Raw genomic sequence first — 71867 nt, forward strand, 5'->3', positions numbered from 1 at the left:
GGGGGTGAACGCTGTGTGTGTGAGCGTGTGTGTGTGTGTGTGTGTGCGAGCGCGTGTGCGTGTGTGTGCGCGCGCGGCGGGGGGAGCGCAGGGGCGGGCCAGCGGCAGTAGCGCTCGCTGGCCGCGGTCCAGCCCGGCGCACTAATACAGGCTCGCCGGCTCCCGCCTGACTGACGCCGGCCGGGGCTGCTGCTGCCGCTGCCGCCGCTGCTGCCCTGGCCCCGCCGCCGCCGCTGCCGCCGCCGCCGCCGCCGCGCAGCTGCAGCCCCGGTGCCGCGCGCGGCGGAGCGCAGAGCCCAGGCAGCGCCGTGGCAGGTAAGAGCCGCGCCGCGCTCCCGGCCGCGTCCCGGAGTCAGGGCGCGGGGGCGGCCCCAAACTTCCCGCGCGGGGCCGCGCCGCATCCTCGGCCGCGGCGAGGCGGGGCGCCCCGGGCTGCGCCGGGCTGCGCCGGGCTGCGCCGGGCGCGGGGCCGCCGCCGCCCGCCAGCGCCGGCGCGGCGCGGCCCGTCCCGTCCCATCCCGTCCGGTGCGGTCCGGCCCGGCCCGGCCCGGTCCGCGGGCGCGCACCTGGGGCCGGCGGCGCGGGGGGCCGGGAGCGCCCATCCGCGCCGCGCAGCGCAGCGCAGCGCTGTGGCGCCGGCCCGCGGCTGCTGCGTGCGCGGCGGCGGGCGCCGGCCCCGGCCCCGGCCCCGGCGGCGGCGCCGGCCCCGCTCCGCTCCGCCGCCGCAGCGTGCAGGCGGGAGGGAGCTGGGGCGGGGGGACCAGATACTGGAGACAAACTGACGCCAGGGCTGCGAGCGACAGGAGGAGCGCGGGGAGGGGGGGGGGGGGGGGGGGGAGAGAAGGAAGAAAAAAAAAAAAAAAAAGAAAAGAAAAGAAGACGTTTTTACGGATGGCTAAACGCTGACAAGTCTTCCCACTGTTATGATTTCTTTCCTTCTCGTGTAAGTAGAAAAAAAAAAAAAAAAAACACATGACACGTTTGGAAATACTTTTCCTTTCAGAGGTTATTTTCTGTTCAAGAAATCCCGCTCCTGGACACGCTCCCAAATAAAACAGAGCAGAGTCACTCAGATTTTGTTTTGTATTCCAGTTACAAACCTCGACCTTTCCTTTTCTTTCCTTTTCTTTCCTTTTCGCTACAAATTTGAAACATTAGTTACTAGCGAGTTATCAACATTTCCAAAAACAATAGTCCTAGATATGGCAAATTATGAATTAGTATAATTTTATCTCCATGTGCAGGCACTTCTAAGTGGAGAGAATTCAAAGTTTGGTTAATTTTTAACAATTGAGATATTGTATGGTAACTTTCTAGTTTTTTCTGCTTTGATTTTTTAGGTAAATTTATTTGATACTAGCTAGGTCTGCTTTCAAAGAGGCATTACTGGGAGTAAAAATAAATGACACACATGCACACACTGTTAATTATTTACGTTTAATAGACCAATGAAAAGAATTTCAGCCCAGAATGGTCAACTTCTCAGTGAATGAGTTCTCCCTTAGTCCCACAGAAGTGCAAAATGATGTGCAAGTTTTTGGAAGTTTTTCAAGTTTGTGGCTGTTCAGCAAGGACGCTGCAGATAATACAAGTTTCTGTACCTTGTGTCTCAGATGTAAAAATGTTCATTTTTATAGATGCGTGTTTTTATGTGGTAAGAGTAATCTTCTCATCTTTAGGAGTGTAAGCTCAAAGAAGCGCTGTAAAATTCTTCCCCTCAGCAATGGTAGGATAAATGTCATCACTCAAACAAACCTCATCCGTTCTAGTGCAGCCAGACAACTCCCTTCTTTCAGATTTGATAAGTACCAGTGTCTGGCTGATTCATGTTTGTTTCCTGCTAGATTTTTAAGAGTCGGGGATGTATTCTTTTTATTTTTAAGTATCGAGTTCATTCGCCTTAGTAGCTAAAATAAGCATACACACAAATATTTTTAGGGGAATTGTACCAAGGAGTAGACATCATATTATATTTACTGAATTCTACAGTATTTTCTCATTCTCATCTGGCTCTGTGAAGGAGTTGTATTTTCTTCTTAACTTTGTTATTGTCATTTAAAATGATAATAATTTGGCAAGCCTGGCTGAAATACAGATGAAGTGCATTTTATCATGAATCATTGTGATAAGCAGGGTTTGTAAAATGGTAGGAGCTGGGGATGGATGCTTTTATTTATGTACAGCAACTGATATGAATATGCGCAAAGATTTACTCGAGCTGTCATCTTCATAACTTTGTGAAGAAGTTAATTATTAATATTTTATTAACACACTTATGCAAAGCTAAGAGGCACGTACGTATGTGCCAGATACGTGTAGAAGGCATGTTTAGAGAAGTCGGAGAGCAGATTTGGAAGCTGCTCCAACAGGACTCGCTAGTAGTACCCTGCGTTGTCTTCATAGGGTAAAGACAAGGCCTAATCCACTACAATGACAGTGGAGAAGTGTCAGTATAACATATCACATAATATCAGGACTGTTAGTTCTCCTTTCTCTCCTTTTATTCTTTTACAGTCTTTCTGCATCTCACGTTTGAAGCCTTAGCTATCCGCTGTTATCAGTGAGAGAGATAGCGTGTCATGTAATCCTCCCTCCTGAATGCTAAAGTGCTGTAATTTTGATGGCCAGGCTAATCTGTCTTGACAAAGTTTCATTTTTCCATTGTTAAATTCAGAGGACAATGACTACTAATTACAAGTGACCTCTAACCAAAACACTAGCTCGAGTTTATCGCCGCTGCTGATACTCACTAACAGCAATTCCAGCATCATTGTGCTAGGCACTCTGCTTCAAAGAAACTTAAAGAATAAGGAGAACCAAAAGGCAAAAAAATATATATGTACTCTGGGCAATTTGGACATTGCAAACAGAGTAACAAAAGTGCATATAGATTCTTTTTGCTGCACTGTATGCCCATTACAAGTAATAATTAGAGGAATGGAGAAGAAAGGAAAATAACATCATAAATATTTTAACTAAAAACAGCACAGCAAAAACATACATACAAAAGGTTGTTATGGTAGACTGCCTGGTTTCCTGCTGCAGGCTGGTATAAAGAATCATTAATGTTATTGTACATTAATAGCAAAAGATAATAACAATGACAATTTGAGAGAATCTTTGCTCTTCTTTTACTGTCTTTGAGAACATTTGTTGTAAGGAAACATCAGACTGAATACTGTATAATAAAAATATTTTTTTCAAAATATCCCAAATTGCTTCCCATCCTATATTTTTTTTATGATGTTTGAATAATAATAGTGTAGGAATTTTGCAGATGAGAAGGTGAACTGAGGAGTCTAGGGCTCTGTGTGTTTACTGTAGTAGCTGAAAACCTCGTTGTGCTTTTGCAAATGAGTGGATCTAATACACTGCAGAATCAGAGCCCAGACTGGGATCCTGATGAGTACATATATGCATTGAAATCAAAACAGGTGAAACAGTATCTGCCAGAGTTTTGTGGCAGATATCTGTGATCTTTAGATGAAGTTGTTCCACAGGACCACCTACAGGTTTCTGTAAGAACTTTTACAATATCTTAGACAAAAGTAGGGTTGAGCGGTTTGCTTTGAGGTACAGCTCCCCCGGATAAGGGCACAGCAAGGACACTGGGGAGGTGGACACTGAGTGGAGTCAATTTACCAGTTTACAATGTCCCAGCTACATGAAAACACAAAACAAAAAAAGAAGAAAAAAAAAAAAAAAAAGGAAGAAAATCCGGTAATTGATCTCCCATTTTCTGAAGGACAGGTTTAAGATCTAGTGTGTTGCTCACTGGCAGGAGAAATGCCTTATATCCTTATCCCCAGAACTTGTTTCCTTCCCACTCTCTCTTTCATTGTCAGTAACACTGCCATCCTTCCCTCTGCCAAACTTAGCATCATCTTTGACCGCTTTATTTCCTCACAGGTCTTGATACTCCCAAACATCTCTTGACACTTTTCCTTCACGTTACTTCTTACGTTCCTCCTTCCTTTTGTTTGCAGCTGCCAAAGCATTAGTGCACACCATGGCAATGTTCCAGCTTGATACTGCAACCTCCTGTTTCCCAACAAGCTCTTTTCTCCCACCTACGTTCTGTTCCCAGTCACCATGACCCCTGCCAAAATCCTGTATCTTTTGCTTTTCTTTCTGAGATGTCTCCATGTAGTCTCCCATTCTGGAATCTCTGTACTACTCCTGGTTTTTGTTTTGAGTTTTGAAAATTTTCGTCCTTTCCAGAATTCTCCAGAACTGTTGGCCTCAAACTTATAGTCCACTGGAAGATAGAAATGAGGAGGGGAAAGAAAATTAACAGACCCATGGGTCATTACAGTTTGTTCTGCTTCAGGCTTCCTTTCACCCTCATTACCTGGCTACAATAGGAGCAAGATTGGGCATTTCTTGGTAATTGTTATTTTGTGTTTGTTCTGTCTTATATTGTACTTGATCATGCAGCTATGCAGTAAACAAAACAAGGCAGAGAGCTATTTATGGTGGTACCCTTTCCATAAAGTGGTGTTTGCTAATAGCAAAGTTCTGTGTAATTAAGAACACTTCGTAATGCAAATAATTGTGCTACTGAAGTCAATACATTTCAACAAAGCCTAACCATTTTTTGCATTTTTTTGACGTGCCTTTCTTTAATGAAAATTCTTTTTTTTTTAATGCATTCCTGCATAGCATTCCTCATCCACAGAGTTCAGAGTGCTTTACAAAGGAAACATTGTCAGGATACCTGTATGACAGATGGAGAAATTGAGGCACCTGAGGGAAGCTCATTTACCCAGAGGCCTGTGGCAGGAACAGAAACGTCAGTCTCCTGATCCCACATGCTGCCCTGTAAGAGACCTGACCAAAGACACAAGCAGTTCCCTTGAGTTTTCAAAACCTGCCTTATGGCTTCTTGCTGGCCTGGCCTACCCAAACCTACTTGTCTCCATCAAATTACTGTGGCCCAGCTGCCAATGTGCAGTTTCTTACCCTGCAGCGCATATGAGGTAGTTAATTTATCTCTCTTTCATCAGGAGATCTTGAATTACTTCACACAGAGCATGGGGCCTCTATAGGGACATCTAGAGTAGAGAAGCAGAATTTCATACCTGTGCGAGGCAGGAGCCTGTGGCTCCCATGCCTGCCCTGCTGCTTCTCCTACAAGACTTATGCTGGGACCTACATTTCTTGGTGGGAGCCTGTGTGGCATCCAAAGGCTGGATGAGGCAGAGCTAAGGGGAAGGAGGGGAGAGGAATGACAGAAACTTACTTGAAGAGATGGGAAGAAGGATTCTCTCTTCTTATTTCTTTTAAAGACTTGGGGCCCTGTTTTTGACTCTTGCTTTGCGTCTTAGGTTTTCTGAAGCTGTGTGTTACCACAGCATGCCTCTTACATGCTAAAGTGAATCAAGCCCTCATTTTATGCCCACAGACTCAAATTTAGGCATATGAATCCTGTTTAATCTCATAAGCAGAAGTGTTCTGGTTTGCAGAGAAGCTGAGCACCTACAGTTTCAGCTTAAGTCCCTGGGAATGGCTAGCCATCTCCTCCTTTCCCCCCACAGGAGGGAACTAGAGAGACAAGTTCATGCTCATTTTGTTCTTAGTCCTGTTCTTGTGAAATTACTTCCATAGAGAGTCTGAGCATATCCAGATATTCTTCATGGAAAATACCCTAGTGCTGTTGTTTGGGGGTATTGACCAAGGCAATCCATGCGGCCGAATCCCATCTTCGCATAGGCAAACCCCAGTAATCTTGGTGCTCATCTGTCCTCCACACTTTTTTGCAGTTCTCCAAGAGGGTAGGCCCTGTGGTTCCTCCACCCTTCCCCCCCCTGCAGGGTTTCACAAGCCACTGAGGGCTCAATTAGCACAGATTACTGCGGATGTTCCTGCAGAAGAGCCTATATGTCAATCTTATTGCATTAGCAATTTCCAACAGTGATGCACAATGAAAGCCTTTTAGGAAAAACAGATTTGAATGCAATATGTTTTGAACACAATGAAATGCTAATGTGATTCTATGGAAAACTGCTAACATGATATATATGGAAAGCCTTTATGCATGAAATTTACCCCCTATATGTACTTGCCTAGGTTTTCTCACCTGGGAGGAAGGGAAGGAGGACAGCAGTATAGCTGCTTCCTCTATGGGTTCACTGTCAGACTCGATTTCTGGTAGTTCTTTCTTTGGACTGTTTTATTGACAAGCTCCATCTATATTTTGTATGCGAAGCAGTGTGTTGCACTCAGTGATGCCAAATCATGTCTTCTCAAAAGGTGCCTGCTATGTTAACACTACAATGAGTAACCTTTCAGGCAGAGCTCCGGATGGCTTGCTCTCTCTGGAACTGGGTCCTCTGTGCTAGGCCATAGCTAGGAGTGGGTCTTCTAGGAGTGCTCCTGTGGAGATGAGGAGTTCATAGGCAACAGACTCCTCAGCTGACTCCCAGTCTTGTAGTTTATCTCTGGCTTTGTGACATTAGACAAAACCAGTCAGCAGATCTCAAAAGCATGAGATACAGTCCTAACTTTGGAAGAACCAGTCACCAAAGCCTCATTGCCAGGATGAGGCCTTGCAGATCTGCCCAAAAGGAGCCAGCTTCCCTTCATTTCTGTGTTTTACAGCAGGATATTGGACATCTGGCTCACAGAGCTGGACATCAGATTTGCTGTTAGGTAGATAGGATGTCTAACCATACAACCGTAAGAGAACATTTGCTTTATCTCTTTCCTTTGCTAGCACTGTGCAAGTATAATTACAGCTCAGAAAGTGCATTCTTTTCTAAGAACTTAATACACCAAACTTTCAGGACTGCCTCCCCATCAGATTTGTATTCCATATCCTAGGTGAAGTAATTGTTCTTCAGATGTACTCTTATTCACAACATTCTGCAGATCTACGTCCAGGCAAATCCTTTACCTAAAATGGGTATTTGGGAATTGCTCCAAGAATGCCAGTGATTGATAACAAGGAATACAGGATCTGATTAGCGTGGATACAAACTTCAGGCCAGCAATGAAGCTGAAATTCTTTTCTAGTCCTCTTCTTCCTTTGTGAAGTGTTTGTTCTGGAGGCACTTGGCTACATGCTTTGTATTAGATACGAGTCAGCGTTTATTTTAAAAGCAGGAATTCTATTTTTTGCGTACTTCCAACTGTTCCATTTTTAGAAACACTGATGGGCTTTGCTAAACTTTCTCTGGGAATGGTGGGTATGTGAGGAATGCAGGACTCTGACTGTCTATAAAATGGGGATAACTAAAGCCATAAGAAGGCATTTTGGCTCCCCAGGGCAGGTTGATGCACCCCCCCCCATCATATCCCACTGCCTCTTTCTGCTACTACAAATATCTCCTCAGAGGTCCTCTGTAGCATGCTTGCTCCTTAGTCTCTGTCTTTCCTGGGTGAAGGCACTTGAAAGTCAGCTGCTTCATCAGAGCTGCTGGTTTTAGCAAACCAGCCATGGTGAGGGCCTACATAGGTAACTTATCGCAATGCATAGCTCTCTGCTAGTAATAAATTTTGCCTGTTGCCCCGTGCTGTAGTTTAAGCCCATTATTTCTTGTGTTGTCCATGAATGTGGACATCAAAAACAGATTGTTTCTTGTTTGTGGCAGCCTTTCACACGTTTGAATATTGTTACCATGACCATTCCCCTCCCTTCTCTCAATTTTAAGGCACATTAACACAATGCTGCTGATTTGGGGACTGCAATGATTAAGTCTTCATGCTGCTGTGCTGTTGTGTAGATACGATAGCTCAGATCAGTCCCACCACAGGAATTTGTACATCCCTTCCTAATTAGGCAACGTGCACATACCAGATGTGAGCTGGGTGCCTAATTATGTTTTGTGTCTGAATTTACACTTCTTGCACAAAGCTGTGTGGTTATAGCCTATAGAAATTTATGTGGATGTGTTAAGGTGCACAGCTTAATCAGTCCTTCTTTAGACCAAATGAGAATGCTATTCCTGTCAAGAGAAGCTGGATGATGCTGAGTAGATGAGGTAATATTTGAGTGATTCCACAAGCTCAGAGAAGTTATGAGGAAGTCATACATATTTAGACACTGGCATCAAACTTTGTCCTCATTTTATCCTGGAGGCAGTGAATTCAGCAAAGACTCCACAGTCTAGAAGAGTGACCAAAGAAGTTTGAAGTGCTGATGGATTTGTTCTTTGATATTGATGGCTTCACACAAAGTTCACCCTAGAAAGGCTTTCGGAACAAACTTGAAATAACAAGAAAATGAGTTTCAGGAGTTTGCATTATTCATCTAAGCTTATAGGAATAAACAATGAGATATTGCCAGGGCTGTGTGAAACATGGATAAATTTGAGTCTCAGATGCTTTACCTCATATCATTGCAGCTGTTTTCAATTGGAGCAGTTCAGTGTCAAACCAGGAAGAAATTTAGTTTCTTAATTAAGAAAAGAAAACCTTCTTTACATTTCATTTAATTAAAATCCTGGGTGTGAGGTTCTGTGGTTATGGCAGAACTTGGTAACGCTGTGATGAATAATTCATTCACTGTATTTTGTTGGGTGTCAAAGGCAGAGGTTTCAGATAGGTTCACAACAACACCCTTGTCTTGCTAGTCCCAATCACAACAGGAAGTCCAGGGGATCCCAAACTATGTCCTGGCTATCATGAGTGGAACAGGAGCCTTTTCAAGGTGATTCACATATGTCAAGGTTAACATATCACCACTGGTCCTGAGCCATAAGCGGGTCACTAGAGCAGCAGTAGCTGTGCGTATTCAGCTCGGGTATGCATTTCCATGCCACTCTTCAGGAATAAACACAGCTGTGAAAGCCCTTCGGCCCAGCTCTGACCCATCGTACTTGCAAAAGCCTAAGCTAATACCAGGATTTGTACTTCAGACTCAGGGTGTGGGAGCAGGCTCGGGACAAGGTTGGTGAAGTTTCTCACTCATTTGAGGCCTGAATATGTGTAAGCATTTGCCTTTTTTTTTCTCTTTTTTTTTTAAAAAAAGCGCTTTCTCATGTGAGGGTGTGGAAGATCCACACAGCAAACAGCAGTGACATGACAACCCAGCAACCCAGGACCTCTTTGCTGATCTATACTCCTGGGTTTATATTGCCTGCTGGCTGTTGGACACAGTTGAAACACATCAAGACTTGATTGCTGCAATACTAGCTATGGGAAAACCCACATGTTTTTCTTTTTCATAGTAACCAGAAGTAACTAAATCAGTGCTAGGTAAAAATAAATAGATGCACATTCACAACTGGCTGTTTTACATTGTTTGACTGGAATCACTTTCTCCAAATTCTGTATGATTTTGTCACCGAGCTGTAGACTTCTAGCTGTAACTGTCTCACTATTCCATTTTCCAGCCGTGTGCAATCTCCAAGAACTGCACAGCTTATGTCTAGACGACCCTCTGAGAAATCTCCCTCTGTGGCCTTAGTAAGCTGCTGCAATGACACCAGGACTGATGATGTCAGCCGTTTGCTAGACTGATAGCCATGCCTCTCTCAGCTCAGTCAGCCGAGGTAGGCTCTGAGGGTGGGGCCAGAGTCTTGGAGTTTTACTCTGGGACAAGATGCGTGCACATGCCTGCACACACGTGCACACATGTGCATATGCACAGGTACACTACAGGGAGGCTGGGCCCTGAGCATTTCATATAGCTGTTTTTTTAAGTCTGTTTTCACTAACATTTTCCCCTTTTGACTTTAACATAAAGCTTAATGTGACTTTAACATCAGCTTAACCAGGACTGATACGATTCCACTACTAAGACCCTCAAAACTGAATTAGAAGGGAACTTCAGTAGCTCATTGGCCTGCAAAGACATTCTGCTGAGGGAGGATGAGAGTTTTTCCCATCCCAGTGGATCCTTTCTCATTATCCCGAATCTAAGTTTCCAGAAGTCTTTCCACAGTGGAAGTATCAGTATGCTGCTGCATTATGTGGTATGTTTACTTTCCATGAACTCTGTGGAACTTGTCTTACTGACTTCAGTGGTAAGTACCTGTAAGGACTAAGTGAGTACCTGGCTCACCATGATGATCTTTCATCTGCTTTTCTCTGTTATTGCTGTTTCTTTGATAGCACAGCAAAAGTTACCGCAGTAGAGTTTCTGGAGGAACACAGGTCTCCTGTTGGCCTGAGAACTTAAAGGCTAATCCTACACTGGGCACTGATAAACAGAGTTTAGGAGTAGGAATAAGTATTCCAGTCCCCTCTACTTTGTGCCCACATCGTTGGGTTGTAGCCTAGCAGTCATTCGGACTTGAGGTGGGTGTCATCTCACGCAATATTAGCTGTATGCAGAGCCTGTTTCTGCTGGCTTTTTTTAGATATTCATTTCTGGGCAGAACAGTCCATGTCCTGTACATGCATTTTTTTTTCTACATGCATATTTTTCTCAAGTACATATTTAGGGAGTTCAGGGTGACTAGGTCAGATACAGATATTAACAATGTGGACATGTTTGTTTGGCCAAGTAAATCACTCCTAAAGGCATCTTCTATACTAATAAATTGAATGCAACTGAGATTTCTTGGCCTGGAGGCCAACTGGCATGGAGTGGCCTGCTTCTGTTCTGTTAACTCTTTCAATCTTCAGAACAAGGTGGCTATTCCATGTAGTCCCAGGGAAGGAAAGTGCGTTAAGGACGTAACCTGAATGACGCATGACTCATACTCATGACAGTACATCATTCTGTCACTGAGAGAGATAGAGGTGGCCAGACCAGAGCTTTCGTAATGGTATGGCCCTAGGCTTGATACATTTGCTGGGGTATGGAAAAAAATGCAATGATTCCCTTCCCACCCTCCACTCTAAAGCGATTAGCATCGAGAAACATGATGGATCATCAGCACTGCAGATATGTCAAGTGCGGTTTCAGAGTTGGAACTTTCCAGTGCAGTAGGCAAGATGCCTGATACAAAAGGCATAAGATTTAAGCAACTGCTGTCCTAAAATATCATTTAAATTAAATTGTAAATTAACATCTCTATCTCTGCAGCCCTGGAGCAGAGTGGCTGCCTAGGTATTTCATAATGGAGTAGCTAAGCCTAGCAACACATGGCTTAGTCTGCTGGATAGTGTGCAGTATTATGTAATTTAATAATATTAAAGTAGAATGTCCTGATAATATTATTTGAAAGATGTTTGCTATATTTAATACCACTTATGTTTTGTGTGTCACTTGGATTTTGGGAAAAAAAGATTTTAGAAGAAACTAGAGGGCGCGCGATAGGAAATTGCGCAATATACTTATCGGAGACTACATCACATGGTCTGCAAAGCACTGCTTTTGCTTTTATACACATACCCTTGGCAACTCTCCCACTAGCAACAATACTGCTCAGACTCATACTGATGTCACTGTTGAGTTATTTAATTTGACTGAACGAGATTAATGTGTTTATTTAAAACCTTGGTCAAAATGGAAAAGAAAATCTCAGGACAATACTTTTTACGTAAACATGTATGTTTTCATATCTGATAATTGTAATGTTGCATTAACTTATCGGAGCAGTTGTTTACACACGCTAACGCCCGGGAGACCCCCTCAGATAAGAAGTGTGAGCCATGTTCCCTGTTAGCCTGGAGCAGAGATTTTTTACACCACTACTGGTTCCGTGGGCTTTCATCCCCGGCTCTCTTTGCTTCCTGTTCGCGCTTTCAGCGCTGACCTGCCGTGATCCCAGCATTGTTCTGCTTTCTCGTGCGAGGATGGGGTTTAGTGCAGCCACGTAATGACAGCGAGGCAGAGGCATTTGGGAACCAGCAGATTCTTCTGATGTTTTGATACTGGCTGAGAAATATGGGGCTCCACTGTAAGGACTACCTGGAAGGAGCTGGCTCTGGCCTTTGTAGGCTGACCTTGCTCTCATAAAGGCTGGAGACTGTCTGCCTAAATCTTCTCTGCATTATGTTTTACAAGCATCTTGATGGTTTTTCCCTGTGACAAATTGTTCTGAACTAATTTATTTTGTTCTCACATGTACCCTCTAAATGTTTGGGATAAACTTCTGTTTTGACAGAAAAGAAGCGTTAGTAGCTATCCAGTTAAATACGCCAGATTACTGTAATTTTACAAATACAAGGAATAAAAGTCCCAAATTTAAAATATCTTTTTCCTTGACAGAGTGAATTTGGTCTTTTCTGTGGAACTGATTACAGATTGTTAAGCAAAGCAAGTGAGGTGATTTCTGCCCTACTCTGTCATCAGCTTCTCCTGACAGATGTAGACCATTGCCATATACACAGATTAGCGAGGTAGAAATTGCATAACCCAGAGCTTAATGTTCTGTAGTGGGTGCGTTAAGCAAAGGGTGCCTGTTCTTCCTTCCAGTTTTGTAGTCACCATGTTCATATTTTCATGCTGCCTCCCATCTCCTGCTGCTTGGAATGTGAATGTCTTGGGTGAACACCAGCTGGTGCTAGGACTTGTGACAGGCCAAAGAGTTGCTTTTGTGCTTGCTCATCTTACATGGGACTAAGTGGTTCCTTTTCACTTGCACTTTGGAAGGATTTGGGGTATTTGGGCCCCTGCTCTCACCATTGGTGGTATCATGGAAGAAGGGAGAAAGTTCCATATGTTTATATATGTCTGCATTTCTCAAGGTACAGGGCATCTCATAGGGTATTCTTGTGGGGCTTGGGACTGGGCATGCAAACAGAACAGAAAGATTATGAGGAAATCAGGTCTAGTGAATCACTGGTCCCCAGCAGACATAGCATGTTGCCTAGGAGGCTCTCTGATGCTCTGGCCGTGTGGGCTCATCCTGCAGCATGCTCCAGACTTGTGAGGGTATCAGATTAAGCCAAGGAGTCAGGCTTTGGCATTGTCCTTGCCCTGCTGTCTCAATACGTTGTACCTCTGTGTGCATTCAGTATCCCCAAGTGTCCCCTGGACCCTTAAAAGATCTGTGCATTTAAGGACATGTCAGAATAATATGGTTTCTGAAGCCCTGCTGTTCCCAATACAGGGCGCTGTCCCCCAGTGTCTTCTCAGTGACTGCATGTAAGCAGTGTTGGGGACTGTGCCCAGGCCTTTGCTGGTGGGAGGCGAGCAGGGCCCACCTCCTCCCACAAGAGCAGAGTAGAGCAGTTGTGGAGCTGCTTCTTTGCAGGTACCCATTTGAGAAGCTGTCTCCATCTCATAGTTTAAAAGTGCCATCTGTATTCAGTCCTTTGGACTTGATATGCACAGGGGGTCTGTGAAGTTTATTTAAAGCAGTAAATAGCTTGACATACGAGGACATTTTTCCTCAGAGTTCCAGTCAGTGGAAATATGTCATTTTCAGCTAAAATTAGACTGGCTCCAGCTACATTAAAAAAAAGGGGGGGGGTGGAACCCTTAAGAGCTAAACTCCTTCTGTTGGACTTCCTCAGATGTAGCAACTCCTAGCAGAAATAACTCAAGATCCATCCAGCACAAACTGTATCCAAAAGTCTGTGATTTTCATCCAAAAAGCTTTGAACTGTTGGAGACAGCCAAGCAGACTGGCCAGGCAAACAAGTCTTTCTCTTGCATGTGAGAGAATGTAAATAATCTTAGAGAATAATGATAGATCTTTCAGAGGTACTAAATGAAAATTGAGAATAGTTGAATTTTAAATGAGTTTTGCAGTTAATGTTACACAATTGTTGGCAGTAGAATGAGATTTGAGGGGCAGAGAGGGAGCTGAATTCAGAAAAATACTCATTAGTCCCATCAGATTTGATATTACAGGTTTAATTTTATAAAAGATACTTTAGCTGAACCTACACCCATCAACTTAAAGAAAAAAAGCAATATATTTTCTTTTGTGGTGAATATAACCCAGACTTTGATTAGTGCATTAAACTCTAAACACAAATGAAAGTGAGTAGATACTTGATGCTTTCTGAGGTCCAACTCTAAAAAGAGTGTGAAGGGCAGTGGAGAGGAGAGACTTGGACCCAAAATAAAAAGCAGAAAACAAACAAAAAAAACCATTGGAAATTAAATACACATTCTGAATAATTCCTCTTTCAAATGAGTTTTATTAAAAGAACAATGAAGGGGGTGTATGAAGCCTAACTATATATTGTATTGTCATTCCAGGCTTCATCAGCAGTTTCTTGATTCCTGTGAAGTTCTGAGATCTACCCTGCTGGAGTGCTTGTAACAGCACCTGAGTTTACAAAAACTTATGCGTGGAAGAACCTCTCTTTGAAGGAAGCTGCCATACAAGTATTGTGAAAACTCCATCCAGGCCTTGGCAGGCAGGAGAGTAAATTGTGCTTCTGTTGACACTGGTGTGTAATCTCTGCTTCTTATGCACTCCAGCACCCCTATCAGCTCCTTGTTCTCCTTCACCAGCCCTGCAGTGAAGAGGCTGCTGGGCTGGAAACAAGGAGATGAAGAGGAAAAGTGGGCAGAAAAAGCTGTCGATTCCTTGGTGAAGAAATTAAAGAAGAAAAAAGGTGCCATGGAAGAACTGGAAAGGGCTCTGAGCTGCCCTGGTCAGCCCAGTAAATGTGTCACGATCCCACGTTCCTTGGATGGGCGACTGCAGGTGTCTCACCGCAAGGGGCTCCCCCATGTCATATACTGCAGAGTGTGGCGCTGGCCTGATTTACAGTCTCACCATGAATTGAAACCACTGGAATGCTGCGAGTTCCCATTTGGCTCAAAACAGAAAGAAGTGTGCATTAACCCCTACCATTACCGGCGGGTGGAAACCCCAGGTAATTATGTCACCTGCAAATGATTCACAGCTCTCCATTAGCTCTTGCACTGGCAGGTCTATACTTGGTGTGTCGTTAAGAGGCCTACTCTGAAATCGGGAAAGACCGGCTCTGTTTGACGGGAAGACCCTGAGTCTTTTCTGCCCAGTAGCGTCCCGGATCGAGGGCTGAGAGCAGTTCTGTGCCCGGGGTCCTCACTGCCAGCCCAGAGCGGTGGAGCCCCCCTGGGGCCGGATCTTGTCCAGGGTGCTGAAAAGAGTTTCTCTCTGCAGGTGGGGGTGCTTGTTGCTCTGCGAACCCTCCCTCTGTAGACTGATGTTGCTGGTATGGCTATTTACTTGAAATCTAGGCACCAGCAAGTCTTACAACTTTGGCTGGATTTATGCCTCATTCTCTGAAAACCAGAAATTGGCTCATTAATCCACGGGAAAAATGTCTCACCAGCTCTCTCTTTAGAAATTAGAGTTGTAGTCAGTGAATTCTTCCTAAAATGCCTGATGGCCTGCCTTCAGTGAGATTTACGTATCCAGATAGATAGTTTATGTGAAAGCACTCCCCCAAGTTATCATAGAACTTTGAATTTTCCACTGATGATCCTCCTTAGATTAGACGTGGTCAGCGTTGAGAACTCATGCCCTGACTGAAAGGTCATTTAATTGGACTGTGTCAATGAAACAGCTGAATAGTTTTGTTATACGATGATAGTGTTCAGTATCGACTTCCATAGGGATCTTAGAAAGCAGGGCTGGCAAAGATCTTGAGTGGTCATCCTATTCCCCTCTGTCCCTGACCCCAAAACAAAACAAATTACCTGGTACATTCCTGAAGGTGTTTTCCTAATAAGATCTAAAAGTTCTTGGTGATAGAGTCTCCACAGTCTTCCCAGGCAAACAAATCTATTGCTTTGCTGTCATTACGGTCAGAAAGATTTCTAGTTCTAACCTAGCTTTCCTTTGCTGCCGAATCACAGTAATTTAATTTACTAATGGATACAGTTGGTAAGTGTATACTTATTATTCTGTGATTACTCTTTGTCTGGCATGAACTTTACTGTGAGGTGACATTAGGATCAGATAAATGAGCTGTGGGATGTTTCTTTTCACACAGATGAAATAAGGGAAAGATATTTGTTAACATCTGTTAAACAACAGGGACCGTTTCCCTCCCCTGCAGTTCTACTTCAGTGGAGCTGTCATTTTGGAATTGTATCTGAACTGCTGTAAACATTGTCACAACTAAAATTTTACAGCTGCAGTGAGCAGTGCATGTTGTCAACAGTTTTCACTGCAAAGAGCTGGTCTCCTGGTTTGCTAAAATAAACTCTTCAAGAATCTAAGAAAAGATGCTCATAAAATATCCCATTTTGTATATCTTTCTCTTTGAAAGCTGTAGTTTTTAATGTCTTCTCATTTCTTCTGGTGTAACTCTAGTGTAGTTAATGGAGTCTCCTCAGCATGGTAGCTGACAGCACTGCAAAGTACTGTTTTAAATCCAGGTCTTCTGATCTGCTCGGTGCCTGCTAACAAATCCTAGTTCTGGGATAATCCAGCAGCTGCTAAATGACTTCCAAAACTTGTTGTTAGTCTGTGAAGCAGGCTGGCTGCCTCCATACTAGTAAATGAAACAGAGGCAAGATGCAGGCCTGCTGAACTGTTAGCATGCTCCCTGCCATGGCTTTGACTCATGCAAACTAGCATTCCCCCCAACAACAGCTGGTGACAAGTGAGTCACCTCCCTACAGGAGATGAGGTGCAGCAAGAAGTACAACCTAATTAGATCTGCTGGAGCAGCAATGGGAAAGAGCCTAGACCACTGCAAGTGGTAGCAATTCAGCTCTGGGCCAGAGAGAGTTAAATAGCGGTGCTAGGTAGAGACAGATGTGAAGGAACAAAATGAGAGAGAGGAGAAAGTAATAGCAGTGAGGTCACTGCAGAAATGGGTGGAAGCGACCGATCTAGGTGCCAGTCTTTTTAAGCAACCATCCTGTTTTAACTACAGGAAACCCTCTATATCTAGGCTCTTGGTGATCTTAGGCTTATGTGAGATTCCCTGAATCTTAGCCTCTGAAGCTAAGGAATCCACCCATTAAGGTTATTTAGTACTGCATTTTTTTATAGTCCAGAGGCCTGCATTATTTTCATACAAATGTCTTACCATTTTTGGCTCACTTTCCTTTCCATCACTGTAGTCCGTCTTGCTGAGTCAATCACTTTGTGATCAGATCCGTTAACCGTTATTCAGAATGAATGAGTTGTGTCGAAGACAGAGGATGTAGCTTTCATTGTTGCTGTCCTTTCCAGACCTGCTGAGCAACAGGTGCCATTTAAAAAAAGCACATCAAATATTTCCTCCATTTTGTGTAACATCCTACTGCAGATAAGAGGTTAGTCTACCTAGTCTAAAGGAGATGGGCTTTGCTTCCCCCCTCCTCCTCATTCTGGAGAGCAAGTCAGAAGTCTGAATGGGTCATTGTCAGTAGAAGCTGCAGTTTCAGAAAATAATAAAAGCTGCCTAAGCATTTACCCTATTATTTTTAAATGAGATCATTCATTTGTAGATAATGGAAGTTCTAATGTGCACTGTTGCTATAGACAGCAGGAGCCTAAGTGAACTTTTGACTTAGACTAAATGATTGCTCTTGTCAAACCTGAGTGGGAAGGAAGAAGTGGTAATTTCTCAGTTGGAAGACCACCTGATGATCTTGCTACAGGTGATGTGTATGATGCTTATGAATGATTATGGATAAAAAAAGCAGGTGGCCCTCACTAGAGGGTAAGCCTTCTAGGGCAGTAAACTGCTCAGAGAGGGGCTGCTATATCAGAAATAGCAGTATGGATGTTGTACCTGGAAAAAAAAATGATGGAGCAGATAGTTTGCTCACTTGCAGGTTCAGAAAGCACAGGCACAGCCATGGTTTCCAGCAAGAACTACCGCAGCTGAAGAGCATAGGAGAGAACCTAGGGCAGGAGAGGTAGCAGCAGGACTTGGGACATGACCATATTTGTCTTCAGTTGAGGAAAAATCATCAGCGGAGGCCTATGGAGAAGGAAGGATCCACTCCTAGTTTTAGATGGAAAATAGCAGGTATGAGAAAGTGCCCCCACTGAGTGGAGACAGTACAGATAAATTATGAGTGCAGATTGACCCTAATGCACTCAGTCAGTGTTTCAGTTTCATGCCTCTGGTCACGCTTCTTTCAGAATGGTTAAGGCTTAGAGAGTGAGATCTGTTACTGAAAGAGCAAGGAGAACAAGGTCCTTTAGGGATTTTTTAGCCACAAACAACAAAATCTCCAAATTCCTCTCCTCCACAGAGGCTTTAGCCCTCTAGGCATCCACAGAGCAGCCAGTGGAAAGACTGAGTGAGGCGGCAAAAACTGTACAACAAAGCAGAAAATAAGAGTACCCTGGATAGAGCTGGGAATGAGTTCAAGTCCAAGCCTGAAAATTCCTCTTGCTGACTCACTCAGGGCGAGTCAAAGGCTTTCCCTGGCAAGTGCTGTTCACACATCCAGATTCTCAGCTTTCATTTAAAAAAGGAGTTGTGTTAAAAAGGGAGTTCTCACAGGACTAAAGAAAGCTGCTTCAATATGAGCAGTACACACAGTGATTGGTGCCAGCCTCCCAACCCTACACATTGTTGGTGTTGCTGTAGCACAGCTGTCCCTTGCTCAGTACCTCTGCTCACTTCTGTGTGCACAGAGATCACTGCCTCCCGATTTTCCAGGACTACTGGTCAGAAACTGCTGGGTAACAGCGAACTTGGCAAAAAATTGCCATTGTCTGATACGTTGTCTGATGATTGCATGCTGCAATGTGGGAAAACTCCAGGCACAGCAGCAGCTTGCAGCCTGGAGCTGCTTACAGGAGCACGGGATGAGCAGGATTCAGCTCACCAAAATCGCATCTGCAATGTAATCGCTTTTGTGGTGGTACTGGCCTTGTCCCAAAATAGAGCAGATGAACTGAGCGCTAAGAGAGTCTTGTTTCTCTCCGATGGCTATAAGGACAGCTTAGTGGGATCAGGTAATGCAGTTCAGGTATGAATGCCTGCATTTCTACCTGGGGAATCTAGGGAATCCAGAAACCCAAGAAAGCAAAAGTAAAAGCAAGTAAAGGAAGTAAAAAGCAAAAATACTTTCCTCCACCAAAGGGTTTTGGAGGGTGGCTACAAAATCATCATCCCACAGATAGGGGAGTATCAGAGGCTAAAGAGAAGAAAGTAGGCTTTCAAAGTACCAGTGCAGTGCTGGCCAGAAACTAATTAGAAATGCAGCAGGCCAGAGAAAGGTCTACATGTAGTCCCTTAACAGGAATCCTAGTGCCTGCATTTCTGAGCAGATAATAAGGTAACTTTCACAGTGGATCCTCGTGTCATCAGTCCAATCCTTTGCATGTTCTTAAGCACTCAGATCTTCAGTCCTTAGGTGACTGGCAAATTCCCAAATGGTATATCCCAGTGCCTTGGCAGGAGAGCAGTTTAACTGCGGCCCCTGCTGCAGCAAATGCTCCAACAAGCTGGAAGCTGTAAATAAGTCATTTGTATCAGACACTGTTCTGCCTCCTGATTAAACCTGCCCCTGCTCTGAGTAGCATGTGTGCAGTGATGTTCAAGGAGAGCACATTCAGGGTATTCATACAGCCTCTCCTCATGCACATGTTTTGCACTATCTATATGTTTACTTTATAGCAATTATTCCACTCTTTCATTATAGTGGATAAATGAGAGTTCACTGTAATTAAGAGGTATTCCCTAACCTACCTAAGAAGAATTAGCCTTACCTAGCCAGAGCGTTTGGTTCCCAACAATATGTTAAAACATGTTCAAACATGTTCCTGTCAGCATTTATAACCAAGAATGCCCACTGCTCCTTGTTTCCATGAGCTGGTGAAGACAGACTGAAAGACTACATGCTGTTGGCCAAAGCAGTTCTAGACACCGAGACAATCTGTATAAGCCTGTTGAATTGTCCTGATGTTGAGACAACTCATCCTTGTCACAGTAACCCAACTTGCCTCCTTATCTTCTCTTGGGATTTTTAGATCTCTGTGCTAACAAGCAGGGATTCATTCCCCTTGTTTGTGTTTAAGGCTTTAACTAAGACGCTTAGGTGCTTAATTATCCTCTTCTCTATAGCTAATAAAGAAATCTTGAGGTACAAGAATTGCCCATTGTAGATGCTATTCTCTCCCTAAGGACTACAGAGGGCTCCAGCCAAAGCCTGAAGCTGAAGTGCCACATTCAGAAATATTTAGCAAGCCTCTTTGTGTTCTAACCTATGGGCTACATCTTTATGGATAACTCACCTAATAAACTTTTCTAAAACATTTCGACTCTAATTCTGCTGTTGCTTCTGTTACGTCAGAAGTGAAAAGTTTTCTGGTCAGCTTTGGGTTCTTCAACACAGTAATGCTATTACAACTGTGACAATATGAGATATACATGAAGAGAGTTTGTGAGGAGGGAAGATATCTTCCATTAGACCAACTTTTACATGGATGAATTTGCATTTCAGTTTCTTGCCCTGCATTTTTCATGTCTTGACTACCGAGCATTGACATTTGTCTCCTTATGCTAGATCTTTTTTAATTATATTGCAAGAGCTAAATGTATATTGTTGCAATATTTGAATTGCCATTTACATTTCCTTTTAAAGATTCTTCTGTCTGGTTGGCAGCATTTTCAGGCACCTGAAAACCTTTTAAATCTGGTCTATGTTTCCTTTTGCCCTTTTGTAAAATGCTGGTAGTAAAATAATGCAGTGTACTTGCTGAGCACTGTTAATTATAATTAAACTTGGCTCTGAATTTGACAAATCATAATATTTATCAACTCCTGAATTTTTCAGCCTTTCAGGAGAAGGAATGGGTAATTTTGAGAGAGAGAAATGTGCCACTTGCATTTCTGCAATGTGGTTATGTATGCATGCTGTACCTGTAAATTATATGGTACCTAGCCTAAGTCAGGAGCACATGGAACTGCTGCAACTGGCTTCAAAACTGGAAAAAAAGCCAAAGAACCAGATTCGTATTTTGGGATAGATTTGTTACACTTCAGTAAGTAGTATATATACAAAAATATTTAGGTAGTAGAGAATATACCTCTGCCTTACTTACGAAGAGATGAGTACAGTAACCATATTTTTTCCATTCTGTTTTTCCTTTCAGTGCTACCTCCTGTACTAGTTCCAAGGCACAGTGAGTTTAATCCTCACCTCAGCCTGCTGGCCAAGTTCAGAAACACTTCTCTCCACAGCGAGCCGTTGATGCCGCACAATGCCACCTACCCTGACTCTTTCCAGCATCCTCCATGCACTCCTTTTCTGTCCTCACCCAGTCACATGTTCTCCCAGTCACCTAACAGCATCAGCTACCCCAATTCACCAGGAAGCTCCTCCGGACCAGGAAGCCCCTATCAGCTCACAGGTAAGAAGTTTCCAGATGTCCCCCTGAGGCGGTAGAGGTTCTTGCAAGGGCCTGGGGTCAGGAGCAATTCTGGGTGCTCCCTACAGGCTGTCGCTATGCACTAAAGTGTTGGACAGGATGGACTTGGAATGAGATTTCTTACCTCTGGTTCTTTGTATTGTCATCTGGTCCTTCTGATGGATTCTCAATGGACTAAAAGCCTTAGTCTATACCATTCCTACAAGTGTCTGAATGAGCTCTCGTGATTAAGGAGAAAATTAAGGACAGCAGCAAGTGAGCCAGGTCTCTGTCTGTCCAGGCCTGTCCATCCAAGCTTCTGATACAATCCATGGAAAAGAGTATTTGCAACACCTATGTTAGGCACCTCTGATGGAGGTAGTCAGAACAGGGACCTTTAGAAGCTCTATCAAGAGAGATAGGCAAAAATGGTGAAATCAATATGCAGAAATATTTGTTCATGTATAATGGTCCCTGTGAGTGTAGAAAGTTCAGGAAACTAAGGTGTTTTCCAATCTAGCCAAACACTCAGTGAAGTCACCAGGCAAATTCCTGTGCCTTCAGAGCGTTTTTTTGTAAGCTGCACAGTTCCAAGGTCGGCAGGTTTAACTCACTCAGATTGTTTATACTGTGATCTCCTTACTTGGTAGTGTTCTGGTTACCTAAGAATTTAACTATGCCATTGTTGTTAAATACACCAAGAAGGTGTCATGCAACACAATTGAGGGCTAGCTTTAATATGAAAACTCCCTTTTGCACTTTGTTGCAACTCCAAAGTAATTCCAGCGATCTCAGCTTTTTTACAAGGATGAATGCAGATCAGAATCTTGTAGCTTAATATTTTAATATCTCAACTATAAAGCATTTAAATTCATGTCCTCAATGTCTATTTTGATTTTAAGTGCAAGAAATATGTTTATTTTTTCATAATATTTGTGGTAGTTGAACTTCCTTTTAAGCTGGACATTTTCAACATAGCATAATGTTTTTCCTTCCCTGTCCATTCACTGAATTTTTGTTCGTTTCTTCTCTAGATCTGTAGTCAAATTAACCCATTTAGCAACATCCAAACACTCGGTAGCAAGTAGTAGGACTTGTTTATCTTCTCTCATCTTTTTCTTTCACCTCTGTAACTGAGCTTGATTCAGTAGAGCTGGTCCTGACAGGTAAATCAGTCCCATTCCAAGCTATATGACTCTGACTCAGTTATTTACCTGAACCTGGGACCTTGCAAAGCCACTTAAAAATGGAAGAGGCTCAACTCAAGCTTTAGTGTATCAAAGCATACTGAATGCTGATAAGCATAATTTGCCTGGGTAACAGCCAGGGATGGCTGACTATCTCATGAAACAGTCAGGAGTTACTTCAAGAACTCCAAGTGGGATTGGTGTGACCAGATATAGATGTCAACAATGCAAATTTCTGCATGTGCTTTAATTGTCTGCACTGCCTCTATAATCAGTGGAGAAAAATAGACATTCTTAGAACAATGCTCATACCATCTTAAGGTATATGTCTAAAGCAGCTTCCATGCCTGGAAGTGCCTATTTTTCTTTAATGAGTATAAGGAGAGCTTATGGTGACTAGGTTAGGTGTAGACATCACAGATATATATATAAGCATATCATAATCCCTTCTGTAACTTTTATTCTTTTCTACTGTTTCTTGAGCTTTCTTTATCATTCTGACTTGTTGCGTTTTCTTTGGAAAGGTTATGTCTTCCCTATGTTAGAAATGTCATTTAGTGGGATTCCCAGATCCTGGACACTGCTTAAATAGAATTCCAATGCAATACTTGGAAGATTCAATAGTCATCTTATGAGACAGCCCACATTCACATTTTTCCACCCTGGGTGAAGTGGCTCTGTTTCGGAGCTCAGCCAACAAACCACATTCACAAGAGGGAATTACAGCCTGGACCTAAGTTAAACTCTGGACTTCTTAAACAGACCCTTAGTCCTGCAGACTTATACATGACTGTAAGTTATTTACAGGCCTACTGAGTTTCCGTTTAAGTGAGTAAAGCTACATACTTTTAGTGCTTGTGAAGGGAATGCCAGAGTTTTCTAACATGAAAATGAAGCATCCTCTTCTCTGGCTTCCTCCCATCTTTCTTGTGAATCCCCACTACAGAGAACCACTTTTTTTTACATCTTACTGTACTGTAAAAGAGACAAATTAGGAACTGGGCAGGCTGTGAGCTGATACTTTTTCTTCATATTTTTCCCTCACATCTATTGCTTTTTGATGAAAGGCAGGTTTAGCTCAGTTGGTTAGAGCGTGGTGCTGCTAATGCCAAGGTCTTGGGTTCAATCCCTGTATGGGCTATGCTGAGGGTTGGGCTAGATGACCTCCAGAGGTCCCTTCCAACCTTACCATTCTATGATTACTATGAAGACTGAAAAAATCAGAAGAGAGAGCTGGCCCTCCCTCGCTGGACAGAGGTAAAAGGTAAAAATTTGGAGGGAGTTTTGCTAAATCTCACTTTAGACTATAAGGGCTCTCTATAGGCTTTCTTTACAGCCTGTGAGGAAAGAGAGTTTTCTCACAGAGGAGCAATTAAAGTTAGCTTCTGCTCTTAAATCATGCTCTGCAAGATTTTTCCATTTGAGAGAGAAGTTTGGAACTGAAGGATCAACCTGCATTACTTCCTGACTGTAAAAAACTCAGGTTACAAGAGTCCTTGGCAGTAATTATCAGTAATTATCACTAGGGAAGTGCCTCTTCTCTGTCACTTGGAATTCACAACAGTTATGCACACCTTTATCACCAGTATGCCCAGTTGCTGTAATTCATTCCTGATTGGTTCTGTGGCTTTCATTTGCTCTTAAGGACAAAGTATGAAGCCTTCTGCATCCTGCCTGTCCCCTCTACTTCAAGGCCTTCTGGATCAGTCTAGACCTGAGGCACTGCTGTGATCGATCATCTCTCCCTCTTTCAAGTGTACCAAGTCCAACATGACTGCCCTTCCTTTCCATTCTTCATGAACACAAAATGTTCTTAGTCTGGGGACTGAAGGGAGGTCAAGTACACATTTGTACTCTGTTTCAAACCCTTCTCTAGCTAAACAAGGCTGAAGGAGTGTTACATATTTGCCAAGAAGAGGTGGAGAGAATTTACCAAATTACTGATTTTGATGTCTTTTCCAACTTTTCTTTCTTTCTTTTTTTCTTTCTTTCTTCTCTTCTTTCTAATAGTGGAAACTCCACCCCCACCTTACCATGCAAGAGAAACTTCAGGAATCCAAAATGGGCGGTCAATGGATGCAATAGCTGAAAATCAACTAGTACTTTCTTTGTCCCATGGAGGTAAATCTGCCGATGGAGAAACTGAAAGTAAATAACTATTTGTACTATTTCTCAAAGAGAATTTGTTAAGCAAAAATTATCAATTAAATGTCCAGTGAACTTAGCATCAGGTTTCAGACAATTTTAAGGCTAAGACTGTGTACCAGACCCATCAGTTGGCTAGCAGAATAGGACGATTTAAGAATTCAGTTACTTAAGTAGGGAATTACAAAATTTAGACTCTACTTGCATGCATTAGCAGCTAAAAACTGCTAAAACTCTACTTGCATGCATTAACAGCTAGAAAACTGATAATTAAAGCAAACACTATTTTCTAGACCGTAAAGGTAAAGATACCAAATCAAAGATGGGGAGGGTATATAATACGAAACAGCACTACCAATACCAGAAATGATTTCTTTATCACCTTCAGTTCTGGGTTTCATGCACTTTAAAGCTTTATGTTTAGAACTGTTCTTATTTTCAAATTTATTTTAACATTACATTACCGTCTGGCTAGAAGATGAAAGGACTTGTTGTAGTGAAGCACAAAGAGATTTTTACAGAAGGCCAAACTCTTTGCCCTCATGTAAGTATGCTTTAGGGAGAGATGGCGTGGATGGCCAGAATAGAAGGAACTGGGAATGAACAACACACACATTAATTTGCATATTAAAAATAATGCAAGCCTTCTGAAACAATAATGAACATGTATGTATCAGAGAAGTGGAAAAGGAAGATGAGGATAAAGGTGCTAATAACATATGGATATGTAGAATGGCCAGATAATAAGCAATTTTCAAGAACCAATATTTTTAAATAAATAGTCCAGAGACTTTAATCTCTGCCACCTTTTACCGTCTTGGATCACTGGCCTAGCGAATCTTAGTTGGAAGTTTACTAGTGGTTACTCACAGAGGTGCTCTGGGAGGAGGGGTCTCACACGTGTTTGTGGTAGGCAGGCAAGATAAGATTTCCCACTAATTCCTGTAGGACAAAGAAGACTCAGAGATTTTCTTATGTTACTGAGTCTTTCTTTGTCTTTGAGCTGGAAAACCCGGGCAGGGGTGGTTCCAAAAGAAATGGCCTTGCTGACATTTGCTGACTACAGTCCCACATGGAAGCAGAAAGCCCAGAAGCATGCAAAAATGGGGGGAGGAAGGGAGTGATTGATTACTTCTGAACTTCAGCATTTGGTATCAGGCTGAAGGCTTGGCTCAGTTTTGACTTGCTTTGAGCCCATCTGTCATCCGTAGCTCCTTCTGGTGTGCAGAGCAGATGTATCCCTTACTATTTTCAGTGTAGTGATTGGGCTCTAGTTCAGCAAAGAATGTCAGCATGTGCTTAATTTGATGCATTATAGTTACCACTTTTAAGAACAAGTGCGACTCCTTAGAGGCTTAAAGCTAAGCTGATGCACCACCCTTTTGCACATTTGAGGCTCCAGTTATAAAATAAAATAGAGGCAGAAGTTGCTGTCAAGATAAGTCCTGACAGAAGTGACTATTTTAGGTGAAGATCCCTTGGGAGGGGGTGGAAAGGAGGGAAGAAAGGAAATGGAGACATAGAATGATTGTTTGAAAAAGTATTATTGAGACATAAGCAGCTGATTAATTTTATTTCCTACAGACTTTCGCCCTGTTTGCTATGAGGAACCCCAGCACTGGTGCTCAGTTGCCTACTATGAACTCAACAATCGGGTAGGGGAGACTTTCCAGGCTTCCTCTCGAAGTATCCTTATAGATGGATTTACAGACCCCTCAAATAACAGGAACAGGTTCTGCCTAGGGCTGCTCTCAAATGTAAACCGCAACTCGACTATAGAAAACACCAGGAGACACATAGGAAAAGGTAAGAGGAAATCCCTCCTTCTTGGGAATATTCAGAGCTTGAAAGAAGTGTGTATTACATTAATAGATCTAGCCAATTTGTCAGATGTGCATGTCTTAAAACCAAAGCTCTGAGATTACATCTGAAATAGAAGAAAAGCAGCGGATTCTTTTCTGGCTGGATAAGAATCAGCAGAGTAGCTTCTTACAAAAGCTATTTACTTAGCCACTGAAGAGAAAAATGTTGTTTATAGTTGTCTAATTTAGCAGTATGTATTTTCATTTTATTTATTAGGGCTTCTGGCCACTGGGAATATTGCCATTGAAATGCCACTAAAAGGATAATTGCTGGTGCCTCAGGGCTGGTTCTCCTATCACCAAATAACAAAGGGAGATGGATGAAACACTTAGTAGTTGAGTTATTTAGCTGAAGAACTCTGCAAGAGTTGCCTTTGGAGCTTTTTTGCCCTAGCAGCTTAAGAAAGTCAGTCCAATCTGATTCTCTGTCTCATCAGCTTCTATCTAGTAAAACTGATCTTGGATTCTCCTTCAAGCAATTCTCCTTGTATGCGCTAAGTCTAATTTACATGCACTGTGCACACAGCATCATATGTTGAGACCACTCCTGAAGATGCACGGCTGCACACACTCCATCCCAGCTCACGAAGGCTGCGTAGGCCCCAGTATTCTCCCAGAACTTTGCACTGTTCAAGACAGTGAGTCAGAAGCCCTGTACTGGCCACTGCTCTGTGCAGATGAAATGTTGCCTATTCTGGTATATCCAGTCTAGACTCATTATCTTGCCAAGCCAGCCTCTCACCAGTAGCTGCCTGGGAATGGATTTCCCACTGGACTAATTAACTCTAATTGTTCCACTCCTATTATCTTGTCAACCTCACCTCATTTCCCAGGCCTAGAGCAGTATTTTAATTGGCCCTTGATAGTCTAGTGTTGAATGACTGAATATGAGGAAGGTCTGAGACAAAATGTTACAGACAACAGTGAACCTGAAGGCTAGTGCAGGAGGTGCTGCACTTCACAGAAATGCTGTACTTACCTCTTGCCTTGTTCTCCAGGAGAACACTTCTAGTACAAATATACTATGTGAAGTGAGTGTGATGCTGCAAGTGTCTATCAGTGGTTTGTTGCGAGCAATGTAAATGAGTTGTCCGTCTAGTCCTGACTTATGCAGAGAATAAGGCAAAGTTTCCCTATCAATGTTTTCTCTCAGAGGATTAAATCAAAGCTGAGCCCAGCCTCCCCTAAGTGAGAAAAAAATATCAGTCAAAGTTGTCATCTGAGGAAATTACATCCTGTAAATTTCTGCCCCCAAAATGAAAAGGGCAGAACAGGAAGAAAAGAGGTACATGCTAATGGTCCTCCTCCATTCAAATCTGAAGATCTGTCTTCATTGATTGAAAGTCCTTTTAAGTCCTATGCTAGGAATCTGCCCAAGGGAAGGGAGCAGGTTGCCCAGAGAGGAGCTTAGAATATCTGAGATCCTTCATTTTACTGCTCTTCCCTGTTTATGCAAATCTTAAAAAAAAAAACTTTTTCAAGTGGAATAGAAATGGCACCAGCACAGACCTGCAGAAGAGAGCACAGCAGTTCCAAAACTCTGTAGTTCAAAGGTATTCTGGACAGATGAAAGCTACTGAAATGGATACAATTGTCACAAGTTAACAGGGGGAAAAAAGAGTAAGTAAACAAGATTAGCTCAGTAGGATAAGGATATGCGATTGAATTGTCATCTAGTGTATCAGCGTGAAATAGTTTCCTGGAAATACCACATCAAAGCTAAAAACAATCCAGAACACAATGCAACTTCTACTAGCAATTGGATCTGTTTCAGCAGTCAGACTTCAAGGACAAAATGGGGACTTCTGATCAGAATGTCGCAAAGATGAGGCAACTTGGGGACTGCTGAATCTCCAAATTTTGTAGAGAGTGATGAAACTCATTAAAACACATGGACACTTGATATGATCTTCTATAAATATTCAGCTGCTTGGTTTCCTTGTCAGTACTAGTCTTCAGTGAATGAATAGCAGAAGACCTGAAACGCATGCTGACATATCGCTGCTGCTGTTTTTAAAAAGTCCGCAAGGAAAAGAAAATTGTAAGCTGTGCTTTCAGAAGTGACTTTGGTGCTTTTGTTTTTTTCTGAAGTTAGGATCTCAATATGTTCTGAAAATCCAGCACCTTAAAGCTTCTCACTTTAACACCCTAAATCACTAATCACGTCTGTAGATTCGAAATGTGGCAAATATTTATGTCCTTATTCTTCTCTCCCTACCTTGCGTTCTCACTTAAACAGCTTATTTCAGGAATTAATATGGACCCATCAAGGTCACCTAGGATGATTTAACTTTTTTAGTGTATTTTTCTACCCCCTTTTACAAAAGGAAAAGGAGACACAGGTCAAGTAATAGCAGTCACAATGTGGAACACCACGTAAGTATCTGGAGCAGTTGTAGTGTTGCTGATGACTGGTCTCATTGAGCTGTAGTTTCACCCGTGTTCCCAGTGCAATACCAGCTTGGGCTGTGAGCCACACCCCGCTGTCACTCAGATCTAATGGGAGATCTTGTGGGTACACAAAAGTAAAAGTCAAGTGATGGCTTGAGGACAGACTTTAAGGTTTTTGTCTGACTCATTTGGGAAATCTATGGGAGAGCATATTTTTCCCAGATCCCTTTCCTACTTAACCTGCTTTTCCCCAAGCCTTTCCCACTTCTGTTGAGAGGCTGGTTTTGTTTCAAGGATATGCTGCTGCCCCTTGTCATGACCACAGAGGCATGAACGGAGACTGGGAAGATGTAGTCAGTCTTTTTGTATGAAAGACAACAGGAAAAAAAAACAAATTAATCCTGAATTATTAAAGCACAGTTATCATTAGCTTTTCAGGCAGTCCACTTAGACTCTGTGAATGTGTGCATTTATGTGTAAGGCTTTGAGCTCTGTACCTGGGAATAGAGGAAGGTTTTATTTTTATTTATTGGTGGTTTGTATGAGAACAAAGAACTGAAGTCTTTTGACCACAGGAGGAGTTCATCTCACCTAATAACCATGGGAAGGTTAAATGTGGAGGCATCTTCAGAGGATGACTGGGCCCCCTTCAGGGAGTGGTTTCATGCACACTTCTAAACACTCTAGGTCCCCATTGCCACTCCTGCACTGATGACTGCAAATAGATTAGTTTTTATTTGGTTCAGCTCCCTTATGCAGGTGGTTGCCTGGCCCTCAAGCATTGCTGCCTTCCTGAGCGCAGGTGTGGAAGGAAGCAGCAAGGGCAGGAAAAGAGAGCTTTTTGAGCACCAGCACAGACTTAGATCAGATTAAGCTGACAGTGAGCCTGCGCTCTGTGGTGGATGGAGTGAATCATCTGGTGGTGGTGCCTCTTGTCATCTATCAGCTAAAGAAGGAGTCTACACACTTAGCTTACACTGGACCCCTAATTTTAAGGTTGCTGAATTTAGCTGAGATAAATCCCTCACCAATTTATGTACATTTTTGTGGAAGCAGTCATCCAGAGGGGAATCTGAGTCCTTGAATGGATAGAAGTGCTTCTATCTTTATTTCCCCAAGGCGTGATAAAAATAGGAGAGTCAGTGTTGGTAAGTCACTCAAACACTGAAAGGTCCACAAGAAAATCAGTCATTTTCTTGTTAAATGTTGCTTTGAATGGGATCTGGTGAATAAGTCGGGGTCATGCAAATGTGGTTCTGATGTGGTGGATAAAACAAAACACAGAAAAGCTGTTTTTAAGTGCACACCAGACCATGTTTGAACTGCACGAGATAGCATCCTGTATTAAGGAATAGCGTGCAATGAGCTGGGTCTTAAGTCACAGTATATAAGCTCAACAAGGAAAACAGATTTGGATATGTAATGCATAACAGATTTGCTAGTTATCTGACAGTTTTGGTCCATGCTTTGTATATGTTTCACATATGTTTGACATATATGTGTATGTGCGCGTGTGTGTGTCAAAAAGTATCATGCTAGTGTATTAAAAAAGTGAGTCAACCTTCACTGAGTAACAAAGCAGAACAGCGCATGCCAAGACTTTTTTCTCCTATGCCAATACTTTGAAATAACATTTTTGACAATTTGCACTTAATGTTTGTGGGTCTATCTTGTAGATATGTGGATATACACAAATTTTACTGCCCTTTAAAAGGCAAGATACAGGCACTGACTGCCTAGAATGATCCTGGGCACACAAGTCTATGCACACAAGTAAAATAATCAAAGAATTACTGGCATAAAGCTTATTGTGAACAATGTAGAAACAATAACTGTTTTTTTTTCCTTTTTGAGGTGTTCATCTTTACTATGTTGGTGGAGAGGTTTATGCTGAATGTGTGAGTGACAGCAGCATTTTTGTGCAAAGCCGCAATTGTAACTATCAGCATGGTTTTCACCCAGCCACTGTCTGCAAGATCCCCAGTGGCTGCAGCCTCAAGATCTTCAACAACCAGCTCTTTGCTCAGCTGCTTGCCCAGTCAGTCAATCATGGTTTTGAAGTGGTGTATGAGCTGACCAAGATGTGTACTATTCGAATGAGCTTTGTTAAAGTAAGGATGTTTGTTTTGTCTTCTCTTGCATTTCTGAAAAGGTGAATCCTGTCACTTGCTAACTTTGGTGCAAAGCTAGACTTTCAAATCCCTCCCAAGTGGAGAGCAAGACATTCAAGCTGCAACTAGCAATTCAGACTGCCTGTTTTCCAGCATTGTCTTACACTTTTAGGTGCTTAAAACTAGCAGATACTTCTGTGGTCAACTTGGAAGTTTCCTAGAGTCCAAAATTTAAGTATTCCTTAGGCAAATGTGGAAAACAAGCAGAGACTGGATGGTGATGTTGTCCCCACTGATTACATAAAAAGTTCAATTTAGGTATGCTTAGCATATGATGTCGCAGCACATACCCTAGGCAATTCTTGAGCTATCCCTTTGTTACTGGTTTGCAATAGAGTCTGGTACAGGCACAAATCTGAAAAAGATGTCCTTATGCCACTAGCCAATTTACAATCTTAACATTACTGTAGACTGGCAGGTATGGGCTCAGTCAGGAAACACTGGGTCCTCCTTCAGCCTGTTGGGGATTGACATTGTTTGCCACCTTTCTGCTCCCTGGCAAAAGATTAGTTAATTCCTTAATTAATTAATTAATTAATTGCTGTTGATATTCACACTGGCCAGACCCACTGCCAGAAAGGATCCTTACAAGCAAAATACAAAACTCAGAAGAACCACTGACCTTCTTCTGTTATCTGAAAGAGACAGTAGGCCACCAAAGCTATTACTGTTTCCATGTCTTTGACCTTTTGCAATCTGACTGCTGGGTGTGCAATGTATCCGTCTTTGTGGGAGTTTCTTAAATCTTTTGAATGTCATTCTCTCCAGAAGGACATTTCTTGACTAGCTTTAGAACTAACAATATACTTTTAGTATCTGTGGTGTCATCTAGGAGACTGGTGAGTATTTCAAGATTGCTTACTCTATGAGTGCCCTAGACTCTGACTTCCTACAGTGCTACTGGAGAGAGTTAGGCAGCAATTATCAGCCTGCATACTAGAGAAGCTGCACCATTAGAAACCCACTAGTCCTGCTTAGGTACTGACTGTAAGAAGTGGCTTTAGTGTAGCCTTCTGTCTTGCAGATTTTGTTGTATACAAATGATTGAATCAAGCTGACTGAATTCACATCTAAAGTACTACAAAATGGCTTGAGGCTCAAGCCCAGTTCCCCTACCTCTTGCAAAGTGGAAGAGTTCAGACCCAGGCAGCTTTCTGGCTCTGACTCTTTCCAACTGTCCTTGGGGACCCATTCTCTTAACTATCTGAGAGCATTAAGAATGCCCTGTAATTTTTCCTGTGAGTCCAAGCCAAAATCTCCCTGCCCATATTGTTTTGTTCTTGAGAAGGAGCGGACATCTTGTTCACATGCAAGCATTAGGGGAGGAAAGAACATAAGAAACCCAACAAACAGCATTTTCTTTAATGGAAGACATGAATTGGTGTGTTGTTCGTAAAGGCAGTGTAGCCAGTTACGCAATATTTTCATTATCTCGGCAACTCAGGGGCAGTCTCTTTGATGTGTTATCTGCCTCCAAGCCCAGTGTGGCAGCAAAAGTGGTAGTGTTGATGCACTAAGTAACACTACTGCTGTATTATCACAGTGCTTTGTTCAAATAATGGCAGTCACTAGAGTGCCGCAGGCACCAGAAGACCAGTGCAAGAAGGAGCTATTTCAAACCTTTTCCCATGACCTTTGGAAAGGGGCTATGCAAATCTCATCTAAATTCTTTCTTCCTGGCCTGTAAAAACTGTTTCCTGTATTCAGTTTACCCAAATTATTTCTCTCCCGAGGTGTAAGACCTGTTGGGACAGGAGTGTCCCTGGGGTGTTGGGGGTGCGTAGTGGAGAGAGGACAGTGTTGCTCGTCGGAGCCCCAGTATGTGCCACACAGCATGAGTCCCCAGACACAGGGCAGTCCTGTGCTTCTCTCCTCTTCTTGACCCCACACACCAGGTGCTGCTAATCTCTTACTGACCACAGAACAAGTTGAGCCCAAATGCTGGAGACCCTATTGCCTGTGCTACAAATGCATGAGCTACCAACCAGGGAGGCAGAAATGGTAGGGACAGAGAGTCGTGAGAAACTTGCCCAGACTGTCATTTTCTGGAGATAGGTTATAGGATAGATGGAGAAGATGCTCCTGTTTACTCCCATGCTCCTTGTATGCGCATGCAGCAACTGGGAGCAGCAAACATAAAGTCAGACAGACATGGGGTTAGATTTAGCTCAGTTGGTTAGACTGTGGTGCTAATAATGCCAAGGTCATGGGTTTGATCACCATATGAGCCACTTGTTTGGAATTGCACTAGATGATCTCCAGAGGTCCCTTCCAACCTTACCAATTCTATGATTCTACGATTGTGTTAGCAGAGGCTGCTGAATTTTGATCCACAGAGTGATGTGGACAAACCTAACAAGCAGGTTGGCTGGTGCCCCTTCTCTGCAGGTGAGGCAGCTCAAGCACAGTGCAGAGAGCCAGAGTCAAGTCCTGAACCCAGACCCTCACTCCCACAGCAATTTGCTCCCTATTAGCCCCCATTGCTTTCCATCTCAGCACTAAGAAGATGACACAGCAGGCTTGGCCCCTTCTCAGTGTGAGGAAACTCACGGCTCTGGGACATGGCTAAGCGCCCGTCTGAAGAAGGCTGTTGCCAGCACAAGGTGGGAAAGGCTGGCAGTACCCACAGGGTTTACTCCCATGTTAAGCGAGTTCCACCTCTGAGTTCCTTTCAGCCCCAGGGATCAAGGACGCTACCTGTGGCCTAGGGAGGGCCTTAATTTACAGGCCAAAGACATAGGTGAGTCCTGAGCTCACGGCATTTTAACTGTGGGAAGCTGCAGTTGGAGCCTGAGGTGGCCACAGGGGCAGCTGCGCTGGGGGAAGGCAGCTAGCCATGTTTTGGAGCTGCCAGCAGAGGGAGATGGCCAGCTACCAAAAGATGCTTGTAATCTGACAAACGACTTGCTGCAATGACTGCTGACTTTTGTCTACACTGAACTGCTCAGAAGCGTGCAGGTTGCATTTGTAACATGTAATTACTTTTCATCCAGATTTTTCCATCCTGCCAGGCAGATTCGCTGTTTTCACTCTGGCCATGTATCTTCACTGCAGCTGTGCGTTATCCCCCTTACAGGCAGAAGGCCAACTGCACTGATTTAAAGATTGAGAGTTTTCTGCAAACATTTCCAGAACATTAAGGTGCCTAAAAATAAAGACATTTTCTAGCCTCATAAATGCTCTGCAAGTCAGAAAAGTGTTGCCTGATTAAAAGGACTCTGGGCTTTGGTGGGCCTATATCTTAGTCTTCTGCTTTTCTGCCCCCTGTTCACTATTAAATAGAAAAGGATTTTATCCAGATCATTTATTATGGCATCCAGTTCTAATATTGTTCCTGGTTTTACAGTTGGTTGTTTAGAGAACTGGATTCTAGCAATCTCAGTGCTCTGAACTGATGAGCACACGCTCTAATTTAGGTATGTTTGGCAGGCATTGGTTTTAATATATCTCCATGTATTTTTTCACAACAAAAATGTCTACCCTTCTGACCAGCACAGTGATAGGAAAAGCTCAGCTTCTGTGATCAGTCGCCCACGGATTATGAGCCTCATCCTGAAGTAAGACAATATTTTGCACATTGCCTGGTGGAAATTTGAGTTCTATTTCTGTAAGAGAGACAGTCAATTAGCTGTGAGTCTTTAGGCTGTTAATTGAATCTCTCGCATTGCTATGAAACTGGCTATTCCCAGAATGTGATACTGTGCGCAAGCACTAGGAATCCAGAGCTTCTGTATTTGGGCTGAGGTAAGGAGACCAGTAACTCTACTGAGTTTGATGGTGAATGTGATTTCTTTTTAGTAGTTCTGTGCTCAGAGAAATATCAGCTGTCTAGCTGATCAAGTCCCATCACACGTTATTGCCCCATCACACTATTCGGGGGATTCACACAGGTGGTTAGAATTAATATATCTAGCCAAAACTGGCAGAGTGGCTGCCTTCTGACACTGGGCTGCCTTCTGACACTGCCAGCACCACATGTCCGTCTTCTGACAGAAACTCCATATCCCTTATCTCCCAGAAAGAGCTGGAGAAATTATTCCAAGACTTCCCACAGCAGAGATACAAAAGCCAGGAATTCCTATGTGAAAAGAAGCCATGTTCAAAGATAGAAAAATGATGGAAAATGTCTGTACATAAGTTGAGTTTAAGTTAATTCCCCACAATACATGGAGAATATTGCTTGAAGTTTCCAAAGGCTCAGCTAAATACCTAGAAATTCTAGAGACACAGACTCAGAAGATGATACATCTCTATCAGTGAATAGAGATGCACCATTCACAGTGCTAAAGTGTTATGACAGGGCCTAGTATGCTTTTGGTTGGTGCCAGACTTCTTTACTCATGGTGCTGGGGTTAAAATAGGAGGGAACCATTCCCAATAGGCTGTTTGCTGGCAGGCACCCTCTTTTCAAAATTAGGAAATTTTCCAAGCTGAGAAACAGGCAAATTCCATGCCATTTGGTCTCAGCATCTGGAAATATTGCTGAGTATATTTAATTTACCAGTGTAGTTTACCTTTAGTGTCCCTGATAACTATGATAACAATAACCTTAAAAAAGAGCAACATTTTGAGCAAAAATTTTCCTTAAAACAGAGCATTAAATCTTGGTAACTTGGATGATGGGCTACCTAGAGTAGTGTTAGGTCATCAGCACTGGTGTTGTGATTTAACATTTTTTTAAGACTCAACTCTTTGGTTCTTTGATATTTTTGTAGGGCTGGGGAGCAGAGTATCATCGCCAAGATGTTACAAGCACACCCTGCTGGATTGAGATCCACCTGCATGGACCATTGCAATGGCTGGACAAGGTGCTGACACAGATGGGCTCACCTCATAACCCCATCTCCTCAGTCTCATAAGAGTCATCTCCTGAACTCCCTTAGGATGGATGCTATTGCAGGCAGTGGCTTATAGAATTCCCAGTGAACAGAAGCTTCTATATGTAGATGTATGTAGATGTAAATATATCTATACATAGTCTACTCTCCTATTTTTTTCATGCTATGTTTTGTGGTTTCTAGCTACTCTGATGCCAGTACAGTAAGTTTAGAAATTCAGGTATAGCATATCTGTTCTCTAGTACAAAATAAGCCAAATTCCTGCAAAAGTGTCAAACATTTCCTATGAGCATCAACATTTGCCAGCCAAGCCAGTAAAAGGTGAGAATTCTCAGCCCTTCTGTGCAGACTCAGAAACCTGGCTGTAGCTGTTCCTAGTAGGTGAAATTCACCCCTCTGCAGGCAACCAAAGTCAGATCTCTCTGCACCACATATCCATTTTACATCCTAATTTCAGGTCTAAAAGAGAACCTTAAGTGGTGCACAAGATGTATGGATAGAGATGACTTTTTTTCCAGTGATCTGAAGGGCTAAACAGCAATTCCAGTCTGTCTCCCTATTGCAAAGCATGAGGGGACAACAGATCCTCTGAGGAGCTGGGACACCCCTGTCTGCCATAGGATTTGGCAGGAGGAAAGAGCCCTCAGGACACATTCAGCACTGGAGCCTTATCAGAGCATTCTGGACAAATCCAAGTAGTCTGATACTGTTGACACAGTAGTGTATGGTACTGCTGCACTGAAATATAACAAGCTCCTAAAACAAAAGAAATTTTGAAATATATCCATGTATGTTTAAAAATTAACTTCCAGTGCTTTTTTGCAAAGTACATTCATATTTGCATATGTATCTGGCATGTAAAATGAATCCTATCCATTATACAGTATTGATGTAGTTTGTTTTAAAGGTAGGACTATCTGTAGTTAGACTACTGTGCTGATATCAAGGGTACGTCTAAAAGGGACTTGAACTGTGATTCACAAAAGGGAAATGAAGCATGCGTTGAAGAACTGAACAGTTAGTTTATTATCTATCTTGGGAGAGTCTGTGTCGAGAACAGGGCAGAACAAGGAGCCCCACGCTCACAAAGTGGAAGCAGAAGGAGGTGGGAGTCAGTCTTATCTATGCCATGAGCTGTGCCAGTTCTCAGGATCTAAGTGCAACACTTACTTGGGCTTGATGCCAAGGGGTTCCCGGCCAGTCACTTTGCACATCCTCATGGATGGTTTCTCATCTTAGATAGATTTCATCATACATACATACACAGTGTCTTTGCCTCGCCTGTATAGGATGGTGGCTTAACAAACAAGTGAAGAATGAACTGGTGCACAAAAACCTTCTAAAAAGCTCCTTGTCTGTGGTTCTTCAGTAAACAAGAGACCTGTTGCCCACACTCTCAGCCGCAGAGCCACCCTTGCAAAATGCTGTTCACCTGGTAGCCTTTTCTGAGGGGGCAGGTGAAACACCATAATATGTTGATGGTCTCCATTACCTTGCTGAAAGAGGAGGATGATTTCTTTCCAGGAATAGCAGGCCATCTGAAATTGTTTTGCTTTAAGGACCAGAAAGAATGACAGCTTCTCCAATCTCACTCCTTGTTAGAATACACAAGAAGTATATAAAAAAAACCCAGAATTTTATTTTTTCTTCTCTTCTTTTCTCACATGATACCTGGTGCTACACATTTTACTGTATAAATTACAAGAGGTCACCTGAAATCTTCTGGTACATCATAATCCAACATTCATTGGAAAGACTTTTCATATCTTTTAGAAGCTACCTGTTATGAGGTGCCACCCTGTTACGAGATGGTGATTACAAATAGAAGAATAACCAGCAAACTAGCGATACTTCCCTTGAATGCACCCTCAACTGCCTCTAGCATTATTAGGGCACAGAATGATAAATGATCATTAAGTTATAGCAGTAATAGAAAGTTTTATACGAAATGTGTATAAATGAAGAGCCCTGTTCTGTCACCATTTGACATCGGCAGTGTAACCGTGGGATAGGAAAAGCTTTGCAGCTGCAGCAGTGAAACTGGGTAATAACGTTACACAGACATTCCAGGCATGCCATTTACTGCTTAACAAACTTGAGGGATGTTGGTTTGGAAACAGACATTTTCCTCAGCATCCTCAGTGTCACCTTATTGAGGTGCTGGTAATGTGGATTTTTTTTAGAATGTTGACTATGCACTTACATCAGCAAGTTCTCCATATTACTTCTCCCTTTTCTTTCTTGGTAGCTGAGGACAGAGAAAACTCACTTCCTCTATCCAGGATCTAGTTCTGTCCTTTATCCTAGACTCTTCCTTGCCTTCTAGGCTTCAGCTAAGAGACAGAAACTGAAACCTCCTTCCCTCCTACTAGAAAGGAGCTTAGAGGTTGGTTTTAGACATTTCCAATCTTCCAAACTTTCATCTTCTTCAGAGAGAGCAAAGGTGCACCAGCTTCTTGGCAACTCCAGAATTCAGTTTCCTGTTGTTGCTACAGAGCAAAAATGGATAGTCAGCGAAGGGAAAGAGGTATTTTTAAGGCATCATTAATTTCTTCATGAGGTGAATAATTCAAACAGGTCAAATATATTGCACTCTGAGTCTGTTTATGTCTTCCCATCAGCTAGAAGGGGAACTCAGGGTCACTAGCTCAGGTATGGACTTCTACATTGGACATATTCAAAAATAGGTGAGATGAGTTCTAGGAGAGATGTAGTAGCTTTGACAGCCTGGCAACGATGCTTGCACAGTAAGTAGGTGTTGTTTAAATAGGAGATGATGGATTCAGAGCAGCTTTTCCTTTTCTGTATTTCTCCTCTTATGGTAATCCTCATACAATTAGCTCTTCTGGCTTAAACGACTCTACGCATGCATCTCATTAAAGATAGTCACCTTAGTTCCCCTTAAAAGTAGAGGGACAGGCAGTTCTGAAACATGATCCTTCTCACCTAGTGTGTGCATTAGGATGAGATGAATCATTCAACTATTTGCTGAAAGATGGATCGAAGCACCCAATTCTGGGCAATCAAAGCCAACAACCATCTGTCTTAGAGCTGTTAACCTCGAAGAGGGTTGTCATTACTGTATGCGCTGCTTCCAGTTTTGGTGACCTCTGTAGGCTTTAGTCTTAACCAGGCCAGCACCATTTTATGAGACATTTTTACACAGTAACTGACAATTCCTTTCCAAGGACAGGGAAGAGCTTACAGTGTTAAAGCCATGTGGTAACAGTGGATCTAGTGGAAGTAGATAGGAAGATGATCTCTGCCCACATAAAGCAAGGATAAAAAAGATTCATTTTCCTTCCTTTTTGAACAATATCTTTCTTAAAATCTCCTCTAGTATGTGAACTGAGCTCAATTAAAATTTGAGTTTTCTCATACTTTAAGAAATTTTGTATCTCACTGTAATGTCTCCCCATTTTAGGAGGACTTTCTGCTGAAGGGTCTTCATCAACCTATCAGCTTGTATTAAATTTAAAGCATTTAAATGCATTCATAAATACTCAAGCTTTTGAGATGGCTTCCTGAGAGATTTAAAAGCTACTTACAGGGATGCTACTTAGCTGAAAGCATTTTTTTTTCTAATGTTTTTTGAGCAATCAACATTTCAAACCTGCTAAAGAAGTTCTGCTACGGAGAAGTACCAAGCATCAGCAGGCAGTGGTGGGAATTTGATCAGCCAGTGGCATAAAGCACATTTCATCTTGGTACTCAGATCACTTGTTTTCCTATTAAGAGATCCAGAGAAGACTACTTAATTGCTGGCAGTTCTTCGGTAGCAGCAGTATTAATGTGTCCTTTGCATCCCGAGGTGACTGAAGCAAATCTGGCACACTGCATGAAGCCATTCATTGGTACTGTTTCTCTGACTGCTTAGTCCCATATTATAGTAGACAACCAGGTATGTTATAGCAATGACTGTAGCATTCTTGTGCAAGAGTGGAGCATGTGTGTTGTCTCCCCAGCAAACCCTTCCTCAGAGACAACCCAGCTAGCTATGCTTGATGGTGTTTTCACCCACAGCATGTCCAGGTAAGCCTGTGTGCTTTGAAGGCAAAGGCTGAGCTGAATTTTCACAAAAGGAGAAGGGCTCTACAATGTACTTGCTATATTGTAAAGCCACAAACATCTTTACTCAACATGATTATTTCACGTTCTGCCTTGCTCAGTCTGAAGGATTATGTATCAGCAACATGAAGGGGAACCATGGCCCTGAGTAACATCAACTGGTGTCAAAGAAATTCCTTCAGTGTCTCTAGCAGGTACTACATCAAGACTGTCAGCCCTCTCTAGGTGCTCCCTGCTTTGAGTAGGGCATCAGACTAGATGCCTTCCAGACGTCCCTTCCAACTTACTTACATTAATTATTCTATGGTTCTACATAGAGATTCAATAATAACAGATTGCCACAGGCAGGATCTGTCTACTAGCAGAGACAGACAGTTTCAGGCTGAAATATAAACATCATCAGCTCTTTCTGCATGAGTTCGGTGCAGGGCAGAGCTGCTAGATATTAGTGTTCTCTCAGTATAAAATCAGCAGTGTAAACATCTCTCACTGTAAACTTAATCATCTCCACTGCGCAACTCTTAAAATGGAGAAAGTAGGTTTTTGGCTGTAGCTTTATCTAATCTGCCATTGTTCTTCCTGGCATGCAACACTCATCCTTTTGTCTTTAAGTTCAGAAACCAGTGACTGAGGAGGTTTTAACCCCTCTGAATTTACAGAGGCAACTAAGGCAGCGACTCCATCTGCTTCTTGGTTGGATAGAATGATTTATAAAAAGGCTTGGGGGATTCTGAAGGCTCATTAGGGACTTCTGTGCTGCAACTATAGCTTTCAAGAATGCTTGAGCACAACATGATGGAAGCCAATGAAGGAAAGAAACATTACATCCTATTTACTATTCACCCTCCTCCCAACACCCCATAACCTAGCTCAGTAAAAACAGAAACAGACACAATACAACAGATTAATGAGTCATAGGGTAAAATAATTAAATGTAATTTTCAAAGCTGAGAAGTGCTGCCTAGAATATAGATTTGTACTATCATTTAGAAAGGTACTGAACATGACATGTGCTCTTCAAGCATAAGGAGAGAACTCCTTGCTTTGGAGACCTGGGAAACAGGCTGCTACTTGAACATCTGAACCCAAGCCTTTCTGGTTGAGAGGAAACTCCACTGAAGGGGTTCAGAAGGTTCTACAGAGGGCTTACAGTTCATAGTTGTTTTTTGTAGCCACAGATGCACTGAGAGGACCTGGGTGGGGTGTGGGAGCTGGCATATGACTAGATATGCTCAGTGATCAACCCTGGAAGTAACAAAGCAATTTGTGCTTAGGCAACCAGTATGCTCCCTGGAGCTTCTTACAGTCACGCCTAAACAAATCTTCAAGACCCGTTTCAGGAGCAGCTTGGAGTGCCATATGCCTTGATCTGGTGCTTCCTATTCACACTGCCTGGCTGGGTGTGCCAGCCATCTGATAAGCAATTAGGCATATTAAGGCAAATGGTGTCCCTATGATCAAGGGAGTAGGCTCTGGTTACATCTGGGACTGTCCTGTAAGATCACCTTCTGCCTTTCCACAGGACTGATGCTGAGTTCAGCTCTGGGCATCCATTCAAGGGCAGTACAAGCATTTCCGGTGCATGCTCCCTAAATGCAATTGCAGTCTGGCCAGCAACTGCATGACTGAAGGACGGATTATATAAAGGTTTCCTGGGCATTGCAAAAAAAGCAACCCTCTTCCTGCATAGGTGGGAGAGTCTAGCATCCTGAATCAGATGGAATCAGCAGAAGCCCTCATAGCCCAAGAAAGTTGGATCTCTTATTTAAGGAATAACATTTATAACAACTAAGAATGAAAGAACTAAGAATGAAAAGTGTCCATCCCTGAGAGTCTGTAAGTTGGTTTGGTAGACTGGTAAGTCTGGTAGAGTTGGTCCCATCTTGCGGTAGGGGGAGAGATTATATGAGTCTTTAAATCTGTGAACAAAATGCTTCTCAGCTTGGAGGCTTCATTGCAATCACTGAAAGAAGTCTTCTTCGTGACTGCTGCTCCAGGAGTCATTCTCTCTGTACCTTTCTGCAAGGTCTAGAAAGCCCGAGTGGGCAATACGTCTTTGGTCAGCAGAGAGAATTTGCCTTTTGTCTCTAGTGCAGATGACAGACTTTCGCGTGTCGTGCACCAGCACAAAATACAGCCTTTAGTTTGTATCAATCGTCTACTCAGAGAAGCTCCAGGGTGGCCAGGAGCATAGTGCAACATCAGATCCTGGAGTCTCTAAATACCATGCCAACGGTTTGCCTGGGGCTGCATTTTTGGTATGTTGCCATACTGATGCCACACTCAGCTCCACCTGGGCCATGGTTGCAAACTTGGTGTTCTGTACTTATCTGTACAGGTAATTAATCTACTTTGCAGGCCATGTCTCAAAAGGCAAGTTAGACAAAACCACTATGTCCTCCAGAGTCTGTTACTCTTCCATTATAGCCAATGTGAACATTTGCAGCTAATTGTGAACATTTTTTAGATCTTCAGTCATAGTGTTTTTATTATCCATGGATGCTGCTATTTTATATTCTGTGTTAGTCCTCAAATAATATTGCATATGAATAGCATAGGAAGAAATAGACCAACCAGTTAAATAATTTTAAATAGAGACCTCATGAGCAAAGAAAAGCTAGAAAACATTTGGTAAACTCTAACCCCTTGCACTTTCACAGTAGTGAGCACATCATCCGTTTCAAAGTGATTTTTTGATGCTACAGTGTGTTACGTCTTATTAATTCACAGTTATGTCCATGAGATGCTTTGCAAATGAGAGAGCAAGGGAACAAACATAATGAGGAACAGAGATAATGCACATCTAGATAAATTTTCTTCATTTATTCAGGCAATTGGAGTTCATTTTTCAATTATTTATAATACTTTCTGAGTACAAGTTAAATGTAGCACAGCATATTTTCTGCAGATAATGCAGTGTTAGCAATTTAATTCCTCATTTTGGTATTGCCTGTGCAGTGGGAAAACAAAGTGAAGAAACAGGCCTTTTTTTGTGGGAGGGTCAGTGAAGCCATAAGCATGCAAGGATTTATGCATTAAAGGGGCAAAAATAGTGGATTTGAGCAAGGAATGCTTTTCTTTGTTAAGTACTAGCTATCACAATCTGGTTGAATGAAAAAAACTCACAAAGAGTACGCAAAGATCTAATAGTATCACTTCTGCCTATGAACAATTCTGCCCTCGCGTTTTCCACCACAATCAAGGCAAAACTTCTTCACCATCTAGAAGATGGAAGTGAGGCTAAAACAGTGTAGATAACTGTATAAACAATGCTGCTTGGACTCTTGCCTCTTAAGAATGAAAAATCTCAGAGACGTATTTAGTTTCAGGAGCCTGGGAGATCAGGGCAGCTCCATAGTACTCAGTCCCATGCCCTCTCATATCAAGAAAAATATAGTAACTGCTTATCAAGTGGATATTTTCACAAACATTCCTCCTGTTGCATTTGATTTGAAGTATCCTGAAGTCAAGATATTTACTCTGATGTTTTAACGATACACTTTTTAACACACTCCATTTTCTTTGGCTGGAATTAATCTATTGTAAAAGGGATTATTCATGTCTTGTGTTTTACTGTTAATAAAGTTATTTCTGATTTGAGAAAGCTTTTTCTTATTCCCTCCTCCTTTTTCTCTTTGAAAGAGATTGGCCTTGATTGGTCCCAAGAGACTGGTCCCAGTCTGACTCCTAATGATTTTGAGAACAAGAGCATTAGAAAGTCTTTATTCATACAAATAAGTCTTGTGCAAGAGGAATCAGAGGTTTTACTCAGTAAGGGTCACAGGATGAGACAACATTTCCAGAAGAATGGGATGGTAAACACTATAAAATGCATTTAAAATTATAGCGCTATAAGACCTGCATGTTATAAATACTTTATATATATACTTTATATGCATCCCTCATCTAATTTCCTGCAGTATAGTTGAAGAATCAAGAGGATGTTTGGCTTATTTCCAGAGGAGACAGCACTGGTCCGAGCAGGCGCTTAGCACTGCCTGTAAAGCACTGAGCACTGTTCCTGCCCTGGGACAAGCACTGGGGTAGATCACTAGTGTGCACTAGTGTGTGCCACTAGTGAGAAGACCGTTTTGCAGCTGTGCAGGTCTAGAACTGCTCAAGGAAAAACAAAGGTATAGTAATATATATTACCAGTCATTGTTAGGGAAGTCAAGTTTTAATCTTCCTACAATTTATTATTTGTGCTCTGTAACAGAGGAAGCAGGATACATATAATGGAACGATGTGGACACCTGCTGGGTCCACGCACGATCTGGGAAGCACATTTGACACTGCCTGAGCAGGACAGCTCTGTTACCGGCACATCTGACGTTATGCCAGCCTCTACAACGTTAATACTACAAACCATGAGAAATACAGGGTAGCTTGGCCGCGCTGTGCTGAACATCTGTTTCATTTGTTAGTTCAAACTAACACATTCATCAGTGTCCTAACAAACACTCCCCGGGCACCTTTCCTGCCCTGTGCTGCCCCACTGTCAAAGCACACCGACTTCAATTTAGCCACATCCTCCTTCTTCCGAGAATGTCTGCTTAACGTATGGTAAGTAGTTTAAAGAAATTGAAGCTCATCTTTCTTAAACTAGTCACAGAACTTGTCCTGATAAAACCATTCAAATAAAATACAATTCCTTGATTCCTTGATCTAAGAATTCCCAAGCTAAGGCATGCGCACCACAATAGTACTGTTACGTTATCTGGTTAAAACCTAATCACAGTGAACATGGAGACCCATGAGGATCAGAGGAACCATGTGAGGTGGAGGAACACCAGTAATCCTCCGGTGAGAAAGGAGCACCCTGACTCAGCTGCTCCCCAAAAAACCACTGAAGGGGAATGACAAAACTGTTGTTTGGATGTGAAACTCACCCAGGAGTCGAGGAAGGAGACTCACTCCTTGGAAAGCCATGAAAACTAGAGGGGATTAACGCCTACAGGCCTATAGGACTTCTTATGGGACATATGGGGAAGAGAATGCTAGGACCATGTAAAACTTATTATGGGATGGTCTAAGAGAATTTAAGGAATGTATAAAATATTATGGGATGTTTCGGTGAAGGACAAACGGCAGGGAAAAGGCAGCATTGAGGTGGATTAAGGAGTGTTCCACAATCATGGAAAAACAGGGAAAAAAAAGACAAAGAGGCTAGCTGCATTAATCAGGTCTGCCTGTCCTGTCTTCCTATCGACTGCTATTCCTGACTCTTGTGTCTGGGTGCACTCTCTATTCTGAGACCGTGCGTGTGTGAACTCTAGCAAATTTCAAGCCAGACTAGCTGGCAAGTACGAGGAGAGGTCTGCAGCCAGCAACTGGAGAAACCAGGTGCCAGCCTGGGGGGCCTGCAGCTCCAGTGCAGACCAGGGGCTGGTGGCCAGTTACTGGATTCACAGCATGTCCAACACCAGCTGCTGGCAAAACCCATAGTGCATTTGTGTATATTCCACGAGTGAAGTGGAGGAAGAGGAGAGGACATCAGAAGAGGAGAAAGAGGATTAAGCCATTGGTGCTGTTCATGCTTGCGTGAGTGCGGGGTGATCATCTTGGTGTTCGTAAAGGTGCCATCTTTGTTGCACTGTGTGGCCAGCCATGCCAGTAGCGTGTCTGTGTATTTGTGCATGCATACACCTATTAGGAATAACTATTCCACCTCACTACTGGCTGAACCTGAGAACTCGGAACTGTAGCAGCTTCCTTTCAGGCTGGGACAGGCATATCTCTCTGGGTCCTGAGATCCATCTGCTTCATCTACCTTCTAACAAATACATGGCCTAGTGCAAAGCTAGGAATTGCAAATGTCAACATGCCACTGTGACTGTCACTGCCTACAAGGAAAGCTCAGCAGAACCAAAGCAAAACGAATAAAAACACAGAATCTTTGGTTAAATCTATATTTGGAACTAATCCAGGTGACAGAATATCAACCAGTTATCGCTGCACTGAACCAACTAACTTGTTTTCATTACAGCTTCCAAAAATACATCAAAGTTTTATGGACATGGAGAATACAATGCTTTTGTGAGTTGCTTGTTTCAGTGGCAAATGCTAAGCAAAAGTTTCTCTAGATAAGGACTTCCATTAGCTCTACTTGTCATTTTGACTTATAACTTACCTTGGATCTAGATAACAAATTAATACTAAACAAAAAAAATCTGACTTCAGCACATTTGCAGTATAACAGATAGTTGAGCTGTAAAAGTGCTAGCTAAATGAGCCTATTTAACTTACTACTGACAGGATGTTCAAAGTTCTGATTCCCAATTGCTTGTACACCTCACTGTTTAAGGAAAGCATATGAAAGTTTCCTTGATAAACTGCCAAAAGCAACTGCTGTGAAAAAGGAGTACCAAATACTGTTTCTATAAACTGTGACAGATAACAGAGCAAACCACTCACCTGAGATAAATCTCATCCTAGAAAGCTACTAGTCTCAATATGACTATTAGATTCAGCCTTTCTCTCTTGCATTTTGTTTTCCATCCTCATGTTCCCAGTGAGAATCTGGGTCTACTACTCAGTGGGGGCAAGGTGCATAATAACAAAGGACATGGAAAAGGCTGAAGTACTCAATGCTTTTTGTGTCTTGGTTTTCATTAGTCAGGCCTACCCTGTGTCCTCTCAGTTCCCCAAGCCTGCTAGCAGAGCCTGTGGGAGTGAAGCAGTACTTACAGGAGAGGAAGACAGTCAGGGAGTACTTACACCGGTTGGACATAGAAAAGTCCATGTGGTGCACTCCAGGGTGCTGCTGGAGCTGACCAGTGTTGGCAAGGCGTTATTATATCATCTCCGGAAGGTTCTGGTAATCAGAAGAGGTTCCTAATAACAGGGAAACATAAATATCAGATCCATTTTCAAGAAGGGCAAGGAGAATCCAGGGAAGTATGGCCTGGTCAGTCACACTTCAGTCCTTCTGAAGGTTATAGAGCAAATCCTCTTCAGAGGTGTTTCTCGGAATGTGAAGGACAGGAAGATACCTGGGAACAGCCAGCAAGGGTTAACCAAGGACAAACCTGAACTGATCAACCTGACTGCTTTCTACAATGCAATGACTGGCTCTGTGGACAAGGAGAGAGCAGTGGAGACTTTTGCAAAATCTTTGACCCCTCCCCCTCCAATAACATCCTTATACTGAAATTGGTGACATATGAACTGCTTAAGTGCATGATGAAGTGGGTTGAAGATTGGCTGGACAAACAGGCTGAAAGGCTAGTGATCAGTAGAAAAAGTCCAACAGGAACTTAGCTACCAGTGGCATCCCTCAGGAACCTATACTGGGGCCAGTTCTCTTTGAAGTTTTCATTAATGACATGGGTGATAAGATGGAGTCCACTCCCTGCAAGTTTGCAGATGACAGCACTGAGACACATTGGAGGACAGGGCTGCTGTTCAGGGGGACCTCAACAGCCTGGACAAATGTGCAGACAGGAACCTCACGAAGTTTAGCAAAGGTAAATAAATGAATAAATAAATAACGATAAAAGAAAAATTACACCTTGGGTGTCCCCTCAGCTCAGGCTATTAACTTTATATTGAGTTAGATGCAAGGAAGAGAATAATCTTCCTTTCTTCAGCAAAAGCCTGACATCAGTGGTATATCAGGCTTTATGTATGGGTGCATCAGAGGCATCTGTGTGCATCTCTTCCCCTCTAGATCTATTCCACAGGCCAGCTTCAAAAGGAATAGGGAGTAATATCCTCACCACTCCCCTGGGAAGCAAATACCCTAGACTGCAGATAACATCAAGGCACATTTTATACAAAAATGTTCTGACAGCCCCTATACAAAAGAGGCACAGCTTTACCTCCCCATCATGGGCTTCTTGTTCTTTGCAAAGAATTGCTATAGATTCCTGCTCTTCAACCCAGGAAAAAAAAAGCAAAAAAACTCCACCACCACCAACAAAAAACAGAAACGGCTCCCCAGAGTTTCCTCAGCTACAGAGAGGGCAGTTCCACACTTACCATGCAGTTATTGGAGATCACTTTTCTAAGTCTTCCAATTCTTCCACTATTCTGCATAAACAGCACAGAGCCTTAGCTCTAGGCTTTGGATTTCAATCCAGTGATTAGACTTTTAAAACCATTAAGATGCTGCCACACCTACCAAAATAGATGATGCTTACCTTCGGTTTCCTTCTGTGAAGCCAGACTTCTGTTCCTACACCACAACTCAGTTCAAAACAGACACAAGTTAACTGATTCAGGCTAGGGCAGGGTACAACACCACAGCTAACACTGCAGTATGCAAAAATCTCTAGTGAAAGACAGATGTGTCTAGTGAGTCAAGGTGCATTCAGGGTTAGGCAATACTAGAATATTGATTTTTGGGATAATTATGAACATGAATCTCTGAATTGCCCAAGTGCTCCATCAGCTCTAGCCTTCCATTTTCTATATGTGTTTATTTAACATAATTAATCTATCAAGTCTCTTCCTCTGGATAAAAAAACACACACACAAATGATTCAGAGAAGGGAACGTCTTTTCACACACTATCATGTACTACTTCCCAAAACACTGTAATAGGATATGCATTCAAAAAATCATATTTTCATAAATGGCCAGTCCTCCCAGGTCTTTAACATGCTTGAGAAGCTTTGTAGCCACATTTACATTTGATGCAGGCAATTGATCTAGATGCAGATGAACTAAAAAAAAAAAAAAAAAAAAAAAACAGAAAACCCCAACAAGTAAAATCCCCAAACCCAGGAACTGCAGAGCTCAGTGTACATGCGGACAGCTACATGCATGCAAGGTTGTACCAAACTAAGAGGCTTCACTAACAGACCACGACACTCAAAACTTACACACTATTCTAAACTCAACAAGACATCTTCACAGTGCAGTACTGTAACCAAGTCTCCACCTCTGGCTGGCAGTAGATCAGGCAACAGTCAGCATCGTGTAGCGCACCTCATTCTTCTGCTAGCAGAAACATGAACTGACTCGAGTTTAAACTAGTGAGAAATAGGAAAACTAACAATTCTACCATATATGTGCTGGACGTACACCCCACAATATAGAGAACCAAGTCCAGCTGTTTATATTCTCATAGTTCATAACTAAAGCAAGTATGCTTTATAAAATGCAAGGCTATATGTTCACCATTACGTTAGTGAAAAGGAAATTGTTACAAATGACTACTTAAAAAAAGGATACAAGATACTTCAGAGAAAAGGGTATAAAATGGAAAAAACAATTAGAGCAATATTTAAGAACATTATAAATATTATTTATATAGTGAAAGACAGATGTGTCTAGTGAGTCAAGGTGCATTCAGGGTTAGGCAATACTAGAATATTGATTTTTGGGATAATTATGAACATGAATCTCTGAATTGCCCACAATAAATCACAGGTGAGAACTCCAAATTTACATGTAAAAACAGTATTTAGAAAGCTGAAATACACTTCTGAAAAACAGTGATAGCTGTATCATGACAATCTAAAAGGTGTTGAATAGATACACTGAAAGGTATATCATCTACTTAAGATTTCTTAAAGTGTTTCACTACAATTGATAAGAATGAATACTATCTTGTATAGTTTACTTTTACTTGGAAGCATACTGCGTTCTACACTTCCACATCTGTTCCTTTAAAAAGTAACTTCAATAATGGCAAGTGCTATATTAACCAAAAAAAAAAAAAAAAAAAAAAAAAAAAAAAAAAAAAGGAATCAAAACTTGGAAAAGCTACAGAAGAAAAATAACCAGAGGTGAAACTCCTAAAAGAACCAAATTGTGTACTTTAAATTACTTCATTTTTTTAATGAAGTTAAATCAGAGATGTCTTTCCACATGCTTTCTGACCATTTAAAATAACAGAAAATACTTCTGTCTGTAATTTGACTCTCTCAATTTTTCACATACATTCAGACAGGCTGAAAATACTAACTTGATTTTACTTAAAGCTGAAATAATTATTCTTATAACATAACAGCCTGGGAACACAAAAGTTTTAATGGCACCTTATCGGAGCTGGCCATTTTAGTATAGAAAAAAAAAAGGAACATGTAATAGGTAACAAATGTAACAGAAGAAAAATGATTTTTTTTTAAACACAAAGATTTTACTTAAACACTTATTGGTCCAGAAGTGTTGATACAAGAAGTTTTTGGAATTTCCCTAAAAAAACCTACCTGCACAATGCTAAATACAATAAATACTTACTGAACAATTTCTGTCTACAAAGTACACCTTATAAGGTTAATAAGACTAGCAAATACTCCTCAACAGATATTCCCTAGTGGACCAAACTATTGCAATATCAAAGTAGTACATTAATAGCCACCTCAATCACTCAAACAGCCTCTATTTGGAAATGTGTTTTAAAATTTCTTTAAAAAAAAAAAAAAAAAAAGTTGGGATTCAACTCCTACAAATATGTTTGGATTCTTAATCAAATCAATTGCAAGTTCATCTTAACTGGCTAAAAATCTGAGAAGTCCAGCACTTGAGCTGATTAGATACCAGCTATTTTAATTAAAAAAAAGGTCTTAATTATACTTTTCAGAAGGGAAAGACTTCAAAAAGGAAAAAAAAGTACAATTACATTTTGCATTTCAGATATATTTGCTCTTTTCCATTCAAAAGTTTTAAAATTCCACTCATTCACTTACAAATGAAAATGTTACTCATTTTTAAACAAATATGCTATATTACATAATTTCATGTATAAGAGGTTGGTCCTTAGCAGTAATTCAAAGTAAGGTCCAACTCTCAGTTGCATATTTTTTCCACCTCTAATTCTTCTCAAAAACATTTTTTTCCATTTAACCCTTTGGGAGCTTTTTAAACACAAATTCCTTTACATGCTCTGCACGGACTGGGCCCTCTGCAAATTTTTATGCAGAATGGTGAAGCATTTCAAACCTCAACTTGTAGCTAATGAATATATAGCAATGGGATCACCTGATTTGCACTTTTCAAGAGTCACTGGTTCAATTTCCGGATGGCATTTGTCTTTAAACTCTAGTGCAAGATTCTTAGTGCACTTAAGTTTCTCAAATCCCAGCAACTGCTATTAGGTCACGCTACTGGACTAGTTTAAATCTGGGATTATTTCACAACTTCCACAGAAAGTAACTGACTTTTTTCAGTGATTGTCATCAAAGAGTGACTTGTGAGTAAATCTTACAGAAAAATGTTAATTTAGTGGAAGACTTTGGTAGAAAAGGGTGTACAGCTAAACATTACTCATATAAACAGAGTTCTATATGAAAACATTAAATGAAGTTTTAAAAAGAATGGAAAATCAGATTCCTTTGAATTTGCTCATAAATTTGCAGACACACAAGCAGCTCAAACCTCAAAAGTGCAAACAAGAAACAAGTAAAAAAAACACATAGCAGCAGCAACTTTAATCTTCCTTTTTTAACATCGATATTCTTGCATTTCTATAAAATACATCTCTCATTTCTCCTTCGGCATAAGACTCATCTGTAGATCATTAATCTTTCTGCTTACACAGAAGCTCCTTGAAACTGTTGCTGCCTTTGTTCCAAAGCCTGTTGACTTAGTAGTCGCTGTTGTTTCTGTAGAAACTGCACCACTTCTGGACTTCTTAGAAGGGACTTGAAGAAAGAAAAAAGTGGATTTTACATTAAAGAATTTGGACACTAAGTACATATCACATTGATTTAATAGAAAGATATTGTAATATAATCAATTTGCAGATTGCCGATATGAGAGTTCAATTAAATGCTAAAGAATTACAAAACATGCTCACAAAAACATGTCAAAGTCAGAACTCTAAAACCAAGAACTGTTTCATGACATCAGGAGATAACCAGAAGCAGCATTCATGCACATACTGAAAGCAGATTTAGAACTTAATAACACACATTACGAAAAACATACAAGATGGCAAATAGAAGTAATCTCCGGACATATAGAAAAACACCTTTCGATTATGTTTTGGTAGAAAAACAACTTTTGATTATGCTTCAGTTTTGAGCTGACTTCCATATCCTCCGTTGCAGATGTTTCAAAAATACGATAACAAAGCTTACGTTCACTGAGCATTCTGTAATTTCCCAACCTTCCAGAACACCAGTCCAGCCAAAAGCAAGACGTTAAAACCTTTTTGACTTTAGTTAGAAGACAAAAGTATCTAAAGCTCATTGTCTAGCCTATAATGGAAAAAAATGATTAAAACTGATTAGACAAATACAGCTGAGAAGTTCCACTGCTCAGAGACAATGGAAGTTACTATCACTGTGAATGAGCTTTTAAAAGTACACTCCTCTTAAACCAGCTTAGATGAAACTGAATGAACAGAAAATTGTTAAAATGAAAAGCACAACCAGAGAAACAAACTTAAAGCTGTGGATAGACATTTGCCAGCAGTGCTGCTAAAAACAGCCTAAGCATTTGCAGTCTGTAGTCCAACTCTGTTCATTCTCAGTCCTGCACAGTGGCAGTACGTGTTTGTGAGGCCATATAGCAAATTGTATCGGTAATTTATCCATTCAAAAATTAATGCAAAAAAGATTAATTCTCTGGTTTGGTTGTTCATTGGGCACAGCCATTTCACTGATGTAACCAAAGAGTTTACAGCACTGCAACTTTGAAATCCAGATTCACATTCAAAAGAATCAGCAAATTCTACGACAGAGTCTAAAACTGCAAGTTACTGGGAGACAACTTTGCAGAGATTACAAGTGAAAACAAAAATTCTGTATATAACTTAAACCTCCAGCAGCACTGAATAAGATAAGTGAGGATCACTGAAAACAGTTACTAACAAAACAGGCTTATCGAAAGGATGAGTGGCCTTTTTTTCCCCATAGTTTACACTAGCTTTTTCAGATGCATCATTGCACAGGATAGTTCTGCACTAAGTAGTTCTTTATATACTGGTGTTATATGACATTTCAGTGCACCTTCACCCATTTGCTCCCATCAACCGTGGTAGCCCCAGAAGTGAGAGGCTGGCCTCGGAGTTCTCAACGGAAATCCCTCAAAACTGCCTACTGCAGCTGCCACTTCTCACCAGCAGCCTCCCTATCCACAGCTCCACAAATCCTTGCTTCTTGCACCTCTTGCCTTGGCTTTCTACACTTCTATTCAGTGAAAGCTGCAATGTAATCCCAGTTGCATATCCAGGCACACATAGGCTGTATACAGAAGCCACTCCTCACAGAGATTAATACAACATACAAAAAAGTTACAAATATTAATTACCTTAGGGACTGTCTCCTCTGTGCCTATTTTAACTTTATGGCAAGTACAAAGTACTTTGCACTTCTAAGTGATAAAACCTGCAAGTAGCTATCAACATGCAGGAACTTTCATGTATAGGCATGCAACAGGCCTTGGATGTAAGCAAGCTATGGAAATTCTTTCTAGGTCATTACATAACACCCCAGTCCTATGTTGTGCAGATATACATGAAACAAATAAGTAGTTCTAGAAGGAATAATGATGAACAACAGAAATCAAGTCAGAGGAGGCAGAGGAGGCAGCAGATCAAGAGGAATCTGAATCTCACTTCCCCAGAATGCTGCAAGGAAATCTCAGTTCTTGAAGAGTCTTGTCATAACTGTTCAAAACCTCAACACTTACTTACATTAAGAGCTTCTGGTTACAATATTTCTACAAAAATATTACTTCATTAATACGTAATTTCTCGAATTTAATTAAAAGCCATATAAATACGATCAGCAAGAGACAGGGGCAACTCAGTAAGCATGGCATGAAGAACAGATAATGTAAAACAATAAATTACATAGGGTTTTTTTTTCTTGTTAAAATTGATCAACTGAAGATATTCCTCAAAGTTTTAGAAATAAACATTAAACAGGTGCCTTCACTGAGAAAGTATTCAAGAAAATTATACTGTTCTGTGACTTTTCCTTGAAGATTTACTTTCAAATTTCTGAAGAGTACAATAGCAATTTAGTGAAGACTGTTACATTGCTTTGTGCAGCTAACAGAAAGAATACACAAATAGTTCTATTGGCTTTTGGAGGAAGGAGATTTTAAAACCTGATAAAGTAGAAAGAGTTAAAATGAAGAAGCCAAAACAACAATGAGCACCAAATTACTTCCCTTCATTTGGCTGAATTCTTCAAAGTTACTTACAGGAGCCACAGAAACATTAAAAAAACTTAAGACATATGCCATTCATAACATCTACAAACACAAGAACTTTTTTACAGTCAGATGGTTTTACCAACAATATATACATGCAATTCTAAGTGTGATAACAAATCCAAGACTTTTAAAACACACTACAATAAAGTTTACATCAGACCTGAAAGACCATGACCAGTTTATCCAAAAGTTTACAGAAAAGTTTCATTAAAAACATCTCAGTTACAGTGTAAACACTATTTACCCTAAAGAATCAACTTTGCCCACTCAGTACTGCCTAAATATTCAAATTCACTTAATACGGCAGTGATCAAGAAACTTAGTCATCTTACTATTCCCTGTGTAGAGGTTGAGAAACATCTGTTGCACAGTGTATTTTAGATTTGAATATTTGCACATGTAATGAAAAGACATTAAACTGACTGAAATGCTCTTATGCTGCCTTTATTGGTTTAAGTTCAAAACCTCCAAGAAAACAGAACTTACCAGCCTCTTTTGATTTAATACTTGTTCTAAAAGAGTAGGTCTTGCTGGACGATCTCCAATGGATCCCGTTCTCTGTTTTGTGACAGAAACTGAACCTTCAACACAATCCTGGACATTAAAAAATACAAAATAGAGAAGTGAGACTATACAGTCCAATACAATGATATATTTACTTTATATCACTGAAAAATTCAAAGAATAAAGGATCTCTTTGCCTTATTAATCTGGAGGGAGACGTAACAGTACCAGAATGAAAGTATATCTGAGAATTAGCCTCTTCTCTTTCCCACATTATTTTCACTATTCCATCGTCACAGTGAATATTACTCCAGCAAATGTAGCTGAAATAGTATTCTACACTGCAAAACTAAATTAGTAGAAATAGTTAAGAGTTTAATTTATTGATTACTTTTCTTAAAAACAAAATCATTCAACAGAACCCAGTCTCTAGCCAGCAGGAGAACTATCTTACATTTGCAAGTATGTAGGAATGACAATACTACTTTCTTTTAATAGCAAAATAAATATGCAGGCAGATGAAACAAGAAAAACATGCATTAGCAGTGCTCCATTTGCTCATTTTAAATTCTTCAGAATATTAGTATGAATTTGTCAAAGTCACAGATGACTGACAATAAAATCTACATGCTTCGTATTCATAAGTTTGTTTTGTTCCTTGTACAATCACATGAATTAGATCTAGATTAGTCTCCTAATCCAGCTCTAGAACCTGCTGAAAAGAAAACACCCTTGGTTTGACAATTTCAGTTATAATTTTGAATTCTATCTGTATTAAATTCACAACTTACTGCTTTCTTTGACATCTTAAACTTTTTCCTCTTGCCTTCCTGCTACTTCCCATCAAAAAACAAATAAAAAAAATCAATACTTTCCTTCTACCTGAAATGGTTCAGGTAAAAACAAAAAATGTATCCCAGTATCTTTTGTTTCAATCCTCTCCATAGAAGCAAAAGATAAACGTCCGTTAGGAACCTAACCTAACCTAACTCCGGCCCCACAAAATACTGTCATCACTGTTAAGGCTATTGAGAGTTTACACGTGTTCAACAGAAGACCAGGACAAATACATGGAAGAGACTGCTGAGAACTACATAATACACCCAAAACCAGATCTGCCTCATCAAGTCACTCGAGCTGAAACATAGAGAAGCTGTGAGAAGTATTCTACGGCTTGTCCTCTTTCTGACTTCTACAGGATCTGCTGCCAATAGCACCTCTGGAGATTAGATGCTAGGCAAAAAGATTTTTGGTGGGATCCCAATACGATTAATTATTTTTTTGGGGAAAAAAAACAGGAAAAATGTTTTTTGATAGTTAGCTTTCAGTTGGATCGGCTCCCAGGTTACAGTCACAAAACTCCAGAAACAGCTATACTGACAAAAAGGATTCCTTAGTAGGAGCGCCAATTTATGCCAGGTAAAAAAAGCTGAGATTAAACTGCAAGTTTTTTTTTCCTTCTGATAGTCACAATTTTATATTTGTCCATTCAAGCACAAATCAGCCAGCACCCTCAGAAGTTTCTCTCTAGCTCCTCTAAGCACACGGTCTCAGAATCTAGCTCATTAGTAGCAAGAACCATCACAAACTACGCTATCTTGGCTCACAAACCGAAAAACTATTTAAAAAGCTGAACGTCATCATCAATTCTGCCACCGACAATCTCTATTTCCCCACAAACACAATAAAGTCAAGCACGCGAGAGCAAGTACGGGCTACCGGTGTTCTGAACACTTAAATAAGCACTTAAATAAAACAAATAAACAGAGAGAGGCGGCATCTCGGGGCCCCCGCGCTGCTCTGCGGCATGTGCCCGCCTCTGCCGCCGGCCTCACCTCGGCCCGCGGCGGGGCCGCCGCGCCGCCGCCCAGGGCCTGGTCGCTCTTCTTGCGCTTGTACTTGTCCTTGTACATCTTGTTGCGGTGCCGCTTGCACATCCAGGGCTTGCGCTGCTTGGCCACCTGCGTGGTGGTCTCGCTGCAGCCCTGGTAGGTGCAGCTCTTGCAGCCGCCGCCGGCCGCCGCCGCCGCTTCCTCCTCCTCCAGCTCCTCCGGGGAGGCCGTGCTCTCGCCGCCCGCCGCCGCCGCCTCGCCCTCCTCGCCCGCCTCGGCCTCGCCGTCGCCGGGGCCCAGCTCGTAGAAGAACATGAGGCCGCCGCTACCGGCGGCGGGCAGCGACGGGTCGGCGCCCGGGAGCGGCAGCACCCCCCCCGCTGCCGCCGCCTCCTCCTCGCCGCCGCCGCACGGCTGCATCACGAGCAGCGCCAGCTGCGGCGGCGGCGAGGCGGAGGCGGAGCAGGAGGCGGCGGCGGCCGCCGGGCTGGCCCGCAGGGCGCCGCCGCCGCTCACCTCGCCCGCCGCGGCCGCCCCCGCCGCGCAGGCGCCGCCGCCAAGCGCGCCCGCACGGGCGGGCGGGCCGCGCACGCGCGCTGCGCACGCGGGGCGCGCCGCCCGCCGCCGGTGAGGACGGGGAGCGGCGGAGTGCGCGTGCGCGGGCTGGGCGAGCCGTGGGGGGCGCGGCGCGGCGGCCCCGTTGGCCGCGACGGGTCACGTGCTCGGGCCGCGCCGCGCGCGGGCGCCGCCTGCCGGCGGAGCTGCCAGGCCCGGGCGGGCGCTGGCGGCTGCTCGCCGCGCGCGGCGGCTGCGCGCGGGCGGGCGCAGGCGCGCTCGCCTCGCCGGGTCCTGCCGCGGCCTCCGCGAGCGCCGTGCCTGGGCCGCGGTTGTGTCGCCGCGCTCCGGCCGTCACCGTGGCCGGTGCAGTTCGGCCTCTTGTGCCACTTGTCCTCTCCATGGCTTACTGCCCGCCGTGGCCTTAGCGCTCTCCACTCCTTACCTCCCCTTTCACTGAACTATGGGCTTTCCTTGGTCCGTATTAGGTATCTCCTTCGTGTACCTTTGTCTTCGTGGTGGTTCTGCCCTGTCGCAAAGTTCATGTGAGCAGCTGTGACTGTCTGCTGTCCACTTCACCATCAACAGGTGCTTCTCCCAGTCCAGCCTTCACTTGGTGCAGGTCTTGGTGGAAGTGTGATGGCTAGTCCCACTCTCCCCGTTAAAAACATACTCTGCCTAAGTAAACATTTTTATTTCTGCCATGTAATTGAATCCTATGTTTGTACTATCAGCTGCTTTTGCACTCAGTAACCCAGTGCTGTTACTGGAAAGGTCTCACATTGTATTCCAAGAAAAACTGGACATGTACTGCAAGTATCTTGCGTACCTTCACTTGTCCTTCTGCTTCCTCTTCATGTGTCACAGGCACTGAATCTTCCAAACTCTACAGAAGTCTCAGTGACACAGAAGTGCCCCAGTGTCCCAGAAGTGACGTTGATCACCCACTGTTCTTCCACTTTTCTTAGCTTGTGTTCATGAGTGTTGGCCTTTCCATTTGCAAATGTGTGTTTATCCTCTGATACAAAAAACAGTGTTACAGAAAACCCATTTTAGTCTCCAGTATGAGTCAACATAGCTCCCTTTTCCTGTCATTGTTAAGATAAATGAATATTCTGTTTACACGCAAGAATTGCTTTTGCCCTTATCTTGTATTTTAATATCACATGCCCTACTAAGAACTTCAGTGAGAAGTGATACTATGGAATTCGTGCATCCCGTGTTGTGATGGCCATACAAAGAAAACGTAATCTAAATGCAAATTATCTTGTAACCTTATTGCTCCATTATAAAATGAAAAAGTCAAGTCAAGGAGAGCATTTGGGATTTTAAAACACGGCTTTGAAAGGTGCTTGAAAAGTGCAAGGGAATGGAGACTGCTGCAGTAAGCTGAAAACTAATCATTTTAAAGCACATTTCTTCAGAAACACTTCATTTGAAAAAAAGATTCAAAATGTGAATATAGGTAGGAGAGAGAGCTCTCCTTTATTGTTGTGCCTGTACTGCTTGGCAACCTCCCTGCTTATTCTTCTCCCCCCCCGATTTGGGGGTTCAAATCGTACTGTCCAGTGATAAAGTCATAGAAAGATTCAAAATCTCAGCAACCTCAAAACGGATTTTCCCTCGAAGGAAGACTAAGCCCACAGTGGTCAATATGCTCACTTATATTAATTCTGAGGCAACAATCATAGAATCATAGAATCAGTAAGGTTGGAAGGGACCTCTGGAGATCATCTAGACCAATACCCCTGCTCAGCAGGGTCACCTACAGCATGTTAGACAGGGTTGCATCCAGGTCGGCCTTGAAGATCTCCAGAGAAGGAGACTCCACAACCTCTCTGGGCAACCTGTCCCAGTGCTCCGTCCCTCTCACAGGAAAGAAATTCCCCCTCACGGTCAGGCGGAACTTCCTGTGCTTCAATTTCAGCCCATTGCCTCTTGTCCTGTCACATGGGACAACTGCAAAGAGTTTGTCCCCGTCCCCTTGACACCCTCCCTTCAGGTACTTACACAGACTGATAAGATCCCCCCTCAGTCTTCTCTTCCCCAGGCTGAAGAGGCCCAGCTCTTGCAGCCGTTCCTAGTAGGGCAGGTGCTCCAGCCGTCTGATCATCTTTGTAGCCCTGTGCTGGACTCTCTCCAGTAGCTCCATGTCTCTCTTGTCCTGGGGAGCCCAGAACTGGACACAGGACTCGAGATGAGGCCTCCCCAGGGCTGAGGAGAGGGGCAGGATCACCTCCCTCCACCTCCTGGCAATACTCTTCCTAATGCAGCCCAGGAGACCATTGGCCTTCATGACTGCTGAAGTCTTCCCACCAATAGATAGGAAAGCAAATGGTTTTAAGCTAGTTGTCAGTTTGTTCAGACTTGATTTTTAGGTAACTTATGAAAGTTTCATGCCTATTCTATTGAATACTATAAGCATCCCTTTTCACATTATTCAACTATTCTCATTTCCCAAATACTCCAATTACCTTCCAAATACTAGGAAGTCAGAAGTGTATCAACCTTTAGGAATAAAAGATTAATTCTTTTTTGCAAACCACAGAAATCAGCCTAAGTAATCAGAAGTTTGGTTTGCATTGTGGATATATGATCTGTTTCTAATGTATGTATGACGGGTAAAATGGCCATCAGAAATGAGTTCCTTTCCCCTGGCCTTTCTCATTTCCAATGGTTACCTTTGACTCATGATAGCAGATACATTATGTAAGTCTGCTAAAAGTAAATCTTCTCTTGCATTCATTTGCAATTAGATGTAAATAGCTTATAAATAAGAATCACATCTACAATATAATAAAAAAATAAAATACAGCTGCAAAAATATATACAGAGGGTTAGAGAATATTCCTTGAACTTCTCATTGGACATCTGTTATGATCTCAACCCTTAAGATTGCTACAGTTTTAATTACTAGAACATGTATAAAACTCAAAATGATGTTTCTCTGATGACCTTTTCAGTTGCTGAAGCAGGCCATATCTTGAGTCCACTTTGTTAGTCTGGGTGATTTCCATTTGCAGTGAATGGATGGGTGATTATTGCTTATAGCACATGAGGAGTATCACTGTCATTCTGGATATTCTCTCCACATGCAGAGTCAGTGTCCTTGAATCTGTCCTAGGTGTCTCTGTGAGTCATGATACACTCCTCTGTGATAAGGTACAGTTACCACCTTGCCAGAGGTCAACATCTACTAATTCTAGTGATTACTGTTTCGCAGATTGATTCCTGCTCCATCTAAATCATTCGATTCATGCCTACTTTAAAATAACATGTCAGAAGATCTCTGTCCTTTTGCCAAGAAAGCATGAGTAACAGAGAAGAAAATTGCACGGTGTGGTTAAAGTAGGCATCTAAGAGAGTCACACCTTTGAGTCACTCCACACACATTTTATTCTAAGTAGAACTCAGAACACTTTACTTCTGTTGGTATGTTTATCTGGGCAACAAAATTTATATTTTCTATTTTTGACTTAATGACACATTTTTCACCTATGAGTGATTTTTTAAGTGTCCATTTTTTCTGAAGGATTTTTTTTCACGCTTGAGAGTCTCCTTCATGAATGAAGATGGCTCTAACCAGTTGACAGGAAATTCTTTTCTCCAACTGGAGTTATTTTTTAACACTTTTCTATCACTTTGTTGAAACTGTTGAAGCTTCTGTATTTGCATAGGAGAATTTAAAAAATTTTAAATTCTCCTATGCAAATACAGAAGCTTTACTGTTCTGTTTTTCAATAGGAAATTGGGGGGTTTGTTTATTTGTTCTGCTTAAGCCACTGTTCTTAAATAAGTAAGAGAATTGCAGTCATTTTGCCTTTTTTGTACTGCAGTAAAGGAGGGAGCACCCATTCCTGGAGATAGAGAGATGCATGAACATCTATATGGGAAATATGGGGAAAGAGCAGAGGGGACCTGGAGTATATGTGTTGAGGGAAGTAAGGACAGATCCTTCTCAAGGACTTTGTGTATGCAATTTTAAAGTTCATTTCATGTTCTAAATATATGATAATCTTATTGTAGCCTTTAATGAAGTGTTAGCATTCAATGTCCTTTTTTTCTTTGCGTTGTTTTGCAAGCAGTCTTACATCAGTCTGTACCACAAAATCTTGAAATAATCCATGGAATGCCTGGAAAGGAAGGGAACAATGTACAACCTAGACTCTTCTACCTTCCAGTCTCAGTTTTCAAGCCCATTTTACCCATCGTCTCTATAGCCAAGCATTTAAAGTGTTAAAAACAGAGTGAGGAATTTAAAATGCAATTTGAACATGCTCAAAATATTGAGGAATTTTATTGAACTCTCCATATATTAACATGGTCGTAATTATTACATTCTTTATTCAGCTGACCAGTTTGTCTCAAAAATTTCTCACTACCTATGGTGCCTTATTTTTTCATTATAAATTGTTCTTGAAAAAAGAGTTTTAGTGAAGACCTAGGAATGTATAGAAGTTCGACTAAAGACCAGGGAATTTGTGCTCAGCTGCCTTTTCTTAACAAACAAGGAAGTGTTTAGGAACATCTGAAAGACTGAAAACTGTAAATCTGTCCCTCTTTGCTTTTTTCCAACACTGACACTGCAATGAGAGGTTCCTCTACTCTTCCTTATCCTGAGGAGGGTCAACAGCTTCAGGTCCGTGCCTGGAGGATGCAGCTAACTGACAATCTGCAGTGTAGGAAGTGCACAGATGCAGGTTTTGGACATCATTAATGGTGATGAAAAATGCAAATGCTGAGCTTTGAATAGTAAACACAAGCTGGAAGTTCAGATCTCTGTGCTCCTCTGAAACTGCCTGTATTACAAATACATTTTAGATGCAAAAAAACTAAATGTTGCAGTCTGCTCTCTCATCCATTTTCAACAGTTGTGATAGCTGTTAGTATGAGCCTCTGTCTAAATATACCTGTTTAATATCTAGTATGAAGGACTGCTAATTGCCAAATTCAGCTGTGATTTAAAGCCTGAGCAGCTACACTGAAACTGAAAAGAACAAAGTCCACCTGCCAATTTCCACACATTTATGCAAATACCACTCAGTGCAGAATTTGGACCTATTATTTGTTGACAGTCTCTTCAGTCAATCAAGCCTTAGTATCAAAGACTTGCTTATTCACGCAGTGTCTGAAAGATCCATCTTGCTTTTAGAAAAAGAGAAAAGGGAACACTAATGGAAAATCAGTCATCGCTATTGGCAGCAATCATATTTCTGAAGGCTAATAATTTATTTTATTGTGTTTAGTCCTCCTACTTTGCCCATGACCTGTATCTCTTGCTACAAGGGTAAGAGTATCAGATGCTAGCAGTGGCATGGCCTATTACAGCTCTGTTTGGCCTATTTCCACTGGAATCAGATGTGAGCTTATATATAATATCCTTACTTTCTTGGTAGCTTGCTGATAGGCAAGACAGCCAGTGGTAATTAGTGTATTAATAAAATCCATGAGAAGCCCTCTTCAACCTATGTTAAAGAGCCTTATTAGTCTTATCGTGCCCCTTTGCTCCCCTGTAATAAACTGTACTTAAAATAATGGCCTTTCAAGCATGTCCCAGTCAGGAAGATCGACAAAACTTTTGATCTTTTAGCCGTTTATACAATAACAAATACATGATCTCACTATGTTAAAAGTGCAGAACACCAAGGAGGGAAGTCTTCTGGAAGTCAGTTAAACATTGTTAAACTTTATAAAAATTCTTTAACACAAGAAATACTGTACTGAACATGAGAGAAGTGTTTTGTGCCACATTATGATAAAGAAGAACGAATTATTGAGTGGAAAATTGGTGGTTAGTTGCAGACCAGTAAGTTTGACTAGTTGCAGCCAGATTACCGTACAGAGGAATTATAAACACGCACAGCGTTTGGAAATAATCTATGCATGTGTCTAAGAGTTAATTTTTAAAACAAAAATTATGAACTGTTTAGAGAAAAAATAAGTATGAATGATCTTAAAGAAGATTTTATTAGCTGATTAGAAAAGATGCAGTTCCAATCTCTGAGAAGGGACAACTTTGGCTTAGAATCAATCCTGGCACAGTAATGAGGCCCTGGCAAGATTTTAAAATAAAAAAATTATACATAATGAAAGACATTTAAGGAGATATAGCTAGCAATAAATGTAAAACCATGAAGTGTAGAATAATTGCTGAAGAATGTTAGCATCACATAGAAAAAACAAGAAGCTGAAGAACATTAGAAATAAATAAAATTCTACATTGACCCATTACTAAATGGAAATGCATAGGCCTGTTGCTAAATGGAAATGGTTAAGTTATTAATACTGAAGAAAATAGAAGTTTAATAAGTATTCTTAGTAATTCATTAATGTATGGAAAATGAATGTGTTTATTCCATTGATACATGGAATACAAGATACAAGATACATGGTACAGTAAAGTACAATGAGGCCTTGGCTGTGTCCCTGGCACCTTCAAACAATGTAGTCTTTACGAAAACCAAACGAAAAGCTAAGAACACGAAATTCAGTAATGGTGAATTTCACTGTAATTGGTGAGCTTCTACTGTGAAAGTATGATTCTGAAAATGATTTAAATGTCACAATGTGCAAGAACCTCGATAAAAACCCCCCCTGTGATGCTCTAGGAAAAAGTGTCCATTTAATACTTACAAGTAGGGAGATAGGAGACAAATTTACTTCGCTGTAGCATACTGATGAAACTTGATTCTGAAATACTGCTAACGCTTCTAGCTTCTTTGTTTTAAAATAAAGAAAAATCAGAATAAATGCCAAAAAAATGCCTCACAAAAGTGATTTAGGGGCTAGAGGAATGTGCAGGGATAGCTTTAGAGTGAGAGACAACTCAAAAAGGAGACTTGAGACATGACGTCATTGTAAGTACCTTTGTGAAGAGAAAATAATAGTAAAGCATTCAAGTTAAATGTAGACAGTTGTAGCAAGAAACAGGGTCTGGAAACTGAGTTCGGGTGGATTATTAGGCAAAATTTTTAACAGTGAAGCTCATTAAACACTGGCTTAAGGTAATAAAGCAGTGGTGAACTCTCCATCTTTCTGTTTCCTGGTTTCAAGCCTACCTAAATTGCTGGAAAATGTCTTTTAGCTAAATGCAAGCTACCAGAATAAAAGGGGAACGAGGTGAAATGTAATGATCTGTGAAACAGTAGAGATTCAAACCAGATGATCTAATACTCCCCCTCTCACTTTAAACTCTGTAAAACACCTTCAGAACAGCTATAAGTAACATTAATCTGACTTCTAATTGCAATCAGGATATTAATATCAAGGACTATTGAACTCAGTCCTACTAACTGTAATAGTTTGCTGTTTATTGTTTTAAATGTAATCTGGCTAAATCCAGTGGGAAGGTGTCCTGCAGATGCTTTTTTTCCCTCCCACTGCATTCTGGCAGGAATCATTCCCCCATGATGTAGGGTCACGGTTTCCTCACTGTGACAAAAGCAAAACTTGCCTTTTTCTCTTCCTCCCCTCCCCTTATATCCCTGAGTTGCTCACTATACTAATTCATAGGAGCTTCCTTAGGCAAGATAATACCTATGGTATCCTCCTTTAAATCATTGAAAGGGGCAGAGCTTGGATATGGAGGGTTGCGATATCCCCTTATTTATGGAAGTAGACGCAACGCTTTTGTAGCAGTAACACATTTCTGGCAACTAGCAGATCTTTCCACAAATTTTTCAAATTTCTTCATATTGGACAGCAATTTGGGAGTTCACACCTGGTCTTGTATCAATTAGATGGGACAAAACATACCTCCTGCAAAGTAGCACTTCAGATAATGCTGAGGTCAAGTGAAGAAGGGCCTAATAACACCAGTTATATATATATATACAACCAATTATATATTTGAAATGGCCCACAGCAATGCTTCTATCTGAATGATCTTACAAAGCGGAGGGCTTTCTTACAGACAGGTTGCCACTACACTGGCAACTGCTAGCTCCAGGAGGCTAAGACCACAACAGTATAATCAGGGTGAGGGAAAAGTTTTGCAGATCATGTAGGGAGAGTAGAATAAACAGGCAAAATTTCTGGTTTCACCCTTCCCCTTTCTTTGTGTTTCAGCACTGCAAGTAGAGTTGCCTCATGACATTTCTAGTCACGAAATTTCCCTGCCCATGAAAGGACAAAGCAGTCTCAGAGCAAAGGTTATTTGCTGAAACTTTTTATACCTCAAGCTCTGTCCCCTCCTAAACACAGCATTTCATATTGCTGTTCCCATGCTTATGCTTTCTAGTATAAGGGCTTGGCTGAAGAGTTTTACAGAGGGGCTGGCAGGAACCAGGAAGCATAACATAGAATCAAAGAATGGGTAAGGCCTCTGGAGATCATCTAGGCCAATCTCCCTGCTCAGCAGGGTCACCTAGAGCATGGTAGACAGGGTTGCATCCAGGCAGGCCCTGAAGGTCTCCAGAGAAGGAGACTCCACCACCTCTCTGCAAAATACAAATACTTCAAATATTCATAGCAAATCCTAATCAGACAGCTAGACTAGAAAAGAATTAGTTCTTTTATAGAAGTTCATCTTAAGAAATGAGTATGTTCAGAAATTAACATAAAGATTAAAGATTGAAAGCTTTGAACATGGTGAAAAAAATTTGTACAGCTCTGGCTATGAATATTTGAAGTATTTGTGGAAAAGACACCTGTACTTCATGGAAGGGACGATAAACTGCAATATTATTCCCTTACTTTCAGTAACCAAGAATACAATGATCTTTGCTTTCACTGCTCCTTTTGCTGCCCTCTATACTTGAAGTTATTTGTTTTGCTCCTCTTTCTCACCTGCAGTCCTTAGTTTTCTATCAAACAGCTCTTGATCAAAACAAAGCACTGTAATGGCAGACTCTGCTGTAACTCTAGTTAAAACCACCATATCTTTGGATAATGACTAAGATACAGTGAATGTTTCTTTTCCCATAAAACAGCAGGGCCCTGGTGACAATACCTCAGTCTGCATAGTTTGTCCTTTTTTGGTTTAGTATGTTGGAAATCATTCTGATCTGATATCCATCTGACCTATATGGCACTAAGTCTATGCTGTACAGTCACTGGACAATCACTGAACAACTATCATTATATTAACATTTTCCAAGATCTGATGTGTCACCTAGAGCTTTATTTCTGAGTTTCTCCAATTAGTCCATAAATCCCCAAGAATTCTCTTCTGTTCAAATGGAACTGTATGTCTCTGTCTATATAAACTTGTGCCATCAGCACAGTATCTTCACCTCAGGAAGTAGATCTCTTAATGCAAAGTTCCCTTTCACTGTAGAAGGAGTATTATGTGTCTTTTTGCACAAGATGTACAATTACTGCAGGCATTTAGCAATAGTAGATCCTATAAGGGGAATTTTCAAAGACTTTTTTTATGTAGCACCTAGTTGTTGAAAGAGGGTAAAGTTGACGTTGAATTCCTCAGCTTGTGACATAGCAGTAAAACTCCTCATTTTCCAAACTCTTTTTAAAAATCATTTTATAAAATACATTTCTCAGATTAGGAGAATACATTCCTACACAGGGAGACTGTGTAGGAAACTGCACAGATACCAGGTTATCACTAAGGGCTATTTACTGCAAAGACCACTCGAGAAAACTGTAAAGTTTTAGGTCAGTCCTGTCAATGACTTCTTAGCTGAGACATGCACAAGCTACTGTCTTCATCTTTCATACTAGGAGGCTTGAGATAGAAAAATCTTTAGGGAAATCTGGTCTTTTAATTGAGATCTCACCTGGGGAACGTTACAGAGAGAGTAAGGGGACAGAATAGGAAAAGATAGAGGTCATAATTTGATCTTATACAGGGAAGGGAGTGGAACAAAATGGAAGGGCAGAGAAGGGGAGGGGCAGGAAGGAAAGGAAAGGGAGGAAAGGAGACATAAGATAAAATTATCTAAAGCACTTGTACATGCTAAATGAGCTAAAACTAAAGGCACAGGCTGAAAGGAAGCTAAAGAACTGTCTGAAGGCAAAAAAGAACCCAATAAACCCACCGCTCTCAATCCTCTCAAAACACAATAATGAATAAAGAACTCAGTCAAGTATAATGGGAGTGTGAGAGTAATGAGGTACCATTGCTGTCCTGCTCCTGCTGAGTGCATGATAGAATATGCTTCTCTCAGAGACTGTGGAGTGAGGAAATAAACTCTAGCGCAGTAGATAAGGAAGATCATCCACAGTCCGTGGAAGGCCAGAAACTCCATCAATGCTGATATTATGCTCTAGAATCAGTTTCTTTTTTTCCCCCCACCCCAGTTCTTGCAAAGTCCTGTTACTCAAATAGCAAACTCTATTTTTGAACTAAACTGAACATACCTTCTTGATTTGAAGATATGGATGGATGGGATTGAGAGTCATCCTCATACAATACCACAAGGTTCTCCAATATTTACATGGAAATATGTCCAACTTCCCAGGAGCCAGGCCTCAGAAAATAATGCCTGAAATTGTGAATGCTGTAGGATACTGGTGGGGCTGTGATAGGTTAAAATTTTGGATGGGATTTAGAGTCATCCTCATACAATACCACAAGGTTCTCCAATATTTACATGGAAATATGTCCAACTTCCCAGGAGCCAGGCCTCAGAAAATGATGCCTGAAATTGTGAATGCTGTAGGATACTGGTGGGGCTGTGATAGGTTAAAATTTCTGTGAGTCTAAATACCTAGTTACATGTGAATAAGTGAACATATCATTAAATCTTCTTTTTTTCCCAAAATTTCTCCTCAAAAGATCAAGTCTTTAGACAAGTCCCAAGCATCTGAGGAGTTCATTGCAGCATCAACATTTCTAAATAGCTTTACTAAATCAAGTTGAAACTGATACTGAAAATGTTACAGACCACCAATACCTAGTTCTTAATTAATCCTATCTTCTTTGGCTTCTTTTTTCTTTCTTGGTCATTCTCAAAAGATTAATTTCTTTCAGAAGTCTCTTTTCCCAGTGTCCTCATAGATTCCATAGAAATGCTCAGCATTTGTCTCCAAACCTCTCATAACACTAGCACTGCAGTTCTATTTCTGTGGTCTTTCACTTGATGCTAATCTGTCCCTGTTCTTTTCTTTACATATTCATTCTCTTGTTTTCCTGATTAAAATTCTGTTCATCGTGACTCAAAATTCAAACCCTAATTACTTGTCAAAGCCATGAAATCTCTCAGAAGAAGTCTCCTTGTGGTGCCTGTCCTCCAAATGGTGCCATGTGTTTGTGTTGACTCTAACCAAATCTGTAGAGAAAACATTGAGCTAACAGAATTATTTTAGTATTCAAAGGCCTTTTGTTGAATCAAAATGAAATCATGCTTATTTTTTTTAATTATACTACATAAAAGTATTTTCTCCCAAATGAAAAAAAAATGGATTTGCTGGAGGAGCATTCTTCTGGGCCAGTAGCTAACAATGGCTGGAATTGATCCCCTCCCCTCACATGTCCTAGCTTCCCTGCCAGGTAATTAAAGCTCCTTAGCAAGCTGTCCCCAGCTGCAAACCATAGTGTCTGAATCTAGATCTCCTTCTGGCTCTATAAATTTACTAAATAGTAAAGGGGCTCAAATCCTGGCCCGTTTGAAATGTCATAACCCTTTCTTACTGCAGTAAATACTAGCAAGAAAAACATGAAGTTAATAAAAGCATTATCACTGTCATTTTACAAGACAGTTCCTCAGAGTTCACTAGGAGCAGTGGTCTTTTTATGTTTCTTGGCATTTGAGTCAAGAGGATATGCCTCTTTAGCAGCTTTGTTGCTTCTGCGCTATGTTTGTCAAGCTTAGTTCATAGCCATTTGTTACTGGGGATAGATAATCTGAGATTTTTTTTATTATTTCTCTGAAATATTGTTCATTGTGTTGTTTTTAACATAGCACCATCAAGGTAACTTGCTTTATAGATGCATTAAAATTGGTGTCCTTGCTTCACAAACGTCCAACGTCATCAGGAAGAAAACAACTGATGACAATATATGAACTCTGGAACAGCCTCAATGAAGTCTAACTATTGTCTCTGTTACTAATGGAAATCATTTAAAAACCATCAAGAATCACCTAGTTCATCCTCTGACCCAAACCATGATTTACTAGAATATCTGCTAGGCATGAACATGGATAGCCTAACCTGCTCTAAAATAACTCTGAAGAGGCAGATCTGGACCCTCTGTAGAAGATCTGTGTCCATGACTTACTATCTACCAGAAAATACTTCTAGCGTCGTAACTTGAATCTTCTGTGCTGCAATTGTAATCCCTTACTTGCTATGTCATTTCCCATGAGCGATCAGGTGAAATTCAATGTAAATAAAAGAAAAGTGGTGCAGCCGGGAAAAAAATTCTAACTTTAAACAAATTTTGCTCTCTGAGCTGACCATCGCTATTGAGAAACAAAGTCCCAAAATATGATCTGTGAGAATGTGGAATATTCACAGAAATCAAAAAGCAAGATGTTAAGAATTATTAGGAAAGCAGTAGTGAATTAAACAGAAAATATTAGGCATAGTGTGCCTCCAAGAAGTGCTCACTACAGTTCTAAAGGGAGATAGCAAAACAGGAAAGGTTACAGAGGTGACTATAAAAGGTATGGAACCACTAAACCGTAGTGGTGTACAAGTGAATAGACAGTCAGAAAGATAACTGAGAGTATAAAGGTCTACAAAAAAAATGAGTGGTTAGAAAATACAATTAGCAATTGTTATTATTAGCTCTCTTATACAACACAAGAGCAACAGGACATTAAATGAAACTAGCAGATGAATAGATAAAAACAACAGAGGTGGATTTTTATACACTATTCAGTGAACTTCTCGGTGCAGAAAGTTACAGATTTTAATTTCCATACTTCAAAAGGAGACTGGACAAATTCAAGAAAGCAAGCTCATCTGAGGGAAAACCTTTAAGTACTGTGCTATATGCAAGAGTATTATATACAACTGTATACAACATACCTTTTAAATATTTATTGTGTATAACACAGTTGTATTATACAATTCTATAATGCAGATGTAGTATACACAGTGACAATCTCTCTATCTCAGGAAGCCCACAAATCATTATTTTGTGGGTAGATGCCATGAAAGTACTTTGAAGAAGTATTACTGTGACTGTTCTGTTCTTTTTCCCTTTTCCAAACCTACTGACCTCTGTTTTCCTGGGGATTTTTGTTGTTGTTTTCTTGTTTTTTGTTGTTGTTTATGATTTTTTTTCCCTCAAGGGAAACTTGCCGTATTCAGTTGGGCAGGAGAAACCACTGTCTGGAGTGTTTCACAAAAAGTCATCTGACTAGAGGGATTCCACCACACATTCCTACCAAGTTTGAAGTCTAGATGCTGCCATGGGCACAGGACTAGCAAAACCTTTTCTCTGCTCCACTGGTGCCTTTTTCAGTAGGTGGGAGAAAAAGGAATGTCAAAGTGAGAACTGCTGAGGTTGCAGAGTGTCTCTGTCTCCACACCGAGTTTGAACGAGAACGACTGCCATGTTGTGCATGATGTACGTTGAGGTAATGAAAGGTATGGATGTAGGTAGTATGGTGGAGGGATCATCTGAGGCCTGGTATGTGTGATGCAGAAATATGGCTGGAAAAAGGTGATGGAACTGAGGCAACTAGCCTCTGGTAGTACAGCTTGGCTTATCTCCATTAGCATCTTGTCCTGCAGCTTGTGATTTGGAGTGATTCATTACAGGGATTCATGTCCTCCACAGTCATGATATTCAGCTGTTCTGCGCATCAAAGTGGCTGTCTCCAAAAGTCCAGGACAAAACCCTACTAATGAATTCTCATGGTCTGGATGCACACTGAAGAGTAATTATGCATGTTCATGCAAAGCATAGCTCAACATATTCTTCCCATAGTTGAGGACTAGCATACACTCTTCCAGGTGCCTCTCTTGCCTCCATCTGTTTGCACAACCCCCTGAGCCAGTCATCCATCGCTGCCCTTATGCCCTGATTCTGTGATTTCCAGAAACACTAGTCCTGGTACCAGATGTTGGAATCTGGTAATTTGTGATAGTCCACGTGCTTGGGAGGTGTCTTTGCCAAGAGGTAGCTAGGCTGAGGTATCTGAGGCCAAACCTGCCACATGTCATGTGCTTCCTCTGACAAGCGGCATAGTAACCTCTTTTGAAGACAGGATGCTGAGCTAGATGGATCATTGATCTGACCCTATCCAGCCAATCTCATATTCTAATAATCAGGAGGAAAAGATTATTCCTGATTGTGCCACAGTTTCTTCTTGAAGTCATCTCTCCCACAGCAGCAGTTGTAGAAGACCTCATTTAAGCTAATGGCTAATATCCTAGTTTCTTTAAAAAGTAAATTGTCTCAATCAAGCTCGAAAATATAGTTCGTGTACTGAGTTAGTTTAATTAGGGCATTGTAGTCTCTGTAGGCAGCAGCTCACATCAATTCTGGCCACATTTTACTCTCCATGGCCTCAGTGAGCTCATATCCTTTTATAGCTAGATCATCAAGGAGCAACCTTCAGACTTCTGTTTGTAGTTTAGGTTTGAATTCATATCTTCAGATCCACAGCAGATTTGCCTAAACTTCAGTGGCTTTGTGTTAGTACTAGTCACAAGAACACTAATCAGTGGATTTTGGTGCAGTTGTAAAGTTACAGAATGTCAGAAGCTAAATGTTCTCTTTCAGAAGCTAGAGAGAAGAGCAACAAAACAGCTACTGCACTGGTCATTCTGAATGTGGTATTGAGAACTATCAGTTTACTGTACACAGAAAAAAACCTGTGAACCAAATTCTTTGCTGGCATAACTGTACAAAAGTTTTGAACTTGGCTTTCCTCCTACAGAATTGATTCTGAAGGATTCAGTGGAAAAAACAGGAGAAAAATGGAAATACTGTATGACTATCTTTTTCCTATAATTCATTTATCATGGCTTCCTGTCCAGTGTTTTATTCAGTGTATTTTTAAATAATTGAAAGAATTTCAGGATGTTAAGTATGCACAATCTTATAAAAGTCCATCTGGAACTGGGATTTTTGAGGCAAGGTATCTAGGGGCCAAACATGCCAGCAAAAGACAGCAGTCCGGTTAAGGCATGGGAAAAGCATGACTAAGCCATACTTGTTTCTGTAGGCAGTGAAGAATGTATGGCAT

General features: G+C 41.6%; 2 protein-coding genes across 6 annotated transcripts; one reads left to right on the forward strand and one right to left on the reverse strand.

The window, feature by feature from the left end:
* Window positions 1–254: 254 nt before the first annotated feature.
* On the forward strand, window positions 255–43328 carry SMAD9 (SMAD family member 9). Of its 5 annotated transcripts, none has more exons than XR_009957314.1 (8): window positions 255–315; window positions 14048–14673; window positions 20841–21098; window positions 24293–24430; window positions 26012–26233; window positions 30535–30791; window positions 35567–35799; window positions 41280–43328. XR_009957314.1 is itself a non-coding variant. In XM_062567105.1 (8 exons), exons 2-8 carry the CDS (start codon window positions 14262–14264, stop codon window positions 41283–41285), a joined length of 1386 nt encoding a protein of 461 aa, XP_062423089.1. In that variant the 5' UTR covers window positions 255–315; window positions 14048–14261; the 3' UTR covers window positions 41286–43328. The 5 variants fall into 5 exon arrangements, 4 of the variants coding, with proteins under 4 accessions (XP_062423089.1, XP_062423087.1, XP_062423088.1 ...); XM_062567105.1 differs by having other exon boundaries at window positions 35567–35659; XM_062567103.1 differs by lacking the exon at window positions 41280–43328 and having other exon boundaries at window positions 35567–35841.
* A 6793-nt stretch (window positions 43329–50121) lies between these two features.
* On the reverse strand, window positions 50122–57308 carry RFXAP (regulatory factor X associated protein). Its single transcript, XM_062582761.1, has 4 exons — window positions 57269–57308; window positions 56212–56726; window positions 54359–54466; window positions 50122–51348 (listed from the first exon to the last, which is right to left on the reverse strand). The coding sequence occupies exons 1-4, from the start codon at window positions 57306–57308 to the stop codon at window positions 51238–51240; spliced, it is 774 nt and encodes a 257-aa protein (XP_062438745.1). The 3' UTR covers window positions 50122–51237.
* Window positions 57309–71867: the final 14559 nt, after the last annotated feature.

This window comes from Rhea pennata, chromosome 1 (assembly GCF_028389875.1).
Source record: "Rhea pennata isolate bPtePen1 chromosome 1, bPtePen1.pri, whole genome shotgun sequence".
Lineage (NCBI taxonomy): Eukaryota > Metazoa > Chordata > Aves > Rheiformes > Rheidae > Rhea > Rhea pennata.

Excerpts from the sequence above, each read along its gene's own strand:
- SMAD9 (XM_062567103.1), top strand. The coding sequence starts at position 14,262 with ATGCACTCCAGCACCCCTATCAGCTCCTTGTTCTCCTTCACCAGCCCT. Across the intron at positions 21,099-24,292 it reads AAGCCCCTATCAGCTCACAG|TGGAAACTCCACCCCCACCT; the intron begins GTAAGAAGTTTC and ends TCTTTCTAATAG. Across the intron at positions 24,431-26,011 it reads TGCCGATGGAGAAACTGAAA|ACTTTCGCCCTGTTTGCTAT; the intron begins GTAAATAACTAT and ends TATTTCCTACAG.
- RFXAP (XM_062582761.1), bottom strand. The coding sequence starts at position 57,308 with ATGAACTTTGCGACAGGGCAGAACCACCACGAAGACAAAG. Across the intron at positions 54,467-56,211 it reads CGGCCCCGCCGCGGGCCGAG|GATTGTGTTGAAGGTTCAGT; the intron begins GTGAGGCCGGCG and ends TTTAATGTCCAG. Across the intron at positions 51,349-54,358 it reads TATTAAATCAAAAGAGGCTG|TCCCTTCTAAGAAGTCCAGA; the intron begins GTAAGTTCTGTT and ends TCTTTCTTCAAG.